General features: G+C 46.3%; 1 protein-coding gene, 2 long non-coding RNA genes and 1 pseudogene across 5 annotated transcripts; 2 read left to right on the top strand and 2 right to left on the bottom strand.

Moving 5' to 3' along the window:
• Positions 1-4,932, bottom strand: part of LOC146398370 (polyunsaturated fatty acid (12S)/(13S)-lipoxygenase, epidermal-type-like) — an 11,506-nt pseudogene extending 6,574 nt beyond the window's left edge.
• Positions 4,933-20,686: 15,754 nt separating this feature from the next.
• LOC146398369 (uncharacterized) lies at positions 20,687-21,341 on the top strand. The gene is made up of 2 exons (XR_014821791.1): positions 20,687-20,824; positions 21,137-21,341. It is a non-coding gene; the product is annotated as an uncharacterized LOC146398369 (long non-coding RNA).
• An 18,001-nt stretch (positions 21,342-39,342) lies between these two features.
• On the bottom strand, positions 39,343-49,194 carry ALOX15 (arachidonate 15-lipoxygenase). Of its 3 annotated transcripts, XM_084982919.1 has the most exons (16): positions 49,027-49,194; positions 48,429-48,496; positions 47,901-47,986; positions 45,924-46,128; positions 45,527-45,608; positions 45,312-45,434; positions 45,067-45,170; positions 44,716-44,876; positions 43,989-44,132; positions 42,744-42,953; positions 42,041-42,127; positions 41,772-41,941; positions 41,482-41,603; positions 40,823-40,923; positions 40,533-40,700; positions 39,343-40,421 (listed from the first exon to the last, which is right to left on the bottom strand). In XM_084982919.1, exons 1-16 carry the CDS (start codon positions 49,134-49,136, stop codon positions 40,242-40,244), a joined length of 2,121 nt encoding a protein of 706 aa, XP_084839045.1. In that variant the 5' UTR covers positions 49,137-49,194; the 3' UTR covers positions 39,343-40,241.
• Positions 46,026-49,377, top strand: LOC146398368 (uncharacterized). Its single transcript, XR_014821786.1, has 2 exons — positions 46,026-46,156; positions 46,970-49,377. It is a non-coding gene; the product is annotated as an uncharacterized LOC146398368 (long non-coding RNA).
• The last annotated feature ends 16,442 nt before the right edge of the window (positions 49,378-65,819 follow it).

The following is a 65,819-nucleotide window of genomic DNA, read 5'->3' as shown; positions in this document are numbered from 1 at the left end:
CCAGTGTGGATGTCTCCTGAGTCTAGGAGCCTAAACTCTGAAGGGCGGTCAGATGCAGAGTGAAGAGATGCTGAAATACCTTGTAGACGGGATGCAGGCAGGCAGGCTCATCATTGTGGCCACAGAAATAACCTCAGCCATCAGGGGTCCCCTCAGCAGTTGTGACTGTAACTGATGCAGCCGGAAGTCAGAGCTATGGACCCAGATCTTGGCCAGGAGCCAGGCCATGGGGGGATCCAAAGGCAGGAACAACACAGGTGGGGGGCATTCGTGACGAGATGGCTGGAGCTGGAGCAGGAGAGGGGGTGGGGAGGCTAAGGACCTGTGTGTCCAAGTCCCCAGTGGGGATCAATGCCCGGGGACAGGACACCTGGGTCCTCTTACCTGGATGACTGTAGGTAAGAGTCTTCCATCAGGCTGGAGCTTCAGTGTGACCAGAGGGGCTGCCACATATTGTTGGTTAAAAATGATGACATTAGGCTTGATGCCATCCAGCAGGGAGAAATCAGCTTCCAAAAGAGATCCAGCCCGAGTGGGGGGAGAGCAGGGGTAGATAAGGGGGCTGGGGTCAGCTCTGAACCTGACCTCCCCTGCTCTCATTTGTCAGGTGGTTCCTCTCTCCATCCATCAGGTCTTTTACTTTAAATGCCCATCACGGGAGCTCCGGTTGAGGTGCAGCGGAAACAAATCCAACTTGTATCCAAGAGGATGCGGGTTCAGTCCCTGGCCTTTGCTCAATGGGCTAAGGATCTGGCATTGCTGTGAGCTGTGGTGTAGGTCAAAGATGCGGCTCGAATCTCGCGTTGCTGTTGCTGCGGCTTTGGCGTAGGCTGGCAGCTGCAGCTCCGATTCGACCCCTAGCCTGGGAACTTGCATATGCCATGGGGGCAGCCCTAAAAAGACAAGAAAAAAAAAAGACCCCAAAACAAACAAACAAAACCCCACAAATTCCAATCACTTCCCCCATAACTAAAGCCCTAAATGCCAAGTTTCTGTGCCTCGTATCTTCCATCAGAGTCGGGGCTCCCCGATGTCAACTTTCTGGTTTTTCCCACGTCCCCTGCCCCCCCATCCAAAGTTTTCCCTTATCCCCTTCCTTCAGAACTTAGCCAAATATAGCAAAAATCTTTCTTTTATCTGAACTCCCCCCCCCCAAAAAAAACATAGCCCCAGCCCTCTGCAGGATTTGTTTAGTCTTTCTTGCTGTTTCCCTCCGGGAACTTGAGCTTTTCCCTGAGGCTGAGAAACAGCTAATGAAGAAGGAAGAGATGAAGGTGGAGATGGGAGAGGAGTGGGAAGAGGAGATGACAGGCAGAGATGGGATAGATAAGTGGTTCTCCACCAGGGTTTGGTTTGGTTTGATTTTGTTTAAGGCCAAGCCTGTGGCATATGGACATTTCCGGGCTAGGGGTTGAATCGGACTGAAGCTGCCAGCCTAGCCACAGCCACACCGCAATCCAAGCCGCATCTTCAACCTATGCCACAGCTCGCAGCAACGCTGGATCCTTAATCCACTGAATAAGGCCAGGGATCAAACCCACATCCTCCTGGATATTAGGTTCTTAACCCACTGAGCCACAGTGGGAACTCCTCCACCAGGGTTGATGTTGCCCCCACCCCAGCCCAGAAGGTGTCTGGCAATGCCAGGAGACATTTTTGGTTGTCACAACGAGGGGGATGCTACTGGCAGCGAGTGAGTAGAAGCCACGGATGCCGTTAAATGTCCTGCATCGCACAGGACAGCTCCCACAACAAAGAGTTAGCTGATCCAAAAACACCAGTGCCGAGGACGAGAACCCCTAAGTGAAGATGGAGGAGGGTGTAGATTAGAGAGCTGTTGATGGAGGGAATGAGGGAAGGGGGGAAGGGGATAGAATGAGGCAGAGACAAGGAGGTGGGGACAGTGGCTGCGGTGGGGGGCGAACAGATGGAGCACAGCACCTGGAGTTCTTTCTCCAGCTGTGCCTTCAAGTCTTCCATCCCTGGAGGCACCACCAGCTGTGCTGGGAGGCTTGCCGAGCACCTCAGGAGTTTGCTCTGTTGAGGAACTGGTACCCAAACTGGGCATCATCCTTCCAGGCATCGTGGACCTGCTCCAGGGACGTTATTTGGGAGTACACTGTGAGCTCTGAGCTCCCAATCTCACTTCTACATCACTCTCTACTCTCTCCCCCTCTTCTTTCAATTCTCTGGCTCATAAATATGTACACTGGAAGGAAAAGAATGTATAGGGGATTGGCGGTGTCTTTGGAGTGCTCGGTCGCAGGTTCAATCCCCGACTCAGATCTGGCATTGCTGTAGCTCAGCCTAGATCACAGGGGGGGTTGGGATCTGATCCCTGGCCCAGGAACTCCATTTGCCACGGGGCAGCCAAAAAAAAAAAAAAAAAGGAATGTGTATATCTGTATGACTGGGTCATTTTGCTGTACAGCAAAAATTGGAACAACATTGTAAATCAACTATAATTAAAGAGTAAAAAATAAACATTTTTTAAAAAGTAAAAACATCACTTAGAGTTCCCGTCATGGCTCAGTGGTTAATGAATCTGACTAGGAACCATGAGGTTGCGGGTTCAATCCCTGGCCTTGCTCAGTGGGTTAAGGATCCATTGTTGCCGTGAGCTGTGGTGTAGGTTGCAGACGCGGCTCGGATCCCGAGTTGCTGTGGCTCTGGCGTAGGCCAGTGGCTACGGCTCCGATTCGACCCCTAGCCTGGGAATCTCCATATGCCACAGGAGCGGCCCAAGAAAATGGCAAAAAGACAAAAAAAAAAAAAATTAAAAACATTACAACAGAAAATCAAAAACAGCTGACCTCCTGTACTCTTTTCTCCATTACAGGGATGGGAGGGTATATATACTTCATCAGTAAATCGACAGCTTTTATTTAAAAAAAAAAAAAAAGAATGAGAATTGGTTTAGGAAGCTTGTGATAACTGACTAGCCAGGGCAGTCCTTCCATGTGGGATTTTTTCTTTTAATTTTCCATTCTTTTTACAGAATTTGTGAGATCAGCTCTTCCCTTTAAGGCCAAGTCCTTCAACGCATGCAGAGAAGGCCAGTGTAAGAAGATCAAGGGAGAATTCCAGCTGGCTTCCTGGAGTGCAGGTGCCCAGCCTTAACCTGGCACTCACACTTTTGCCAGGGAGAGAGTGAAGTCTAAATATCCTCAGGGATTAGCTCGTTTCCTGGGACGATCCCACTGTGTAGTCCCTGCTATGGGCAGGATTAACCCATCTTTCCCGGAGCCCCACCTGGAGGAAGGAACAGGCAATCCGGGTAAGTGCAGTGGTGGGTTTCTTGGGATCTGCTGGGGGATCAAAGGCTTTCAGGCTGGCGGGTACACCTTCCTTCTTTCCTCAGGCTCCTGCTCCTGATGCTTCTTAAAACGGTCCTGGGGGTCATCCCTCATCGTCCGGGCTGGGGAGGAGGATGCAAGAGCAAGGGTCTCCCTCGACGTCCCTCTGTGCACAGCTCCCTCTGTCAACCCAGCTGCTCAGCCCCATCCTCTTTTCCTTCTGCCCTCTCCTCCAACTCTCTCTCCTTTCCATCAGAGCATCAGCCCGCGGTGCATGCCTCCCTCCGCTTCCCCACCGCCCTCCCCAGTGCTCTCCGGCAGACAGGCAGGTGGTCCCGTCGTCGCCCTGCCCTCAGGGGTAGCAGGGGAGAAAGGCCGCGCCTTGGATGCCCGGGCCCTGGACCGTGGCCCACTTGCAGAACCAGTCGGAATCCCACAGGCCTTTGTGCTTGCGCAGCTTCACCAGCAGGAGGCGCCCCCGGTATAGGGGGACGTTGATCTCAAACTCCGTCTCCTGTTTGACGGGACCGAGCTCAGACACGGGTTTGGAGGTCCTTGCAGAGAGCAGTTCAGAGAAGCCTGGCTGTGCTTTTCCCTCGGAGCATCCTCGGGAGAGCCCTGGGTCCCGGCTGGAGGTGAGGAGGAACCGCCCACTCTGGGGACCCCTCAGACCAGCAAGCGTCTCTTCTCCGCCCCTCCAGCCGGGCAGGGACGCGCCGCTCTTCCCTAGGCAGCCTCTTCACCTTCTCTTTTCCTACCTGACATCCCGCCCGACCTCCTTCTCCGGCCGACGTCCTTCCCTGCCGACGCCCCAGGGTCCCGCATCCGCGCCCCCAGTGCCGCGACACTGACCTTGACTCGCAGCGACCTCAGCTGCTTCCCCAGGTCCGCTTTCCGGGCTCGCCCACCAGCCACAGCTGTACCTGTTGCTGGAGTCCGCCGGGAGCGAGTCCCCGGTGGCTGCACGGATCGAGTACTTGCCCGTCTTGCCTGGACTTGGACCTAGGGTGACCGAGGGGGAAATAAGCAATTTATGGGGCTCTGAGGCTCAGCCCCCGAGGAAGCCCCACCCAGATCAATGACCCTGTGGTATCAGGCTCCAGGGTCCCCACCTCCCACCGACTTCAGACGCGCAGATCCCTATCGGCTACTCTCTGTACGCGGGGGTTTCTCACCGAAGCTTTAAGCTTAGCTATATGCGCCCCACCCCTACCCTCCTGCCCTTGGCAGCCCCTCCCTGCTGCCAGTTCCACTCCCCGCCAGGAGCGCAGCAGCAGCCTCCAGACGGCGGCGGCTGGACCCCAGACGGCACACCCACCCAGTTTCCGTGAATAAACGAGTACGGTGGCAACAGGCAGCAGAGACGAGGGAGGTGGAAAGATTGGAAGGGTGAGGGAGTTTTCAGCGAAGAGTGAGTCGCCGTCTTGGCAGAGGTGTAGGGCATCCTGAGGGCAAGGATGAGAAAATGCCCACAAGGTGAAGCAGATGAGTTTGTTGTCCAGACTCGGCAGCCAAGAAGGGGGAGTCTGGAATTCCCCTTTAGGTCCAGTCGCGAAGCTTCCATTGGACGTTCCTGAAACGGGCTTTTGGGGCCCAGCACCCTAGGCTGAGCACCTAGGCTGTGCCCCATCAGCATGTTCCATTCAGGGCCTGTCTCCCCGTCTCTTGCTCTCCTCAGCCTCTCTAAGGACACCTGCTGTACCAGTCCCCCCCAGATTCCTTTGGTTTGGTTTGGTTTGGTTTTGGTTTTTTCCACTTTTTTTGGCATAGGCTATACTACTTTTTTTTTTAAGAAATTATTATAGTTGATTTACAATATTCTGCCAAAGTGACCTAGTTGCACACACATATATACATTCTTTTTCTCACATTATCCTCCATCAGAAGTGACTAGTTATACTTCCCGGTGCTGTACAGCAGGATCTCATTGCTTATCCATTCCAAAGGCAATAGTTAGCATCTATTAGCCCCAGATTTCCAGTCCACCCCACTCCCGCCCCCCTCCCCCTTGGCAACCACAAGTCTGTTCTCCAAGTCCATGAGTTTCTTTTCCGTGGAAAGGTTCATTTGTGCCATATATTAGATTCCAGATATAAGTGATAGCATATGGTGTTTGTCTCTCTTTTTCTGACTTACTTCACTTAGTATGGTAGTTTCTAGTTCCATCCATGTTGCTACAAATGGCATTATTTGGTTCTTTTTTATGGCTGAGTAGTATTTCATTGTGTATATGTACCACACCTTCTTAATCCTTTCGTTTGTCGATGGACATTTAGGTTGTTTCCGTGTCTTGGCTATTGTGAATAGTGCTGCAATGAACATAGGGGTGCATGTAGTTTGGGGTTTTTTTTGTTTTTTTTGGGGGGGCCAAACCTGAGGCATATGGAAATTCCCAGGCTAGGGGTTGAATCGGAGCTGCAGTTGCTGGCCGACACCAGATCCACGCTGTGTCTGTGACCTACACCACAGCTCATGGCAACACCAGATCCTTAATCCACTGAGCAAGGCCAGGGATTGAACCTGTGTCCTCATGGATCCTAGTCAGATTTGTTTCCGCTGAGCCACAATGGGAACTTCAGGCCTTCTTAGAACTCATGACTGGTGTCTCACTCAAAAATCTCCAGCAAGATTCCTTCATTCGAATCTCTAGACCAACAGCAAGCAGGAGCTTCTATATCAGAGTTTTCCTCCAAATTCAGAAGACACATAGCTTTCTCTTCTTCCCCACGATGGAGGAAGGGCCTCAGAACTCGTTCCCTTTTTAAAATTGATGCACAGCACAGGGAACTATATCTAGTCACTTACGATGGAACATGATGGAGGATAATGTGAGAAAAAGAATGTGTGTGTATATATATATATATGTATATATACACACACACACACACACACACACACACGTGACTGGGTCGCTTTGTTGTCCAGTAGAAATTGACAGAACACTGTAAACCAACTATAATGGAAAAAATAAAAATCATTTAAAAAAAATAGGAGTTCCTGTCATGGCGCAGTGGTTAACGAATCCGACTAGGAACCATGAGGTTGCAGGTTTGGTCCCTGCCCCTGCTCAGTGGGTTGACGCTCCGGCGTTGCCATGAGCTGTGGTGTAGGTTGCAGACGCGGCTCAGATCCTGTGTTGCTGTGGCTCTGGAGTAGGCCAGGGGCTATAGCTCCGATTTGACCCCTAGCCTGAGAACCTCCATATGCCCCTGGAGCGGCCCAAAGAAATAGGAAAAAAGACAAAAAAAATAAATAAAAATTAAAAAATAGCAGTAAAAAAATAAAATTGAAGTATAGTTGATTGACAATGTTGTGTTAGTTTTAGGTGTACAGCAGTGATACAGTTATTTTTTTCAGATTATTCTCTATTATAGGTTATTACAAAATTTTGAACATAGTTCCTGTGTTACACAGTAAATCCTGTTGCTTATCTATTTTACACAGAGTAGTTTGTATCTTTTGATCCCAGACTCCTAATTTATCACTCCGCTTTTCCCTATGGTAACCATTAAGTTTCTTTTCTTTGAATGTGACTCTGTTTCTGTTGTGTATATATTATTTTTTTATATTACACATATGAGTGATATCACTTAGCATTTGGCTTTCTCTGACTTATTTCACTAAGTATAATATTCTCTAGGTCCATCCATGTTGCTGCATATGGCAGTATTTCATTCCTTTTTATGGATGAGTAGTATTCCATTGTGTGTGTGTGTGTGTGTGTGTGTGTGTGTGTGTGTGTGTGTGTGTTTATTACATCTTCTTAAGTTAATCATCTATTGATGGGCATTTGAGTTGTTTCCATGTCCTGGCTATGAACACTTTTGAATTAGCATTTTCTTTTTTTTTCTGGGAACATACTCAGGAGTGGGATTGTTGGATCATTTTAGTTTTTTAAGGAACCTCCATACTGTTTTCCATAGTGGCTGCACCAATTTACATCCCTACCAACAGTGTTCAAGGTTCCCTTTTCTCCACACCCTCTCCAGCATTTATTATGTGTAGACTGTTTTTCTGCTTTTCAGGGCCACACTGTAGCATATGGAAGTTCCCAGGCTAGGGGTCAAATTGGAGCCATAGCTACCAGCCTATATCTCAGCCACAGCAACGCCAGATCCGAGCCTTATCTGTGACCTAGGCCACAGTTCACCTAACGCCGGATCCTTAACCCACTGAGCAAGACCAGGGATCGAACCCCCATCCTCATGGATACTAGTCGGATTCTTAACCCCCTGAGCCACAGTGGGAACTCCCATTATGTGTAGACTTTTTGATGATGGCCATTTGACCGGTTTGCCATACTTCATTGTGGTTTTGATTTGCATTTCTCTTATAATTAGTAATGTTGAGCATCTTCTCCTATGCCCATTGACCATATGTATGTCATCTTTGGAGAAATGTCTGTTTAGGTTTCCTGCCGATTTTTGATTGGGTTGTTTGTTTTTTGATAGAGATATGATTTGTGTATTTTGAATATTAACCCCTTGGCAGTCACATCATTTGCAAGTATTTTCTCCCGTTCAATAGGTTGTCTTTTCATTTTGTTTATGGTTTCTTTTGCTATATGAAAGCTTTTAAGTTTGTTTAGGTCCCATTTATTTATTTTTGTTTTTATTTCTTTTGCCTTGGGAGACAGATCTAAGAAAATACTGCTACAATTTATGTCTGAGACTGTTTTGCCTGTGACCTCTTCTAGGAGTTTTACGGTGTCATGTCTTAGATTTAGGTCTTTAAACCATTTTGAATTTATTTATTTTCATAGCCACATCCGTGGCATATGGAAGTTCCCATGCCAGCGGTGGAATCCAAGCCATAGCTGTGACCTACACCACAGCTGCAGCAACACCTAATCCTTTAACCCACTGTGCTGGGCCAGGAACAAACCCTCACCTCCTCAGGGACCTGAGCCTCTGCAGTTGGATTCTAACCCACTGTATCAGGATTCTAACCCACTGTGGCAAGGACAAAGTCCTTGAGTTTATTTTTGTATTTGGCATGAGGGAGTTTTCTAGTTTCATGGATTTACGTGGCGCCGTCCAGCTTTCCCAACGCCACTCGCTGAAGAGACTGTCTTTTTCTTTTCCCCATTGCATATACTTGCCTCCTTTGTCGTAGATGAATTGACTGTAGGTGTGTGGTTTTATTTCTGGACTCTCTATTCTGTTCCATTGATCTATATATCCATTTTTGTGCCGGAACTCTGCTATTTCGATTACTCTAGCTTCATAGTGTTGTCTGAAGTCTGGGAGGGTTATGCCACCAGCTTTGTTTTTTGCTCAGGATTGCTTTGGCAGTTTGGGGTCTTTTGTGGCTCCATATACATTTTAGAATTGTTTGTTCCAGTTCTGTGAAAAATGTCATGGGTGTTTCGAAAAGGAATGCGTTCAATCTGATGATCGCTTTGGATAGCAAGTGACGTTCTGGAAAAGACAAAACTGCAGAGACAGTGAAAAGACCTGCTGTTGGCGGTAGTGGCAGAATGAATAAAGAAAGCACAGTGGAACTATTCTCTGTGTCACTGTAATGCCGGATACATATCATTATGTATTTGTCAAAGCCCTTACAACTGTACGAATACAAAGAGTGAACTTTCAACTATGGGCTTTGGTTCATAATAATATGTCAACATCAGTCCCCTAATTGCAGCAAATGTAGAACATTAATACAAGATGCTAAGAATAGGGGAAACCGTGTACCAGGGTGGGCAAGGATATGCATCTAAATCGGCAGCGCATCTGGGTTGTCATGCCTGAAGGGTTTCCAGCCTCTTTCCCCCAGACAGTAGGTGCAAATTTAAAGAATTTGTTTTCTCCTCGTAACTGAACCTCTTTCACTGTGCAGATGGCCTCCTTCTCTGCTCCTGTACAGTTGCTAATTCATTGACTGATACCCAATTCCTATTGGAAGATCTGGCTCAAAAGGGACAGAGGTTTCAAGGGGACAGTTTTGTTGTCCTTGGTTTCATTATTTAGGATATATCTCTCCTAAGGAAAAAAAACAAAAAACAAAAAAAACCGTGTCCACAGATGTATCAAGACGATCCTTAATTACCCTTTACCAAAAATATTGAGACAATTCCTGGCCTTCTGGGACCGATTGGTTCTTGTAGAATGGGTCATGCCTCTGCATCTCAGAAGGAGACTTGCAGTTAGGATAAGCCATGACAGATTCCCCAACTCCATATAATATGAGCCTCTCCCCAGTACAAAAATCAGCTCAGATAGAAGAATGCGTGGCTCTCAGCTAAGGATGAGAGGGCTAACATCCACAGGGACAGCAGATGTTGGGGTGTATTACATGACTTTGATGTGTTACAAAGAGCCAAGAGATTTATGACTACAGCTGCAATGCCAACTGAAATAAGGAGCAGGTGGCTGAGCTCCTAGATGCCTTGTTATTACAGTAAGAGGAGGCCATACTCAAAATTGAAGCTTATATGGGCATTAAGGTCCCTGAGGCAAAAGGAAACTCATTAGCTGATAAATATGCTAAAGCAGCCGTTTGTAAGTCTGTCCCAATCCCATCACCATCAGACAAGATGCTAAATATATTCAGTTCACCACTTGATCTCTCTCATAACTGAGGAAATAAAAATATCTCAGTTCAAGGCCCCTGAAGATGAAAAAGCCCGTTGGAAACATGGCGGACTTTTAAATCCAGCCTGGCAGACCTTGGAGATGCCCCGAAGGCCACTCGCTCTCTGCTCAGTCACTCCTCTGATCCTGTCTTCACGAGACTACTCCTAATGGGAGAGACAAGCTAAAGCACCTCGGCCACCGTCACTCTCACCTGGAACAAGTGGTATCCCCCTGTCCCATCTGCCAAAGACATAATCCTGGCACAGATCCAAAGTTTTCTTCTCAAAGAGTGGCAGACCTCCCCCCCCTTCCTAGACTCACTTACAATTGGATGCTTCTTATCTCAAGATCCACATCCCCAGACCCATCCATGAAAATAACAGAACCCCAGCCTGCAGTCAGACAGACTAGAGGATGATTCAGTAGGTATTTTCTTTACTTACTTGGCTAATACTTAGTCTGCAGAAACCAGGCCTCTTGGTATCCATCAGCTCATTGCACTGGACCCTGCTACCTAGGGTCTCATCAGCCCTTACCTAATCTTTAACCAGACTGGACTCATCTTTCATCTTAATTTTTCTGTTACCTCTGACTGTTTGGGTCCCAACCCACCTAAGCGATCTACAAGCACCACAAGGTGTTACAGTCAAAGACTCAGGTATACGATGCCCACTTCTAAAGGAAGCTCTGACTCTCCCATCTCACCTCACTCAGAAGAGGCCCTGAAACGTGAAGCCCGGTGATGGGGAGTAAACCTAGAGGATTTAGCCACTGCTAGGATGGACTTTGCATGGTCTGCCCAAGAGCTGCCGCCATGTGGGCCACGCAGGAAGTTTCTGAAACTCCTGCTTCTTTCACACTTTGCTCCGGGAGGTAACCAGGCCTGTGGACAGTCTCACCGAAACCACCAGCATCATCACCGGAGAACGGAAAGGACTCCAGCAAATTGTCCTTCACAACCACCTGCCAAAGGCGTCCCAAGGAGGTACTTGCTGGGTCTGTAGCAGCTGCCCTGCATCTGTTCCTCACCACCTCTCTAGTGCCTGTGCCGTCCCCAGAAGCTCATCAGCAGTTCCCTAGCGGCCCAGCAGCTAAGGATTCGGCATTGTCACTGCTGTGGTGCAGGTTTGATCTCTGGTCTGGGCACTTCTGTACGCTGTGGGCGTAGCCAAAAAAACAAAAAAACAAAAAAAAATTTTTTTTTTCATTGACTCAGAGTTCATCAGTTCACCACTGTTCTCCCTCCACTATTTCAGGACACTCAGCTTCGCTGTCCTGGAACCTTCTTGATTGACTCCCTTCATGCCTTACGTCTTGGTTTTACCCCCTTGTTCAGTCTTGCATAGATAGTATTTCTCTTGGTTAGTTTCTCTTAGGCAAGCACCTGATTTGGAACATCCTCCAACAGCTCAGTCTGACAACATGCTCAACAGGTGACTCACCTAACTTTGCAGGAGCATCAGCAAGTGTCCGCAGGAGATTATTTCTTAGACCCTGACTTGCCTCCTTCAGGAGGCTTATTATTACCTCTGAGGTGTCCAACAACAAATGATATTCACCCGTATTTAGCAGAAATGGAGACTGGCCATGTGGAACTTTACCCAAACCCTGCGATCCTGGAAAAGACGGAGAGTTAATGAAACCCCCTCATGCTGTGTGTCCCAGGGAATGGTTTACTGCAAAGAGTCACCCTTCCACGTAGGATTTAGGTAAAACTCGTGGATAAGCCCCCTTGTTTACCGAGAACAAAGCCAGGCACAGAGCCTCCAAATTCCCATTCTTTGGCTCATAAATGATTATCTGTGTTGTTTACCCTCCTGATCCACGGGAGCAAAATGCCAACTGAACTTGACCAAACTTCAGTTAAGCTTCTTGCCTCCCCACAGGATCCTGAACTTGGATTCAGTCCTAAGGGTAGCGCACATCCTTTTTCTCACAGTAGCCTCCGTCTGAGTCCATCACGAGTGACTGCATATAGTTCCCTGCACTGTACGGCACGATCTCGTTGCTTATCCACTCCAAATGCAATAGCGTGCATCTCCTTACCCCAAACCCCCGGCCCATCCCACTCCCTCCCTTGAGTCTCTGGTATCTGAGCCAAGACCTGCTCCCTGCTTCCTCCTCCTAGGGAGGTGGAAGCTCCACTCCAGACTGGAGTGAATACGGAGCTCCTTCTCCCCCAGGTCGCAGTCAGAGGGCTGTTCGCATTTGGTGCACTTTTCCAAGAACACATGGCATTTTTCATCCTGCTGCCAATCACCTGTTGCTGGGGGTAAGTTCCAGACAAGTGCAGTCAGGAGGTGGGGGCTCCCTTCTGCCACCCAGCCTCCACTCGTGGGACAGAGGCTTGGGCACAGCACAGGAGAATGTCTAACTGGTAGGTTCCCAGGGGGATAGGGGCAGAACCCCTCCCCCATGTGGCTATTAGAGTTGGGCAGTGAGAAACAGTGGTCTGTGGAAAACAACTGCCTGCATAGCTGAACCACCTACAAAGATGAACTGCCCTTGGTCATGGACTTGACCTCCTACCCCTCCCTCGAACTGTGTAACCTTCCCCTCCTATTTATTGTTCCTGCCACAAGTTCCTGCCGTAAACTCCCAGCACAGATTCCCTCCACGAATCCTTTATAAGCCCAGCATCTCCTCATAGTCGATGCTGGCCCATCTGAGCTCAGCCCATCCTTTTCAGATGCCTTAATTTCTTTCGCTTTACTGACGCGGCAGTGCACGTTCCTCCCTCGGCAAACCCAACACGCACCTAATTTTATAGCATGAGGCCAAGAAAAAGAAGAGCAAACTAAACCCAAAGCTGGCGGAAGGAAAGGAATAAAAAGTATTAGAATGGAGAGAAATAAAGAACAGAAAAACAATAGAATCAAGGACATCAAAAGCTGATTTTTTTTAACAGATCAACAAGATTAACAACCTTTAGCTAGACTAACAAGAAAGGCGAGAAGATGCTAATAACTGAAATCAGAAAGAAAAGTGGGACCATTACCACCAACTTTATAGGAGGGGAAAGTATTATAGGAGACTACCATGAACAGTTGTGTATTGACAGACTAGCCTAGATGAAATGAAAAAAAATTCCCGGAAAACACACAAATTACCAAAGCTGACTCAAGAAGGAATAGGAACTCTGAATAGAATTGTAACAAAAGGTTGACTCTGTAATCAAAAATCTTCCAACAAAGAAAAATGCTTTACGAATGTGACTTGTGATGGATCCATGTTTCTGTTGTCTATCAAGGGGGTGTCTTTGGTCCATTCACACTTTGGTGCATTGGACAGTTATCTTTTGCTTTTATTTATTTAGCATGGTTGTCTAATCAGCCCAACCAATAGGCAAGGATATCTAGGAACTAAATAAAATCTTGCCTGGCGTCATAGAGCTGATCATTGCAGGACCCAGGATTTGAACCTATGCCGTGCAGACCAGAGCCTACGTTCTCAATCGCTGTACTCTTCTGAGATCCTGTAGTGGAGAGACCTTAGGAAGTGGGAGCCTCTGAACCCATTGGGTATTCCATTCCTCACTGTGGAATTTAAAATAGCTATTTGGGAGTTTCTGTTGTGGCTTAGTGGTAACAAACCCAACTAGTATCCATGAGGATGTGGGTTCGATCCCTGGCCTCGCTCAGTGGGTTCAGGATCCAGCATTGCCGTGAGCTGTGGTGTAGGTCGCAGACATGGCTCGGATCCCACATTGCTGTGGCTGTGGCTGTGACTGTGGTGTAGGCTGGCAGCCTCAGCTCCTGTTTGACCCCTGGCCTAGCAACTTCCATATGCCGTGGGTGTGGCCCTAAACCCCCCCCCAAAAAAGTTTTATATGTGTGTATATATTTGATCACTCACTTTTATTTATTTATTTATTTATTTATTTATTTTTGGCTTTTTGCTATTTCTTTGGGCCGCTTCTGCGGCATATGGAGGTTCCCAGGCGAGGGGTCTAATCGGAGCTGTAGCCGCCGGCCCACACCAGAGCCACAGCAACGAAGGATCCGAGCCGCGTCTGCAACCTACACCACAGCTCATGGCAACAATGGATCGTTAACCCACTGAGCAAGGGCAGGGACCGAACCCTCAACCTCATGGTTCCTAGTCGGATTCGTAAACCACTGCGCCACGATGGGAACTCCTGATCACTCACTTTTAAAATGAAATCTTTTGTAAAATGTAAAAATGAAGTACTTTTTAAAAACATAAACATTCATAAAATAAATGCGTAATGCTGGGGTTGTCATTTTGCTCCAGGAGTGTAACCACTAGGTGAGAGCCCCCAGCACACCCATAACCAGCGGAGGGAAAATGCAGGCCCTTCTGGCCACTCGTTTTAGTCACAGGGAGACAGGAAGTGTCCCAAAGACCTAAGGCCAGCTATAGGGTCTCCACAGCCCGCCTGTTTCTCTGGGCTTCATGGGCGCCAGGAGGCTCCTCCGGCTCGTACTGCCTGGTTGCCAGCAGGTGGCGCGCAAAGCTCGAAGTTAGCTAAGGGGCCGGCCTGAATTTGCCCGTTATCTTTGGAAGATGGAAAACAAATGATGAAGACCAGGTTGTTTCCATTCCCACCCCAGCCGCTTCCATCTCCCTGCCCCTCCCACTGCTAGGTACAGAGTGCACATCCTTTCAAACTGATGAAAAATGCTCGACTGTGTCAGTGGCTTAGGCCGAGGCCACGCCCTCCGCAGTGTCAGGACGGCTGATACAGAGCCCATCCTTAGGCTACGGGGAGATGGGGTGGCTTCTGGTGTCTAAGGCCAGAGTGTACCCAAAGGGGGTGTACTACAGCCCCACTGAGCCCCAAGTGCCTGCGCCCCTGTGGCCAGCATGCTCCTCCTGTCCATCCTAAGTCTTATCAGCCACCCTGTGTGGGCGGAGGGTGGACCCCAGCGGGAGTGGGGAGAAGGGGAGGAGGAAGGATGCAGCCAGGAGCAGGACTGTTTGGGGGACAGGGCCAGCAGCCGGGTTATAAATGAACCCTGCCAGCTCCAGCAACACCTTGCATCCCGCTCACCTGCTGCCCGGAGTCCGCAAGGCCCCTTCCTCCATGTGAGCCTAGACCAAGGGGGTCTTTCCCGTGTGCAGGCTGCAACCCGCTGATGCCTGGGCGCCTGGGGAACAGGGTTAAAGGGTCGTCCAGATTCACCAATAAAAAGACAGCCTTTTCCTTCCCTCTCACCTAATACTTACCCAGGCTTTTTTGTTTTGTTTTGTTTTCTTGTCTTTTTAGGTCCGCACCTTTAGCATATGGAGGTTCCCAGGCTAGGAGTTGAATTGCACCTGTAGCCGCCGACCTACACCACAACCACACAGCAATCCAAGCTGTGTCTGTGACCTACACCACGACTCATTCCAACACCAGATCCCTAACCCATTGAACAAGGCCAGGGACGGAACCCACATCCTCATGGATACTAGTTGGGTTCGTAACCCGCTGAGCCACAACGGGAACTCCCAGTACCTCCTGGGTACTTATTAAATGCCTGACCCTTCGCTAAGCCTGACGTGTTGGGGGTGGAGCAATGGGGAGGCAGAAGAGACAGGAGGACCTGAGCTCTGAGCTTACAGAGTTCACGGCGGGCAGGGCTGACACGGATGGGGAGGAGTCACCCTCGGATTGCAGAGGGGGGCTCACGGTAGGGAAGACGCACGAGATTTGGTCGCTTCTGTCTGTTATGTCCGGGGAATGTCGCACATGGAGGAGCCCCACAGCCTGGTTTGTTCCCAGAAACAGAGGGAACAGCAGAGACAAAGGCAGAGAAGTGAGAGACTGTTTCCTGGAGGGTGGGAGGTGGGCCCGGGGTGAGAAAGGGGCAGATGATTCCAGGATGGTTCGGTGCCCTGCTCAGCTGGTTCCCTCCTTGCAGATGAGGCTCCGGGTCCATCCGTCACAGAGGACCTGCTTCTTAACTGAGGAGAAAGCAGCTCCGGTCCAAGCAGTGGTGGAAGCTCAGGCCTCAGGAGTGTGTGTGTCTGGGGCCCGAGGTCAGACTGAGCAGGACAGCCTGGGAGGAGAGGACTCTGTCCTTTCTCTTGTCTTTATTCCCCCCCAGGTGGCAGACGCCTCTCTCCAGCTCACGTGTTCAGACGGCACCGCCTCTGCAGAGACTAATGTCATGCATGTGGACGGTGTGTCTCTGGACTGTGATGCCCAAGGCCGTCCTCTCTCCTTCCCAGATTCTGGTCCTGGGGCAGCACCACGTTCCTCTGGCTCCCGGCCTCTGCTTCTTGGCTTTGCTCTGAACTTGGTCCCCAGACACCTGTGTTTCTGCTGCTAACCCCGGGAGGTCATGCCTACCAGAGCCACGCTGCGTGCCCAGAGCACCGGCATCCATTCTGGGGCCACCTCTGGGATTGGGCCACATGGCCCATGGATAAGTCTCTTTGGTTGGCTCTTGGACATGGACCAGTTTAGGTCCAGAGGGCAGATCCCAGGTGGGAGAAAGAATGTCTGAATGTTCTCCATCAACCTTGACTTCTTCTCACCCTCAGGGGAGTCCTGCATCTGAGAATGGTCCAGCTTTCTCTCTGAGCACCCAGCTTCCCCCAGGGAGTGCTGTGAACCCCGAATGACCCTCAGCCTCCTCGCTTGGACTGCCAACAGGAAGTGGATTGAAGGTCCTCACGCAGTGTAGCCCCGGAACCCTAGCGTGCTGATCCGGGTGTGCCGTAGCCCCTGCTACAACTCGCCCAGGTGTTGCCTTTGAGCCGTCCCTGATGCTAGAGGTAAGTGAAGCCTGCCCCGGGCCAGGGAAGCTTTGAGGGGCTACAGAGCCCTGTACCAGGAGCTCACTCCCAGTCTGCAGGGAAAAGCTGTAAGGATACCCTGGGGTGGGAGAAGGAAGAGGATGGAGAAATTGGCAGAGGTAGCAAATAAGCAGACGCGCTTATGCGCCGTATTGAATGTTTTCCACACCATCGCCATTGCTTTTCATTTCTACTGAAAGATGAAACCGAATCTTAAACTGTTCATCGCAAACCTTCAGGGCAAACTGGGCTGTTAGAAGATTTGAATACAAACAAGGCTCCTTTATTTTTGTTATTTACTTGTTTTTAAATGATTTTTATTTTCCATTATAGCTGGTTTGCCAAACAGGGCTCCTTTGAGAAAAATTGAATCAGCTTACTGTTGGGTGTTTTTACATTAATTGATAAAACGCATCTTTAAACATCATTAATCTGAAAGGCCTAACAGAGGCTTCCTAATGTCCATGAAGACAAGAGTAAACTATCTCTTTTTTGATATTATCTTGGTCTTAGAAAAAGTCTTCTCTTCCTAAAAGAACACAAATTGCCGTGTGTACAGAGGAACTGAAAAATATATTTCTCTTGGAATTTTTTCTTTAATATGTAATCTTGCCAAGAAGCAAGATACAGATTTTTCAACATTCTTAAAAGAGACACGCATAATTTTAGATCATTTTTATCCTTAGGTTAAAAAGTAGAAGGCTCGGGTATTTTTTTTTTTAAACAAAGAATTATCTTATTCATACAAACGTACATAAAAGCTATAAAGCACTAAAATTTAAATATCGAAGTCATGGCAAAGAGGCAGCAATTCAACATCCAGGCAATCTGGTGCTTTTCAGGCAGGTTGAAACTCTCAAAAGGTAAAGGATTGAAGGGAAAGAAGTTTTTTGTTTTGTTTCTGGATGGGCATCATCCGAGTTGGGAACACAGCTCCCCCAAAGCTAAAATGGCAAATGAACACCGATGAAGAGACTTTTACAGATATTTCATCTACAATGTTATTCATTCTTACAGTTGCTCTTAAAAGAACGGTGGTGAGAGCTATTCGACAGAATTCCAAAGCATGATCATATCACATATTTTAAAATACAATTTGGAACTATCTGCCTAGCAAAGGAGAAGACAGACCTCTTCCAGAAGAAGATACCATCTGGGGTCTCTGCAATTTTTATGCACATTATCCAGCATTCAGTCAAAAAGTTCTAATCGGAGTTCCTGTCGTGGCTCAGTGGAAATGAATCTGACTAGCATCCATGAGGACGCAGGTTCGATCCCTAGCCTTGTTCAGTGGGTTAAGGATCCAGTGTTGCCATGAGCTGTGGTTGTAGGTCACAGACACAGCTTGGATCTGGCGTAGGCTGGCAGCTGCAGCTCTGATCGGACCCCTAGCCTGGGAACCTCCATATGCCATGAGTGAGGCCCTAAAATTAAAAATAAGACCAAAAAAAAAAAAAGTACTAATCAAGGCAAGAGACAGGGCTAGAGTACAAGAGAAAAAATTCAAAGGAAAGAGAATCACAGATGATACAGATATCAGAGTTAGCGAAACAAAGACAGCAAAATAATGGATGCATGTGCTGAAGAAAATAGGTGAAATGATGAAAGATTTCACCAGAGAACTGTAATCAGTAAAAATAAATCAACTAGAAACCCTAGAACTGAGCAATATAATAATTGAGATAAAGATTTCAATGGGTGAGCAGTTCCCATCGTGGCTCAGTGGTAATGAACCTGACTAGCATCCATGAGGATGTGAGTTCGATCCCTGGCTCTGCTCAGTGGGTTAAGGATCTGGTGTTGCTGTGAGCTGTGGTGCAGCTCGCAGATGCAGCTCAGATCTGGCATTGCTGTGGCCCTGGCTAAGCCGGAAGCTACAGCTCCGATTTGACCCCTAGCCTGGGAACTCATATGCCATGGGTGTGGCCCTAAAAAGATTAAATAAATAAATAAATAAATAAATAAAAATAAAAAATTTCAATAAGTGGACTTATAGTAGAATAAACCTAGCATAAAATTAATAAACCAGAAAATGGGTCAAAAGAGAATAATCACATAATAGAGAAAGGAAAAATAAAAAATAGAATAAGTATGTTGAACACAATTAGAACACATGTTCTAACCTGTGGAATTCTAAAAGAACAGATAATTAGGCAATGGCAATTTGAAGAGGTAATGGCCAAAATTTCTCAAGACTGATTAAAGATGTAAGACCACAGATTCAAGAATCTCTGAACCTCAAGCTCCCAAGCAGAATAAGTACAAAGAAAATGACTCCCAGATTCATAACAGCAAAAGTGCTTAAAAAAAAGACAAATTGAAAGCTACAAAAGCACCCTGGAGTGGGGTGGCGGGGAAACATAACTAAAGGAATCATAGTTGAGGTGCCATCTCCATTTCTCAACAAAAATGATGGAAATCAGAAGACAACAGAATGATACTTTTAAGCCTGCACCTGTAGCATATGGACGTTCCCAGGCTAGGAGTCAAATCACAGCTGCAGCTGCCGGGCTACACCACAGCCGCAGCACCACAGGGTCCAGGCTGTCTCTGCAACCTACATCGTAGCGCACCGAAACACTGTGAGTGAGACCAGGGAGCTAACCCGCATTCTCACGGACGCTATGTTGAGTTCTTAACCTGCTGAACCACAGTGGGAACTCCCCAGAATGATATTTTTGAAGTTCTAAGAGAAAGTACCTCTTACCTCTAAGTCTGTACTCAGTGAAAACATCCTTCAAAAATACACAGTAAAGATATTTTTAGACAAACGAAAAACGAGAGTTCATCACTATCACATCTACTGAAAATACAAGGACTAAAGGAAATTTTTTTAGGCAGAAAGGAATGGTTCCAAAGTGGAACACATAAATATAGGGCAAGCGCGCGCGCACACACACACACACACACACACACACACACACACACACACAGAGGAGTGTTATTCAGCCATGAGAAAGAATGAAATTCTGCCATTTGTGACAATGACGATGGTTTTAGAGGGCATTATGCTAAGTGAAATAAGTCAGAGAAAGACACGTACTGTATGTTTGTACTTATGTGCGGAATCTAAGAAAGCTGAACTTGTAGAACCAAAGGGTAGGATGGTGGTTGTGGGGGGCGGGGAGATGGGAAATGTTGGTCAAAATGTGCAGCTTGCAGTTAGAAGATGAATCGGTCCCGGGAATGTGACGCATGGCGTTGTGATTATCGGCCATAATACTGCCCCAGGCACTTGAAAATGGCTCAGGAGGTAGATCCTAAGTGTTCTCACCGCCGCAGAAGAAAGGGTAGCGATGTGACAGGATGACGGCGTTGGCGAATTTGTCCCAACAGCCTGAGCGGACCAAGACCTTCTCCTTTCCACAACCAGCCTCCGTTGTGTTCCTGAGGCAGTTTGGATGGACAGGCCGATAAGACTTCGCTTCGCCTCTAAAGGACGTCGTTGGGATCGGGGTCCCTGTGAGCAGAAGCTTACAATCCTCGCACGGGAGGAGAACACATTCGAAAATATACAGAATCAGCCTTCATCTGGGGAACACTGAAATACGTTCTAATGAGATGCAAAAAAAAAAAAAAAAAACCATTCATTTTATGAGAGAAATGAGCATGTAAAGTAAATAAAAGGTAAAGAAAAAACATTTGCTGCCCTCATGGAAAACGAAGAAAGGTACCAATGACATGATTTGGAAGTAATTGCAGCTGTACAGGTGAGGTTCTCTCTTTCTCTCAATCTCTCTCCTCATTCACGTCAATAAAATAAATAAATGAGAAAACGGGAGCACGGTATACACAGAACCTATTGATAGAGGGTCGTGTGTGTTTAAGGAGTCATACAGTCAGGTGATGCCGTGCATGTATGGTGGGGATTTTGGCAGAAAGCAAAGGAGGAGGCAGGCACAAGACACTTACCAAACGATAGAAATGGAGATTTACTGTTTTGGGAATGTTAGCAAAAGCAATTGCAGGGAGCTTATTGAGGCAGCCCCATGGGCGGGGCTCACTGATCCCTTCACGGGACACCTCACCTTCTGACCCTCCCCACTAGGCCAAGTTCCGGAGTTCAGTGGGCGTCTGAGAAAGGCGGTCATGCTCCCGGCATCCACCTCGTTAGGCGTAAACCTCCCGCTCCCCCTTTTCCTGAAGACGCTGCTCCTCCCTGGCTGAGACATGGTGTCATCACCTCACCAGAGAAGACCCTGGGTAAGAAACCCGTTCTCCCTCCGCCTCCGTCCCCATCCCCTCAGAGGCTGGTAATCAGGGAGTCCCACCAAATGTGGAGTCATTACCGTCATTCTCCTGCTCTTTTAGGTTTGACCGCTGCCCACCATTGCATTTAAAAAGCTGCTGGCCAAGCCCCAGATGCTTTCCTTCCAAGACTCTTACATAACAGAATGTTGTTTGTACCCCAAACAGTCATGTATTGTTGCATGTGTCTTAGGTTTTTTAGACGGTTGGGTTGGTGCCTGGAAAGAAAGTTCATAGGAGCTGTTATCTCCTGACCATCCCCATTAGGTGAAATTCCGCAGTTAAGAGGACACCCAAGAAGTAGTCATTTCCCTGGCATCCATCCCATTAGAGATGAGCCTCTCCCTCCCTCCTCCTCTGAAGAAACTCCTCTTCCCTGGTGTAGACACAATGTAACCATTTCATCAGACGCCATCAAGAAAATAATTGTAATAATTCCCCTCAAAATAACGATTTTCTCCAACAAACAAAAGGTAAAAGAGTACAGCAATACTGAACCCATTCTAAAAGAAATACTGAAAGGGCTTCTCTAAAGTAAAAAAAAAAAAAAAAAAAAAGAGAGAGGGAGAGAAAAGAGAAAAAGAAGAATTAGGATGAAGGAAACCACAATTGGAAAGCAGTCACTTATATAAGACATCAAAATCATACAATGTGGGGAAGGAAAGTAAGAAGATATAGATTCTTTTTTTTTATTGTAATGATGTGTTTGAGCCTGTATGACCATCAGGCAAAAGCAAGCACACATAGGAAAGGCTTAATGTGCTCAAAAAACAGGGCAACCACAAGTCAAAACCAAACATTAACATTCGCAAAAACTGAAAATTCCCCTCAGACCCACTCCCCATCCCATCACTAGCTAGTAAGCAGAGTGGGATCCCAGTATTCCAGGGTGTAAGATATAACATCTATTCTGGAAGAGGAACTTTGCATGCTGAGAGGATCTTAGAATTTGCTTATTTGTGTCAGTAAAAATCTAGAGACTCGTTATGGAAATGGATTTCTGAGAATGAGCAACTGAGGTGAAAGGAACATCATTTTATGTCAGGCTGTATCTGTCAATACTAGTGGATGTATAGATCATTTGCACATCTGGGTGTGATTCTCACACTGGTATGTTGGCCAACCTGAAGTCAGATGCAGTTTTGAAATGCAAATGAAGTTTGATGCAGGCTAGGGGTCAAATCAGAGCTACAGCTGCCAGCCTACACCACAGCCACAGCAACACCAAGTCCTTAACCCACTAAGCAGGACCAAGGATTGAACCTGCATCCTCATGGATACTAGTTGGGTTCTTAACCCACTGAGCCACCATGGGAACTCCTGCAAATGAAGTTTAGATGCCATAAAACTCCTGATGTAATCCAAAGAAGGTCTTCAAAGACGTGGGTGCATAAATGTGCTGGATTAATTCCATCGCCTATGTTCCACCCACACGCCCGTACACCGTGTCTCCTAAGAGGACCCAAAAGATTCTTCCTCCGTAGAACTGAATAAACAATATCCTTTAAGTGAGGTTTACTGACTGTTCAATAAAAGATTAGTATGTTTAGGGATTGTCATTTCCTGGAGTTTCAATTCAATACAAGTCTCCAAGTAAACTAAGTTCACTCACTAATTACCTCAAATCCACATTAGTCCAAGGAACCAAAATCAGCTATGGATTCTGTAAAGTATGTTAAAGTTAGCATCGTAAAACAACACAATAACTCTTGATTAGAAGTATTTGTCAGGGAGTTCCCGTCGTGGCACAGTGGTTAACGAATCCGACTAGGAACCATGAGGTCGCGGGTTCGGTCCCTGCCCTTGCTCAGTGGGTTAACGATCCGGTGTTGCCGTGAGCTGTGGTGTAGGTTGCAGACGCGGCTCGGATCCCAAGTTGCTGTGGCTCTGGCGTAGGCTGGTGGCTACAGCTCCGATTCAACCCCTAGCCTGGGAACCTCCATATGCCGCGGGAGCGGCCCAAGAAATAGCAACAACAAAAGACAAAAAAAAAAAAAAAAAAAGAAGTATTTGTCAGAAAAATACATCTTAAAATTTTTCCCCTCCAGATTAGTGGAGTAATTCCACAGAGCCACATAGATAGCAATGTATCTGACAATCTCAGAAGAAAGATGGAATCAAAGTAATATTTGATGAAATAAGGTCAATGATTTTCCAAAACTAGTGAAAGACATTAAGTCACAAATTTGAGAATATTGTTTTCAAAGAGGACAAGGAAGTCTGGAAGCTGACTTCTCAACAACAAAAATCTGTGAAACCAGAAGGCAACGGAATGAAGAGGAACAGGAAAAGTGACTCTTGTGAGGCACATTCAATTATCCCAAAATCAGAAGTGATACATTTAATAAGGCCAATACTTCTAAGAGCTTTGATAGTATTTTAGCTTACTATTTTTTGTCAAGAAGGAAACGGGAGACATCTGACTTCAAGTTCACCCAACTGTCAAGTTCAATTTGAACCGATACTTTTTAATAAAAACTTATTTTCAGGGTCAATACTCCAACCAAAGCTATATATAAGGAAAAGCAGTAAAATTGATGTTTTCAAATAAAGGAGAAGCCAAATGACAATTGGTCCATTTTACTGATACTTTGAAAAATTAGGTATGGACTTTGATCTCTTTGCACATATTCAAATCTAAATGTGTCGGTGGTTATAAATATTGTGACTCGTTTGTATAATAAGTGTTACATTTAAAGCATTTTAAACAAAGACAGACTTTTGTCTAAAGTTAATTCATCTTAATGCCATCTCACTTTTATTTTTAAAAAATACTACTTGGCTTTGCTCTGCGCATTAGATGCGAAACTGAAGTTTTATATAATGTGGAAAATTATACTCTAAACAATTTTTCTGTGGATTCCAATTGCAGCTTTAGGAATGTTTTTGTACTAAATTTTTTTTCTGATGCACAAATATCACAGGTAAATTTCAACCATTCCTTGTTAAACCACATTCTGCATGTAATAAAGCAGAGTTCATCGCAAAATCTGCAAAATATTTGCTCCAATAGACAAACAATGGACATATATTATTTACATCATTTTCATCCTCCTAGGAGTCTTCCCAATTCTATAGCCCTGGAATGTTTTCACACATGAATGGCCCTTCACCATCATCGTGGGAATTCACTTCCTCTCTCTTCTGAAGGATCCCCTGCTTCTCAGCTCATTCTTTCACCCAGCAAATAATTGAGCACGTCCATCTGTGCCAGAAACTCTTACAAGCTTTGGGGACTAGTAACATACCCTATTTGACACACAGTGGAGGAGTTTCCTCTTCCCTATAAGATAAAATTTCTAGTAAAAATCATGTACTAATGGACACTAGTCATTTGTATTTATTCTTTAGTTTTTAAAGCAATTAACAAAAAAGAACAATTTTTAAATGTTTATTTTTGGCCACCCCAAGGTATATGGAGTTCCCGGGCCAGGGATCAGATCTGAGCCGTGGTTGCGACCTAACCACCACAGCAGCAGCAATGCTAGATCCTTAACCCCTGTGCTTGGCTGGGGATTGAACCTGCGTCCCAGTGCTCCAGAGACACTGCCGATCCCGTTGCGCCAAAGTAGGAATTCCCAGGTTTGAATTTTAAACATATTTTTCAAATTCTGTACGGTGAACTCAACTGTGAACTAAAATTTCTCTCCCTCAAAAATAAATATATATGTATATTACACCCTTCAGTTCTTCCAGCATCCCAGATTTATAGATTTGGTGCATAAACAAGAGTCCCACATTTGGAGAGAGGCATTTCTACCAAGCTGTCCTTGGCCCACCACTACTAAGGGTACATCAGTGAATAAAACATAATAAAGCAAAATTTCTACTCACATGGAGCTCAGAGGTTATAGGCAAGGAGACAGACAATAAACAAATAAGTTATACACATAGTATGTTGAACAGTGATAAGCACTGTGGAGGAATAAGAGAGCCAGGTAGGAGAGGATGGAGGGGGAGGCTTACAATTTTAAACAGAAGTTCAGGGAAACCCTTGCTGAGAAGGTGGCGTTTATGTAAAACCCTAAAGGAGATGTGAGCCATGGATGTATCTGGAAGGAGAGCATTCCATGTTGAGGGACCAGCAAGTGAAAAGACTAACGTGGGAATGTTGAAGGAGCCTGTTTAGCTGGAGCTGAGTAAGCACGGAGAGGAGAGTGGAAAGTGAGCTCAGAGAGGAAATTGGGAGCCACCATATCGTCCTCACTTTTTACTCTGAATAAGAAAGACACTGAAGGGGTTTGAAGCCAGGTGACTTAGTTAATGGCAGCACTGAACGGCTGTGGAGAGGAAGGGCGCGTGGGTGACTTCTTCAGAGGTATTGCAGTGATCCAAGAAGAGCTGCCGTGGGCTTGAACAAACATGGGAGGAGGAGACACAGGGAGAAGAACGGGCAGATTGTGAATATGTGTTGTGGGAAGAGCAGACAGGGTTTGCTGACAGGTTGGATACGAGATAGGAGACAAATAGAGAAATCATGGCATTTGACCTGAGAGATTTTTAAGATTGAGTTTTCCTTTATTGATCATCTCGGTAGATGTGAGTCCCGAGGGAAAGAGCAGAAGTTTGTTTGTGCACATGCTAAGTTGGAGGTGCCCATCGTAGGGGTAACCTAACTTGGAGGTCCAGCCTAAAGAGGCACATCTGGGAGTCGCTGTGTAGAAAAGGTGTTTTAAACCATGCTGAGGTCACAGAGCTCGTGAGAAGGGATGAGCTACAGCCCTTGCGGTCGATGCGGGTGATGTGTAACACAGATCCCCTGTCAGGATGGGGCCGCTCCTCTCCCCAGCTGTCAAGAGTTGAGGGCTAACAGCTGAGTCAAAGGGAGCTGCCTCTTGCAGGATTGGCCAAAGGGAGCTGCCGCTTACAGGATCACAGCCTTGCCCAGGAACAGCCCACATCAAATCCATGGTCAACATGGGAGGACAGAGACCTCCGTGTGGGGAAAGTTTGAGGGACCATTGCAGCTCCAGAGCTCCCTGTGTGATCAGCATCGCTGGTCAACTTCCTCCTGGGTCCAGCCCGGCCTCCTTCACTGCGTCACAGGTATGTTCTCGAAAGCGTGCCGTCTCCATTTCATCCCTCTTTCCTGAGAACCTGCATTAAGATAGGACTCCAACTTCAGAGTTGGGGAGGTAAATGAGAATTGGCCAAGAAGGCTAAGAAGGAGTGGCTGGTTAGGTGGGAGGAAAAGAATGCGGTTTCCTGGAGACTGTCTTTCCCAAAAACTAAGCACTAAAGAGCAGATAGAAGTTCTGTGAGTCTGGGCGAGACTTGCCGAGGAGCGGACCTCCCACCATGCTGCCGGCCTTGCTCTTTCATTGGAAAAACCCAGTTGATGGTACTTCTAAGTCTTTTCTCAAGATCGTCAGATTCATCAGATAGGAATTTCCTGTTGCCAGAAGGAAGACTCTTGCCACCAGCATTTGGTGTGGGAAGGGAATTGGGGAATCTCCTAATTCATCCTGTAGATTTAATCCCTCTGCATTGAAGACTACATCCCCTCCCATCCTCAGCTGGGACGAAGTGTCCTGAGTCCAGACCCAGTTTCTCTGGAGGGTGAACCTCCAGTCTCCTGCTGACTTAAGGGAGGGGCAGTGAATTCTGCCTGCAAATTGTAGCTGATGTCCCATCCTCTCAGCCTACCTTGAGCTCATCTGATATCTTTTTTTTTTTTTTTTTTTTTTGGCTTTTGTCTTTTTACTGCCACACCTGTGGGATATGAAGGTTCCCAGGCTAGGGGTCTCATCGGAGCTACAGCTGCCGGCCTACGCCACAGCCGCAGCCACAGCCACAGCAATGTGGGATCCGAGCTGCATCTGCGACCTACACCACAGCTCATGGCAATGCCGGATCCTTAACCCACTGAGCAAGGCCAGGGATGGAACCCACAACCTCATGGTTCCTAGTCGGATTCGTTTCCACTGCATCACGATGGGAACTCCTGATATCTTTTTTTTTTTTTTTTTCACTTAAGACGATTCCAGGTAAATGCAATGTACTTGTGAAATTGGAAAGGTTTTCCTTGCCCTACTCTTGCCTATTGAGTAGCTGTTCGTGTAGGTTATTTGATAATGCATATAATTTATCCCACTGTAACATACACCCTTGGCTTCAGGTGTCTCCCTCTCCTTCTTTTCTTTCTCTTCTTGTCAGTCTCCTTTGCTGGTTTCTCCTTCTGGACCATCCTTTAGAATAAGGGTGTTCTTGAACTTCAAAGATCTCTCGCTCTGTACTCTCTCCCTCAGCTCTGCAGTCTACTCCTAGGACTTGAAATAGTAAAGACTTCACTGGGTCTAAAGCTCTGCCATGCTCAGAGAATCTGTCTTCACTTGTAGCTGCTGAGCTAAAGTTAAAAAAAAAAAAGTATAAGGATTCATGGGTTGAAGAATCACAGAGTCCGTTGCGTTCTCATTATCTTGTCTCATCATAGAGGATCCAGGGGACTGATGAGGAATTAGTGAGACTGATCATTGGGATGGGTTATCTGGGAAAATCAGAAAACTTGGAGAGTTCCCAAACCTTTTCTTTTCTTTTCTTTTTTTTTTTTTTTTTTTTTTTTGTCTTTTGTTGTTGTTGCTGTTGCTATTTCTTGGGCCGCTCCTGCGGCATATGGAGGTTCCCAGGCTAGGGGTTGAATCGGAACTGCAGCCACCGGCCTACGCCAGAGCCACAGCAACGCGGGATCCGAGCCGCGTCTGCAACCTACACCACAGCTCACGGCAACGCCGGATCATCAACCCACTGAGCAAGGGCAGGGACCGAACCCGCAACCTCATGGTTCCTAGTCGGATTCGTTAACCACTGCGCCACGACGGGAACTCCCTTTTTTTTTTTTTCCAAACCTTTTCTGAGGCATTTCCCACTGGGAGTTCCCGTCGTGGCTCAGTAGTTAATGTATCTGACTAGGAACCATGAGGTTGCAGGTTCGATCCCTGGCCTTGCTCAGTGGTTTAAGGATCTGGTGTTGCCGTGAACTGTGGTGTAGGTCACAGATGTGGCTCGGATCCCGCGTTGCTGTGGCTCTGGCATAGGCCGGTGGCTACAGCTCCAATTGGACCCATAGCCTGGGAACCTCCATATGCCGCTGGAGCGGCCCAAGAAATGGCAAAAAGACAAAAAAAAAAAAAAAAGAAGAAGAAGAAGAAGAAGCACTTCCCGCTTTCCTCCCCTGTGGCAGACACTGTATAGGCTGGGAAGTTTGCTACACAAATGAAAAAGGAAGACACTGATTAATTTAAAAAAAATTACCAAGTGAGAAGTGTAGAACTTTATAAACTCATATGGGCAATGAGGTGACCAAGGGAAAATTGGAAAAGTACTTATTAGTGCAGCTCCCCGATGTCCCACTTCCCCCAGAGAAATTGTGCAGGAGATGCCAGAGACAGCATCACACCCAAAATAGCCCTCACTGACCCTGGGGAGCCACATTGGTTCTATCTGTCAGACCATTAGACAAAGCTGCCTCCAGGCACTGCATGCAAAAATTCTCTATTAATTTCTCTTTGTCACTCCTCTGATATCACAGATGCAGGAAACATTCAAACCAAAACCAGTTATAGCTAATCTTGTTTTGATGGTTGAGCTGTTGCTTGGGGAAAAAGTTCCCAGAACTTTATCTTCTGGCCATCCGCACTGGGTAAAATTCCACAGTTAAGTACATTCAAGAAAGGGAGTCATGCCCCCAGCATCCACCTCTTTAGGATGAGCCTCCCTGCCCCTCCTTCCCTGAAGAGGCTGCCTCTCCCTAGCTCAGACATGCTGCTACCGCCTCACCAGAGGAAGACCCCAAACACTAACCCCCCTCAGGACCCACCCCTTAGCAAGAACCGGTAATCAGATGGGATCCCAGCATTCAGCGGCACGTGTTCGCAGATACAGCCTACGAGTCAAGGTAAAACACATGTAAACGTGAAATCGGATTTCAAAAGAGAAAGTTTTGCATATTGAAAAGATTAGAGATAGTTTGTTTATTAATGTAAACACAATTCCAAGGACTTTTCTGGGAAGTAGATTTTCAGGGTGATCGGCCAAAGAGAAAGGAGTATTATCTTACACCAGGCTGAAATGGTCGATCCAGGTGGATTTCACAGAGATTCTGCGTTCAGTATGTTGTTTGGCACATCGGGGTGTGATTCTTAACAGCTTGTTAGGTTGGGCAGTAAACTGCCAGATACAGAATGATACAAAGGACGTTTAGATGCCATACAATCCCTGGCATCTTGCAGAGGAAGAAACTGCGACGTGGAGACGAGAATGTGGAGTTCGTCCCAGTATATAAATCCCATTCGTTCAAATGCTAGGCCCTTCACAGGACCCAGAATATTCTCCCCTCGCTGAGACTGAGAAACACATCAGTATGGGAAGCATGAGTTCTTTTTAAAGAGTTTTACTGGCTCATCTAAATATATATATATTTTTAAAATATATGATATATATATATATTTTAATATATGTGTTACTCAAGAAGACATCTGGAGGCTGTGCAACAACCACGTACTTTATTTCCTTTGTGATTTTTAATTTCAATTGTAGCCTTCATATAAGTAAAATCACTCAATTACTTCAACTTTGGTTTAGATTAAGGTCTTATAAACAATCAAGAATTTTAGAAAGTACACTTTAATACCATTAAACATCATCATTGGAGTTCTGTGGCGCAGTGGGCTAAGGATCTGGGTTGGTTGCTATATCTGTGGCATCGCTACGTCTGTGGCATCGGTGGCGTAGGTCGCAGCTGCGGCTCAGGTTTGATCCCTGGCTGTGGAACTTCCATATGCTGCTGGTGCAGCCATAAAAAAAAAATTTATATATATATATATGATTCTCTCAGTTTTCTTGTACTAATATTAAGTTCTTCTATGTGTTAATTAAAAGTCTTGCTATAAAGTGTTTAAGGAGTTTTATGACCACTAATAGTTGGCCTGACTTAAATTCACATTCTTGTTCTTTAGCTTATAACTCAGCAAGGACGAGTAAAAATTTCTCTTTGATTCTCCCAAAACTTGGGAGAGGTAGAAAGGATGTATTCTGAAATAAGAATACTGAGGAAATTTGTATGAATAACTGTTTTGCACAGTTTATGTGTATGGATTTTATTTTTTTCATCAGTGTGTATTTTTTAATTGAGGTATGGTTGATTTACAATATTGTATTAGTTTCAGGTGTACAACACAGTGATTCAAAAAGTTTATAGGTTATACTCCATTTATAGTTGTTAGAAAATATTGACTATATTCTCTGTGCTGTACAAGATTTCCTTCTAGCGTATTTATTTTATACACGGTAATTTGTACCTCTTAATTCCCTAGCTCTGTCTTCCTCTCCCCGTTGGTAACTGCTAGTTTGTTCTCCATATCTGTAGGTCTGTTTCTTTTTTGTTATATTCGCTAGTTTGTTTTATTATTTTAGGTTCAACAGATATAAGTAATAACACACCATGTTTGTTTTTCTCTGACATTTCACTAAGCATTATACCCTCTAGGGCCATCTATGTTGTTGCAAATGGCAAGATTTCATTCTTTTTTATGGCTGAGTAGTATCCCATTGCGTGTAAATACTACATCTTCTTTAATCTGTTCATCTGTTGATGGACACTTAGATTGCTTCCATATTTGGGCTATTGTAAATAATGGTGCTGTGAACATTAGGGTGCATGTAGCTTTTTGAATTAGTGGTTTTGTTTGCTTTGGATATATGCCCGGAAGAGGAATTGCTGGATCATACGGTAGTTCTATTTTTGGGTTTTTGCGAAACTTCCAGTATGTAATATTTGTCTTTTAATTAAATGTTTTATAACTTATTGAGTAATACATATATTTTACTTAAAAATGTCCTTTTACATCATGAAAACCAAAATAAGATTCAGTCACTTTGAGGCTAATTTAGTTAATGTGTGTTATGTATTTGTGGAAGGTAATAAATATAAACGATTTGGCTCTCTTTTCAAAGACTGTGAAGTTTTAAGATGTCATTTTCTTCTGACATTTATTTCCTTTTCTTTTAGCCTAATGAGAACTTTTCCTAAAGACTCTCATATCTAAAACGCTGTCAATTTGGGGTATCATCTCTACCTAGCCTCAGCTGGTATTTGTATTTTCTTATCTTAGGTTATTGTAAGCACTTACTTATAATTAAACAAAACAGAAATTCTGTTTAATATGGAAGATTTCATGACCTTTCTAATACCTCTAATTCAAAGATGCTTTCCGAAGAAAATCCCGTTTTTCTTTTTTATCCATGGAGTATATATAGTGCTAATTCTTGGGGAATTGACAACTCTGGCAAACATACTGGTTTGTTTTTTTTTTAATTGAAGTGTAGTTGATTTACAATATTGTGTTATTTTAAGGTGCATTGCATAGTGATTCAGTTATTTTTTTGCATATTATATCCTATTACAGCTATTACAAAATATTTGGTACAATTCCTCATGCTGTACAGTAAATCCTTCTTGCTTATCCATTTTATGTTTAGCGGTATCTATCTGTTGATACCAAACTTGTATTTGGTCCCTCTCCCCCCCTTCCTTTTGGTAACCATAAGTTTATGTTCTATGTTTGTGAGTCTGTTTCTGTTTTATAATAGAGAATCATTTGTCTTATTTTTTAGATTATCACATAAGTGGTATCATAGAATATTTGTCTTTCTCTGACTTCACTTAGTATGCTATTGTCTAGGTCCATAAATATTGCTGCACTATTTCATTCTTTTATGGCTAACATTCCTATATATATATATATATAGAATATATATATATATATATATATGAATGTTTTATATATATAAACCAATCATCTGTTGGTGGGCACTTGGGTTGTTTTCATGTCTTGGATATTGTAAACAGAGCTGCTGTGAACATTGGGGTGCATGTATCTTTTCAAATGAGTTTTTGTCTTTTCCAGATGTATACCCCAGAGTAGAATTGCTGGATCATATGGTAGCTCTATTTTTAGTTTTTTAGGGAGCCTCCATACTGTTTTCCATAGTGGCTGCACCAATGTACATTCCCACCAACAGTGTACAAGGGGTCTCTTTTTGCCACACCTTCTTCAGCATTGGTTATTTGTAGCCTCTTTGATGACAGCCATTCTGCCTGATGTGAGGTAATACCTCACTGTAGTTCTGATTGGCAATTTTCTAACAATTAGTGATGCTGAGCATCTTTTCATGTGCCTGTTGGCCATCTGTATGTCGTCTTTAAGGAAATGTCTATTTAGGTCTTCTACCTTTTTTTTTTAAATTGGGTTGTTTGATTTTTTTGATAATGAGTTATATGAACTGTTTGTATATTTTGGATGTTAACTCCATGTTGGTCACATCATTTGCAAATATTTTCTCCAATTCTGTAGGTTGTCTTTTTACTTTGTTGATGATTTCCTTTGCTGTGCAAAAGATCTTGATTAGGTCCCATTTGTTTATTTGTGCTTTTTTTAATTTGTTTTTTTTGCCTGAGGAGACTGATCTAAGGAAATATTGCTGTGATTTATGTCCAAGAACGTTTTACCTATGTCTCTTCTAGGAGCTTTATGGTGTCATTTCTTATATTTGGGGGATTATTTTTCTATATTTTTGTATAATGTATACAAAATTGTATATGCTATGCATTTGGTATGTTTTTGTATATTTTCATTGATTTGCACATAGCTTTCCCAACACCGCTTGTTGAAGAGACTATCTTTTCTCCATTGTATATACTTGCCTCCTTTGTCAGAGATTAATTGGCCACAAGTATGTGGGTTCATTTCTGGGCTCTCTCTTCTGTTCCAGTGATCTATGTGTCTGTTTTTGTACCAGAATTATGCTGTTTTGATTACTAAAGCTTTATAGTACAGTCTAAAATCCAGAAGGGTTATGCCTCCAGCTTTGTTCTTTTTCCTCAGGATTGCTTTGGCAATTCTGGGCCTTTTGTTGTTCCATATATATTTTAGGATTATTTAGTCTAGTTCTGTGAAAAATGTAATGGGTATTTGGTAGAGATTATATTAAATCTGTAGATTGCTTGGCTATATTAACCATTAATTTTTCCAGTCCAAGAGCATGAGATATCTTTCCATTTCTTTGAATCATCTTCACTTTTCTTTATCAGCATTTTATAGTGGGAGGGCTGGTTTTGGTATGGATGCCAGCCATGTCTTTCCGTCATCGCCTTGATGGGGGTGTGATTGGAGCTGTGGCATCAGGACACTGTGCTGGATACTGGGGCCTCCTCTTTGCTCTGTGGCTGTCACCATCCTGTCAGGGGTGGGGTCTGCCCCCCAGTTGTTGGAGTAGAAAACCTGAGAGTTGGGTTTGATCAGGCTCCTTTGCCCTTGAGTGTGTGCCCTGCTCCAAAGGAAGAGTTTTTGAAGCAAGGGAGGCCTGTGCGGTCACAGAAAACCTACGCACGAACTGTGTAGGCATCCACGGTTCTGCTCAGAAGCAGCCCAAGGTTGCTCTCCTCCTCTGTTGTGTTTGTCTCTGATCCAAGGATGTGGTGTGGACCAGGCTGGAGCTGGAGGTCAGGATGCTGTGGCTGAAGGAACGGGGGTGGTCGTGCTGCCATCTGAGAACAGGGGCTGCCTCTGTGACAGAATCCTCCCAGATATAGGGCTCAGCTGCAGTGTGGAGTTGGCAGAGCTGGAGCATCCCCACTAGGAAATGAAATGCTCTGGACTCCCACCCAGCGCCCCTCTGCCCCGGATTCAGTGCTCGGTCACTGTATATCCTTGTGGCATCACTGGTGCATGTGCAATGGGTTCCGTGGCTCCACTTGGATCTTGGAGTGAGTGGGGCAGGAGGGTGTGCCCCTTCAGAGTGGGAAGTGCCCGTGAGATGGCAGCTGATTTCTGCCCTGTCAGCAAGCCAGCATGTGCGTCCTCCTCATGTGTGGAGTCTAGGCTTCTCTAGACCCTCTATCTGTATCATTGACTTCCAGCAGGCAAGGGAGCTTGCCTCCTCCATGCAGGACCCCAGGACTGGGATGCGCCGTGCATGACTCAACCTGCTCACTCCCTAGGGTGGACCTTACCCATACCCCCCAGGGGCACAGGTCCTGACCCAAAGCCTTTTGTCTTTCTTTTTCTTTTTCTTTTTTTGGTCCTACCTGGAGATCTTTCTCGCGGCTTTGGTTGTATAGGAGTTCTTCTGCCAGTTTCCAGTGACTTTTCTGTGTGAACTGCTCCGTGTGGAGATGGGGGCTTCTGAGGTGACATGGGGAGAGGTGAGCTCCTTGCCCTCCTACTCACCACCTTGATCCCCTTCCCTCCCATTTTTTATTACTGGAAAGTCTGGAGTCTTCTCTAGGGTCTTTGAATTCTCTTTGAATTTTCACTCTACATTTTAAAAATTCATATGGGTTTTAACTCAAGAGAAAAGTAATCTCATATTTAAACAATGAGGAAAATAATAAATTTGGTGGCAAGGGCAGACTATACAGCATCTCTTCTTTCAAGGAGGGCGAAGGGGGAAATGTATATATTCAGAATAGAGAGCATGACCCTGAGCCCAAACTTGACCCCTATTTTACTACTTACTAGAGGACAGCAGTTCTCTACCCTGAGACAATGCAGTCTTTTAAGAGTCCCGCTTTTCCTCTCAGAAACTCTGTCCTCTTGGTCCAGTAGCACTTCGGGGGAAATTCACTCAATTGACCTTCATTCTCCTAAAGAAAGGAAAGCCAACTTTTGAGGCTTGAAACATTCTTTCCAAGAGAGACCAGTCCTCTGAGCTCGGCTACTGATTCACAGATAAAATTTCACCTGTATCCCATGGCTACGTACCCAACACTGTGCATCAAAAACCGTTAGAAATGATTATCAACAGCAGAAAACAAAAAGACAGCAAGCATAATCTTGCTTTCCAGTGTGTGGCAGAGACTGCTACCCATCCTTCAAGGGCCACTTTGTCCTTATTCCATAAAACTAAAAGTATAAGCTATCACATGATTGACCAAGTCCACCAGTATTTGCCAGCCTCCTTGGAGTTAGATTTGGCCACGTGCCTTAATCATTGCCAAAGAAGGGCAAACAGATGTGAGAGCTACCTCTTCTGATTCAACACCTGAGACTAGACTGTCTCTGCTTCAGATTCTCTGTTTTCCCGCTCTATTGAGGTATAACTGACAAATTATATAAAAAGTGTATTCATTTAAGGTGCCCAACATGTTTTGACAGATGTGTATGTTGTAAAATGATGACCACATCCAGCTAATTAACATACCCATCATCTGTTACCTTTTTAAAAGGAAAACAATTAAGATCTACCCTCTTAGTAAATTTCTTTTTTATGGAAGTGTAGTTGGTTTAGTGTTTAAGATGTATCTTAGTAAATTTCAAGTGTGCAATACAATAGTAACTAGTCACCGTGCTGTCACATTCTTTTTCTCATTCCTGCTGGTTAAAATCCAATTTCAATCACATAGAGGAATACAGTACCCTATGGAATGGAAGAAAAACAATGTGGAAAGAACCTGGGCTCTTGAATTGTGATGTAGAGTGACTGAGTAAAAACACTACCTTGAACTGGTACATTGAAGAGAAACAAAACATCCTGTTTTAGCCATTGAATATGTAGGGTCTCTTCCTTACAGCAGTTTAACCTACCCTAAAACAAAACATCCCTATAGATTTTCTCAGCAAGACAGCTCTTTCCCATTATTCCTAAGAGGTAAGAGATGGGTAGCAGAAGTGGTTAGACTCCTCAGTCATACCCAGCAGCGGTTAGACTTAGCTTCCTTTCATTGGCTTGTATGTAGAATCATACTGTTCCCCATGCACCATCAGTTCATTTTATTCCAACCGCATCATTGCACCATTTGTTAATTTACATGAGACAAGACTTAGAAAATCTTAAATAAGAAGTCTAGCAGAACTAGTATTTTATTTTTACTTCGTGCATGGAGGAGAGAGGGGAGGTACCAATGATCCCTCCTTCATTAACAGAGGAAATTCACAAATTTTAGACTTCTTGAAAAATATAAATGTCCATTGTCAATATTTTGGTCAGAACAACACCTTATTCATTAAAATCAGCCAACCAGAATTAGAAATGTCCTAGTCATTAAGAAATATTTTCATAATACATAGCAACAGTATCTAAGTTCTGGTAACTTACAAGACTACTTTGTTTAAAAGAATATCTACAAGAACAGCTTTATCAAGCAAAACACCATCTGCTTTTCTCTGCAGCTGCAAGGAAAGAGGAAGCATGTTCTCTCATCTTGCAGAGATTTCTTGCACCAGCAATGAGAAGAGCTTAGAGTTTCAAGGTCAAGCACTGAAATTCCATTAGTAAATCTGGCTTAGGAGGTCCAGGTTTTACAATAGGAAAAGAAGAAAGCAGAATAGGGTTATGACCAAGTGGAAGACAAAGCAGGTAGTATTTTACATCTGCATGTCAATAATTGAAAGAGTTGCTACTATGAAATGAATCTGAGAGGATTATATATAAGCTGATCACAAAGATGATATGAAAGAGAAGACAGAAGACTATCCGAGGAAATTTTGAAAATAATATTTGTCAAAATATGGGATAAAACTACTCTATGTAGGAAATGCAGAATGGTTATCGGCCTAAGAGGAGGAAAACAGATGAGCTGCATCACAGGGGGAACTCCAAACCTTCAGTTTTTAAAGCACACTACCTGCAAAGCACAATAAAGCTAAGTGCAAATAAAACGAGGTCTGCCTATGTAAAAGGACCATTCTTATACTTCCAGTTGCTGTGAAGGGAAGCAACAAAACTCCAACTCCAACAAAACAAATATACTGTTAAAATATTTCTTGGCTCAAAAAGGTAGGGAAATCAGTAAGTATTGGTGGGTAAAATATTTCAAGTATTTGTAGGAAAAAGGAATATAATGAGGAGAGAAAACAATGATATGAATGAGAACCAAATGAATGCCTAGAATTAAAGAAAAAAAATCTGAAATAAAAATTTTACTGGATGGGATTAACAGCAGATTAGACATTGCAGAAAAAAGATCGGAGACCTTAAAACATAGCAACAGAACCTAACCAAATGAATCGTACAGAGGGAAAAAAATATACAGAGCCTCAATAATCTGTGGAATAATATCAAAAGGTCTAACACAGATATGGTGGGAGTCCCAGAAGGATAGAAAAGTAGAACAAAATTTTTTTGAAAATGTAGTGGCTGAAATGTTTCCAAATTGGATAAAAACTAAAAATTTTCCGATCCCAGAATTCAATAAATCCTAGACAGGCTAAACATACACACACAGCTGACACAAAGGCACATCATAATCAAATTGTAGAACGACAGAAGCTTGAAGGCATTCAGAGAAAAGACGTTATATACAATGTAATAAATAATAAAAATTATCACAGGCTTATCAGATATTATATGTCAGAAGGTGGTGGAAAGACATCTTTAAAGCAATGAAAAAGTTATCAGAGTTCCTGTTGTGGCTCAGTGGATTAAGAATCCGATTAGTATCCATGAGGATAGGGGTTCAGTCCCTGGCCACACTCAGTGGGTTAAGGATCCAGCATTGCCTTGAGCTGTGGTACAGGTTGCAGATATGGCTTGGACTCCACATTGGTGTGGCTCCAATTCCAGCACCTGCAGCTCCAATTCAACCCCTAGCCTAGGAACTTCCATATGCCACAGGTATGGCCCTAAAAAGAAAAAAAAAAAGATATCCTTCAAAAACTAAGACAAAACCTTTTGGAGAAAAAAGTTGCATTAAAAGACATTATCAGAAAAGTAAAAATACAGCCTACAGAATGAGAGAAAATATTTGCAAATTGTGTCTCTAATAAGGCTCTAGTAATCAAAATATACAGAGGACTCTTACAATAAAAAGACGAGCAACCCAATTAAAAAATGCGCCAAGGTCTTAAATAGACATTTCCAGGAAGAAGATACACAAATGGAAAATAAGCATGTGAAAAGATAATACCATTAGTCATTAGGGAAATGCAAATTAAAACCAGCGTGAGGTCCCACCTCACATTCACCAGGATGGCTCTAATTAAAAAAAGAAGAGAATCACAAGTGTTGGTTCAGATGTGGAGAAGTTTCTGGTAGGAACATAAATGGTATAGCCATTGTGTACACCATTTGGGGAATGAATTCTCCAAAAAGTTAACAGTGGAGTTAACACAGGAGCCTGAAATTCCACTCCTAGCTTACTTACCTAAAAGTAATGTAGCTCATCAGGACCTCATTTTTTATTTCCTGCAACTTCATTGGAATTTAAGAGGCATGGTTTCAGGGGTTCCTGTTGTGGCACAGCGAAACGAATCCGACTAGGAACCACGAGGTTGCGGGTTCGATCCTTGGCCTTGCTCAGTGGGTTAAGGATCTGGCATTGCCGTGAGCTGTGGTATAGGTCACAGACGCGGCTCAAATCTGGCATTGCTGTGGCTGTGATGTAGGCTGGCAGCTGTAGCTCCGATTTAGACCCCTAGCCTGGGAACCTCCATATGCTACAGGTGTGGCCCTAAAAGGACAAAAAGACAAAAAAAAAAAAAAAAAAAAAAAAAAAAAAAAAGGAAGAAAGGCATGGTTTCATGTCTTAGAGACCATCAAGACCATATATCTTGGTTTTTTCTCCCCATAGGCCTGTTTGTGATACGCCTGTGGCTTGAAAAGACTCATTTCCAAAAAACAAGGAGATTTGTAGTTTTCCCTGTTGGGGACTGAGGAGAAAAGCTACGAGATGAAAAAAATGCATTGGTAAGGAACCGATAATGAGGGTGTCTCCCCAAAGAGAAAGTGTGTGGCCGCCAATGAGAAAGGGTAGCTCTGTGACTTCCAGGAACCTGTTATACCCTTTTATAATCCATCACTGGCTGTTTCCTAAAGGTCAAACTGGAGTTCCCATCATGGCTCAGGGGTTAATGAGCCCGACTGGTATCCATGAGGATGCGGGTTCCATCCCTGGCTTCGCTCAGTGGGTTGAGGATCCAGCATTGCTATGAGCTGTGGTGTAGGTCGTAGACGTGTCTCGGATCCTGCGTTGCTGTGGCCGTGGTGCAGGCTGGCAGCTGTAGCCTCAATTCGTCCCCTAGCCTGGGAACCTCCATATGCTGTGGATGCAGCCCTCAAAAGACAAAAGACATACAAATAAAATAAAAATAAATAAGTAAGGGTCAAGCCTAATTTCCTGGCATGAAGCCCGTTCTTCTTGAGCCCTCCCCTTCCCACGGCTCTCTCCTAGCCCCATCCCTCCCCGGGCTGCACCACTGCCAAGTCTGCATTACTCTGGTATGAAGCTGTGCCATGCTCTCTCTTACCTCCTTTGGGCTCTCCTAGATCCCAGCATTAAACTCTACTTCCAACTCTCAAGGGTTCATTTCCTATTCTTCCTTCAAGAACCAGACCAAGCATCACCCATAGGTCATCTGTCAGATGACATAGAATTGAGGCAAGAAGCAACTTTGGTCACGCTGTAAAGGAAACAGTTCTGACCTGTGTAAACTAACAAGTTTCGCAGACGATCGTGTGAAGAAATCAAACTTCCAAGCTTATTTGTCCAAAACTTTAATCAGATACAGAAGTTGGATTTTGTTATTCCTTTGTTGTCCCTTATTAAAATAATGAGGGTTTTTTTTTTTGTTTTTTGTTTTTTTTTTTTTTTTGGTCACACAGAGATTGAACCCACACCAACAGTGACCCAACCCACTGCACCATTGAAGAACTCTGAAATAATGAGATTTTTTTTAGTATTTGTAAAATCATTTCAATTTGGGAGCTTCCCCAAGCCAACAAGTGAGTTATAGTTCTGAATCCCTTGGGCAAAACCCTGACGCCAAATACCTCTAGCTGGGAGCAGCTTCTGCCACTGAACCAGCTTTCTTCCGTCTATCGTTTTCTACTGAGCCACGGAATGAAAATCTCGAGGACTTGGCTGCGTCAGTGGTTTGCTTCATGTCGTGTCTGGTTTCAGGACACGCGGTGAATCCCATCTGGTTAGAAAGCTGGGCTCTCTCTTCTTTTGCCAATACTCGATGTGGGATAGTTTGGCCTCAAGTCTTTTCTTTCATTAGTCTGAAGTACCTCTTTCTTGTCATTACACTCACTTTAGGTTCAAAATCATAGTCGACTCATAAAAAGTGGGGAGTAACACCTACTGTTACCCTGTTCTGTTCTGGATCCTTTCGAATAAATGCGGCTATTACCTGCCCTCTGGGAGGCCTGGATGCAGGAAGGGAGGGGGAAAGGAAGAAAGGGAATGAGGTCCCTGGGTGGTGCGTCTAGAGTAAAATGCACTTGCAGTGGGCACAGACCGTGAGAGGGCGACTCTCTCGGGAGGGTGCGAGTTGGGAAGAGGATGGGGTTTAGGGCGGGCCAAACTGGAAGCGCTAAAGAATGGACGGGGGTGGCCTGGCCAGAAGGGGCTCAAACAGCCCAAGGCTGGGGCTGCTCAGATGGCCACACTGTTTTCCACCCGGCTGGGCCGCAGGTATTCGTAGGGCAGGGCCAGCTTGGCATTCCGGACCTCGATGTCCTTGTCCAGGGCAGCCAGCTCCTCCCTGAACTTTGTCAGCACAGCCTTGGGCCCAGGGCCTGAAAAGTATTCCTCCTCATGCTGACCTAGAGCCACCTGGGCCAGAGAGGAAAAAGGCAGCGGAGAGCTTGGCTGACCCTCCGTTTGCAGTGCCACCTCTCCCCGCAGCCACCCCCTGCCGCGGGGACCCAGGCACCCGGCTCTCACCATAGTGGGCTGGCATCTGCCCAGCTGCCAAGTGATGGACATCTGGAGAGAAGCCTGATGGAAGTTGGGCAGGGTTGCCATCACCGTCTCCAGCGTCGCATCCTTGGTGGTCGGCGGGGGCAGCCGCATCGTGCAGGGCGCGTTAGGGACCCACGAGTACCAGTCCAGCTAAGGAGGGGCGGATATCTAGAGTCGATGTCGGCGAAGGCTGAAAACCCCTTAGCCCACCTGCACGCAGCCCCTCCCCCACTCCAGCTGCAAGTGCCCAGCTGCCCCCTCCTGCTAAGCACCTGGCCCAGGTGGTTGGAGGAGTGCTGGCCAGTGCAGGTGAAGATACACATGGTGACAAAGTGGCAGAGCTGCTCCTTGGACTGTAGGGAGACAGGAAACCCTGCGAGGGGTACGGGAGTTAGAAGCTGGGCGGCCAGGCACAGAGGCAGAGCTCTGAGGGACTGAGGGAGGTGAAAGGAGAGGTGAGAAGGGGTGCCCAGGACTCTCGGTGACTATCACGGGAAGTGACGCGCACATGGGTTGAGGTGGCGGAAGTGTGGAGATCTCCGGGGAGGGACCCACTCGGTAGGTACTGGGTGTGGCCCATACTGGCTCTCGAGACTCAATGGTGTCAGACGTTCAGATGTTTAGCCAGGTGGCTGTCATCAGTGTGGAAATGGGCGCATGCTCCAAATCAGGGCATTTCCCCCCCCCAGAGAGCCGACGGTTAAATAAACATCTATGAGCAACCACTGGTCCCACTGGTTCTGGGACCTAGAGGGGCTCTCTGTGCACAATATGGGGACCTGTCTCTAGCTGAGAGGAGAGGGAATCTGGGAAGGCTTTGGGTGTTTCCCTAGGGGTTGGAAAGGCTTCTGGAAGGTTCCAGAGCAGTAGAGAGGATTCTGGGGAAGTTCGAGGGAGGAATCTTGCGTGGGAGTCTCGAGGCCCATCTTACCTCGGTCCTGGGCCCCCAGCAGCCCAATCTCAGTGAACTCTCGACACCAAGCCTGCAGCTCAAGATCCTCCTTCACAGACTCGTCCGTCTTGTAGTGGAGACTCACAATTCCCTCCACGTAGCTGCCAGGGGAGGGGTCAGGCCGAGGGAGCTGAGGTGGGCAGAAACCCTGCAGGCCCCCTGCTCCTTGCCTGCGCTGGCCAGGACCCACAGCCCCCCAGCCGGGGCACAGCCCTCCTGTTCTCCCAGCCTCCTCCCCGAGCCCAGCTCCGCAGGCCGGGCTGCCTCACCGAGAGATGACTTCCCAGAGCCGCAGGGCATCTTGGGCATAGAAAGAAGACTCGACTCCCAGGAGCCCCCGGTCAGCCAGGTCATCAGGGGGGCAGAATGAGCTGTAGGTTAGCAAGGCTGCTGCTCGCCTGAGCAGCTCCACGTGGCCACCCCCACCTGTGCTCACCACCTGAGGAGCAAGGGCAGGCGGGGTCAGGCACATCCACCTGCTCTGAGGCCAGAGGCCAAGGGAGCATGAACTCCAGAGTCCCCTTCTCCGTCCTCATACCTGGTCAAAAATTCCCAAATCGGAGACCAGCCCATTCCTGGCCCGGACGTTAATTTCCATCGTGTATCGGAAGTGGGGAATGAGAAGCTAGAGGGGGAAGAGCGGGGAAGGGCAGGGTCAGAAGACAGCTGTGGCCGGTCCCTGCAAGAAAGAGGGGCTGAAAAGCAGGGAAGGTACCGAGTCTGCAGGAAAAGTAGAGACGGAAGCCCAGTGGCCCTCGACACCTCGGACTTCGTGCTCTTTGATAATTGAAAGAATCATTCTCCTTTTCATGTAAGATGGTTCAAGGTCAAGCTCAGTGTTTCTCTTTTCATTATCACTTCTCTAGAGAGGCTTTTAGGATGTTTTTCCCTACTCTCACCTGCCCCATGAAATGTTGGTGCTTTGGGTCTACCATATAACTGTTAGGTACCATATCTATATACGTGCTTTATACATAAAAAGAGTAAAACTTCTGGACCCCACCCCCTCACCCTCACACCACTCCCCACCCTACCAGTGAATCATTTTCACTTCCTTGGGAAGTGATATCACCCTGTTGAAAATGCAGAGCAAGCCACGCTCTGACTCCCTCGCTCATTTGTCTTTCATTGGTTGGTTCTCCCCAAATGACGAGGTTCCACCAAGAAGGTGCCTCCAGAGCTGAGACCGCACAGTGGGGCAGAGAGCGGGCCAGGCAGGAGGGACAGGGCTAAGGTGTTACCTTGAAGATAGGGTGTATGGATGGAAGGCACCTCATGGTGGCCACAGCAATGACCTCAGCCATCAAGTGTCCCCTCAGGAGGTGAGAGTGCAGCTCATGAAGCTGGAAGTCTGAGCTGCGGACCCAGCATTTGGCCAGGAGCCAAACCATCGGTGGATCCGTGGGCAGGAAAAGCGGTGGCAGGGGGGACCCCTCATGGGGCAGTTGGAGCTGGAGCAGAGACAAGGGTGCAGGGAAGAGGGGGGTGAGGCCAGCTCACAACAGACCCCCCCTTCCCTTGCATCTTTAAGCTCTTCTCTCTTTCTCTGAAGCCACCCAGCTTCCTCCATCTGCCGCTGCCCCCCTCGCCCTCCCTTTCCCACCCCCCCCCAGCCCATTAACACGAGGCAGGAGGCTGAGCTCTGCAGGAACGGCTCTTCCACTGCCTTCTCCAAGCTCCATTTCCCCCTTTTAGTCCCTCAGTGTGGACAGACGCGTTACAAGTGTCTCTGCATTAGCGAGAGAAAAGCCCCCATGGGGATCTTTTCTTCTTTCTTTGTGCCATTTCTGCAGGTGCCTTCCCTGCCTCTCCTTTCCCGCTTGCCTCGAATCCAGGCCAGTTTAACTTTCCTCTGTTCCCTCCCATCTTTCCTCACCACCCCCCAGCCACCTCCCCAATTCTGAGCCCGTCTCCTCCAAGGACAATTGCTTCCGCTTGCCATCTCTGTCTCCAGCATCCCCCTTCTCCAATCCATCCTCAACACACTTGCCCATATTGTGTGTCGGCAGCATCTTTCACAACAGCCTTCACCAGCTTCCCGTGTTCCTGCTCCCGAGGAGCTGGGCCTCCACCGCCCGCCACAGCCTGACCCTCTCAGCTCAAGATACTCCCAACACGCCAGCCCAGCTGTCTACTGGGAATCTCCTGACTCCTGTCTGCCCAGCCCATCTTCCCCTGGTGGGGAGGTCCTGCCCTCTTTCCTGCTTGAAGAATCTGAGTCCCGACCCTCTTGCAAGGCTCGCCCCATCTCCAGTGATGCCCTGCAGGTGGTCCCCATCCTCTGAGACTTGCTCAGCACTGGGGCTTGTTCACATGCGCCTGGTCTAGTTTGTCTCTTGAGCTGGATGACAACTCTCCTCCTTTCCCCATTTTCTCCTTTCATGCCTCTCCCAAGGCCACAGCAGAGGGGGTACACAGAGAACTGGAGTGAGAAGCTGAGCTGAGAGGGCCAACCACTGGGGAACGGAAATCCTGGGTCCTCTCACCTGGATGACCATGGGCAAGAGTTTTCCATCAGGCTGCAGTTTCAGCATAACCAGAGGGACGGCCAGGTACTGCTGGCTACACAGGATGACATTGGCCTTGATCCCATCCAGCAGGGAGAAGTCAGCTTCAAATAGGGTGCCTCCCTGGATGAGGGCAAGGGCTGCTGTCAGTGTAAGGCATCCTTTCCCCACCCTGACTCCCGAGAGGAAGAAAGAAACTAACCTGTCTCCAGCACCTGCTCTTTACCTGGTAGTGGACCATGTACTCATTGCCTCATATAATTCTTAAAGGCACACAAATTAGCCTCAGTTTTATACAAGAGGAAACAGAGGATCAGAGAGGATAGATGTCTTGCCTGAAGTCACACAGCTCATGAACAGCAGAGCCAGGATTCAGACTCAAGTCTGTCTCGCCCTAAATCCCATGAGTTGTCTCTCTCAGTTGTTCCAGGCTGACTCCCCATCAACAAGCCCAACCCCGACTCTGACTCTCTTTCTCCCACTCTCCCTAAATCTCAAGCACCAATCACAGCTCTTCATTTGGACTTTGTCACCCATCACACACTCGCCCTCCATAGCACGCACGCTATTCTCATTAGGGGAGGGAGGCCAGGGGGTTGCACCCCTCCAGGATCACTCAAGAGTTTCGCTGTAGAAGCCTTTTAGGCCCACAGTGGACCCCACCGCCTTTTGCTGTGTGGTCTCCTTAGGGCCCTTTTGTCCGTACCTGGAGCTCCTTCTCCAGCTGGGCCTGCAGCTCCTCCATCCCTGGAGGGAACTTCAGGCGGGCAGGAAGCTCAACGGAGTGCCGCAGCAACATGGGGTTCGTGCCGTTGAGAAACTGGTACCCAAATAAGGCATCCTCCTTCCAGGAGTCCCGCACCCGCTCTGGGGGTGGCAGTTACAGAGCTTGCTGTGGATCTTAGCTCCTGGTCCTTTCAACCCCCACCAAACCATCCCCACTTGACCCCAGCCTACCAGAAGGACCCAGACCCCTGGTCTCCCAACCCCGGTTCCCTAGAGTGGTTAGGGTCTGGGGCTAAGGGTCCTAGGAGAAACAGTGAGTAGGGGTACTCACCAGCCAGCTTGCTCTGGCCACACCAGAAAATCCTGTTGAAGCTATCCAGGCTGTTCCAGCTCATCAGAACATTTAAAGAGTCTTTGACAGCTAGGTCTGCCAGCCTTCAGGAAAGGATAGGCAAAGAATTTGAGAGTTATTCCAGCATCAAACCCCAGGCTGCTCCAGCCCTATGATGTCCATAAGCCCACTGGCCTCCGCTGGACCAGGACAGCTCCCTGTCACCCAGTGTGACTTATTCTTACCCCTTGGCCAGTGAAGCCTCAAAGTCAATTCTTTTGTCCTCCAGAAATCTCTCGTCCACTGGGAGGTCATGTATGCCGGTGCTGGCTATATTTAGAATTAACCCATCCTTCCAGTTACCCCACCTGCCACGGAAATGAAGCCAGGCATTGGTCCTGGGGAAGGGTCAGCATCTCACTGTGGGGTCAGGAGTCAGGGGGCCAGGAATAGGACTGACCGATACAGCTTCCTTCTCTCTGCCAGCTCCTCCTCCCTGTGTTTCTTGAACAGGCCTTGAGGGTCATCGACCACTGTGCGGGCTAGAAGCAGGGTGGTGGGCACAGGCCATAAGGCTCCTCAAGAGATTCTCTCCCCTGTCCCTGAAAGGGTCCCTCAGCCCGCCCTTCCCGCTGGCCCTCGACACACCCCCCCCCCCAGCCTTGCTGCTCTGTGCCAGCTCCAGAATCTGGCCTCTTCCCCAAGCCCTCAAGATGTTGCCCTCCAGGTGCCTGCCGCCACCCCCTCGCCTGGCGCCACCGCCCCCCCCCCCCCCCCCGCTGCGCGCCCTCTTCTCCGCTCCCCCCACCCCCAGTTCCTCTTGTGCCCCGAGGCCTCTCACACCCAGAAGCGCTCACCAGTGCCCTCAGGGAGGCTCAGGATGCGGTCGCCCTCCACCCAGCGGTAGCAGGGGAACCTGAACTCGTCCCCATTTGCTCCCGGGCCCTGCACGGAGATCCAATTGCAGAACCACGCGTCATCCTGAAGGAGGTGCCGTTTGCGCAGTTTCACAAACAGCAGTGGCCCCAGGTACTCCGACACGTCTACACTGAATTCCGTCTCCTGCCAGCGACAAAAGAGAATCAGCAAGGTGGGGCTCCCCGGAAGGGGTCCTTGGACTGAGCCCTGGACGCCCTTCCCTCTGAGCCTCTGGGAAAGCGGCGCAACAGGAGCCAGGGAGAGACGGGGCCAGGGCGCAGGTGGCCCCACGACCCGTTCCTCGGTCTTTGAGTTTCTCGGCCCCGGGCGAGGTGGGGGAAGGAAGATGGAGAGGGCATTCCTTCCTTCGCCTTTCCTCCCGGTAGTCACTGATGGTGCGGAGAGAGCGCTGGGCCGGGCACCCGGCACCCACAGGGTGCCCTGGGCGAGCGCGCGCATTTGAGCCCGGAGACGCCCTGATGACCAGGCAATTAATCCTGTCACCAAAGCCGAGTGCGGACAGAAGCCCCACCTGGCCTGGGGCAGGTTTCCGGGAGGACATGGCATCTAAACCGAGACCCCCGGGTGGAAAGGGTTTAGCCAGGGAGAGTGGGAGAGTGGGAAAGGTGGGGGGGGGGCAGGAGAGCGGAGTCGTGGAGCTGGAGCGCTGATCGCGAAGTGGGGGAAGACAAGCAGGAGCAGATGGTGAAGTCTGGAAGGCTGAGCCGAGAGCTTTGGATGGGTGCTGCGAACTAGCGGAAGCCACTCATACGCCGTCAGCCGGGGGACTGTGTGGCGGGTGGGAAGAAATCGCGCCGACGGCAGGAGGGTCTGGAAGGGCAGGAGCGCAAGCAGCGACGCGGGTGAAGAGGAAGAAGGTGACAGGTTCAAGGGGATCTTGGTGGTCAGGGCGGACGGACATCAGATCACGGATGCGGGCGACGTCTAGGAGATGCCCTTGACAGAGCTCCCTTCTTGGTTGCAGGAGGTGCGGGTGCGGAGGGCGCGAGCGCCCTTGGAGCAGAAAGGGAAGAGGTCTGGGAGCTGGGAAGAGGGAACGACCTCACTTCAGCACCGTCCTCTGAAGTGTCCATGGGACAGACATCGGGTCTGCGGGTCCTGGAGAGAGAGCTGGACGGGAGACGGGAATCGAGTCGGCGGACGAAACAAGTTACAGATGCCAGGGGCGAATAATAGGAAGATGCAATGGGAGAGGGGAACGGACCGGGAAGTTTACACTTCTCTCATCGCTTGGCTTCTTCTCCCACCCTTCTCCCGGTCCCCACCCCCCACCCATCCCGGAGATAAAGCCCGCGAGGTCGGAGATCTAGAAACTGTAGAGATGCTGTAAACAGCAACGTTTAGGGAGTTCTCTCTGTGGCTCAGCGGTTAAGGAACCTGACTAGGATCCTTGAGGATCCGGGTTCCATCCCTGGCCTCGCTCAGTGGGTTAAGGATCTGATGCTGCCATGAGCTGTGGTGTAGGTCACAGATGCAGCTCGGATCTGGAGTGGCTGTGGCTGTGGCTCCGATTTTACCCCTATGCTGCAGGTGCGGCCCTAAAAAGGAAAATAAAATAGCAACTTTTAAAAAGTGGAAACGGGGAGATGGAGGACGCTCCAAGGACCCCTGCGTTTCAAGAAAAGGCAGAGTTCTGGCGCGAAGGCCAAGCAAGACAATCCCAATTACAAAGACGCCGGGAGGCGGGAACGTTTATTGAGTGCCTACCGTGCGCCACGTCGCTGCGCCCTAAAGCGCTTTACCCAGGGGTCTCCGAGCGCGCTCTGCCCGGGGCCGTGCGCCCTGAACCCCTGGGTGGAGCTGGAGGTCGGCCGGGGCGCGTCTCTTCCCGGGAACTTGCGACCTCGGGCCCGGGGCGGGGGCGCTCCCACCCCGCGGGGCTCCGGCCAGCTCACCTTGCCCCGCGCCGGCCGCAGGCACCATCCGAGAGCCGCCTCCCCGTGCTGGCCCACCAGCCAGAGCTGCACCTGGTTTTGGGAACCTGCGTAGAACGACGACCCAGTGGACACGCGGACGCGGTAGAGACCCATCTTGCAGAAGGCAGTTTCGGCCTTTCTGGGGGGAAGCCGAGTGGACGCCCCAAATAACCTGGCGGGAGACCCCGCCCCTCCCGGGCCTTGCGGAGGTTCGGGGTGTGAGTGGCAGGTCTCCAACCAGCCCCGCCCTGCCCCGCCCTGGGGTCCCCAGCTCCGCCCAGCCCGGAGCTCAGCCCTGACCGAGAAGGCGGGGTCCTGGCGGGGGCGGGCAGGGGGCGCAGCCCCTGGGGAAGATGATGGCAGGCGGAGCTGATGAGGAGTGGGACAGAAAACGTGCTGGAGGAAGGAATTGACACCTGGCACAGGGGACAGACAGTGTGTGTCGCTGGAAGTCGTCTCTCTCTACACGCACGCACGCACCCGCGCGTGTCGCAGAAGTTAGCTCACCTCGGCCAGGGGTCGTGCATAGGTCGCAAACGAGGACGAAAAGCCAAGGAACCAGGTCGCAGCAGCATCTGAGGAAGGTCTGAGACTGGTCCCATTCCAACCACCGAATTAATCTGACCAGCTGCTTGCTGTGCCTTCCTTCCCTGTGCCAGACTCTGGGGCTCGTTCCTTTCGGGCTTCAAAGCCTCTGCCTCCCTTCTGCCCGCAGGATAAAAATCCAAACGCCCTTGCTCACCTGTCCCGCCCTCCGCCCACCGCACCTCGTCCTCATCTCTGGCTCTCCACTTCGGGCGGGAGCCCTGCGTTTCCCAGAGCTCACCATGTTGTTCGCTTGCCGTCCTTGGTCCTGGAAAATTCTATCCGGCCTTGTAAATGCTGGTTAGATCCAGTTTTTCACAGACGTCTTTCCTGAAGATTCCGCCCTTCCCCACTACCCCCATCAGAGCTAATGGGCTTTCCTCTCTCCTGCTCTCACCCTGGGCACCTCTGTTACTGCACACTCAATCCCCACCCCAGGGTGGTACTTTGTTTGTATGTCTGTCTCCCCCACTAAGGTGAGATCCTTCTAGACAGGGACCACATTCCCAGCATCACTTACTCACTTTTGCTTCTCCTGGGTTCCGCGCAGTATGAAAGCTTGTGGGCGTCAGCAGTGTTTGCTGAAACACACTGAACTGGCAATAGTAAAATGGACTCTGGTACCGCCATCGTATGGGGAACAATAAGCCTGGAAAAAGAAATGAAATCGATAGAAATACTTCTGTAATGCATAGTCTCTTGTGTGCTTTTTTTTTTTTTAAGTGGACGCACATTCACGTGACTCAAAGCTCAAAAAGTACAAAGGGGTGTTCACTTAGCATCTCCCTGCCTCTCAGCCCCAAGCACGCATGTCCTCTACCCTAATCAGTCAAGGTTATCAGCCTCTTTGCAATAAACTTTCACAAGTAAATGCATGTCTAACCTTCTTGTCCTTTTCCTGTAGGTCGTAGCAGATTTTAAGTTTTCTGTACCGAGTTTTTTTTTCATACTGCAACATAAGAGGTCACTTCCATGTCAAAACTTAGAACGCTTTCTTGTTCTTCACGCTGCCATTCTTCTGAGGTAACTTAATATACTATATTAGTTTATTTTTTTTTTCTGTTGGCTTTTGTCTTTTTTGGGCCACACCCGTGGCATATGGAGATTCCCAGGCTAGGGGGGCAAATAGGAGCTACAGCTACTGGCCACAGCCACAGCTACAGCAACGCCAGATCTGAGCCACATCTGCGACCTCCACCACAGCTCTCGGCAACACCGGATCCTTAACCCACTGAGCGAGCCAGGGATCGAACCCACAACCTCATGGGTTCCTAGTCAGATTCGAGTCTGCTGCACCACAATGGGAACTCTCCTATTATCATTTGAATTCACATTTCTCTTATTATGAGTAAGGCTGAGCCTCTTTTCGTGTTGTGAGCGTCATTTGTTTGTGTTTCTGTGAACTGGCTACCCCACTTTTCTATTAGATTTTAGTCTTTTTTCTTAAAGATCTGTAGGAACATTTATTTATTAGGAAAATTAGCTCTTTTCCAGTTCTATCACCACTTAAGAAGATCCCAATAGCAGCAGTGTTGTTTTACCTACATCAACAATTTAGAACCCAGATTTGGGTCTATAACATTATTTTCTATCAGGAGTTTCCACTGTGGTGCTGCAGAAACGAATCCGACTTAGGAACCATGAGGTTGCAGTTTTGAGCCCTGGCCTCTCTCAGTGGGTTAAGGATCTGGTGTTGCCATGAGCTGTGGTGTAGGTTGTAGATGCCACTCAGATCTGGCATTGCAATGGCTGTGATATAGGCTGGCAGCTATAGTGCCGATAGGACCCCTAGCCTGGGAACCTCCTTATGCCGCCGGTGTGGCCATAAAAAGTAAATAAAGGAGTTCCCGTCTTGGTGCCGTGGTTAACGAATCCGACTAGAAACTATGAAGTTGCGGGTTCGATCCCTGCCCTTGCTCAGTGGGTTAACGATCCGGCGTTGCCGTGAGCTGTGGTGCAGGTTGCAGACGGGGCTCGGATCCTGCATTGCTGTGGCTCTGGCGTAGGCCAGGGGCTACAGCTCCAATTCGACCCCTGGCCTGGGAACCTCCATATGCCACGGGAGCGGCCCAAAGAAATAGCAAAAAAAGACCAAAAATAAAATAAAATAAAATAAAACAAAACATTATTTTCTACTAAAAAAAAAAAAAAGTACCTGGGTTCCTTAGAGGCTGGCTGATTCCATACAGGTAAAACTCAGATAAGCCTGAGATAGAATACACTACAATAATATGCCCCCAAATAAATAAATAAATAAAGTGAGGCTGCTTGCAAGACAGTCACAGGCAATACTGATAGAGCTAGATACCCAATTTGAAGGGTTCCACTGGCTAAGTTGTAACATTTTGAGGAGCAAAAACTAAATAATAAATAAGGTTATTGAAATAGATAAGGTATTATTTAGAAAGCTTTGTATTTCAAGTAACAAAAAAGTCAATTCACCATGACTCAAACCATAGAGAAAAATTATTGTCTGGGAGAGTAAGAAGTCCATGGAGTAGGATGGCTCTGGGCTTTTTTGGTTCGGTGGCTCAGCAGCAGCATCAAAGAGCCAGGGCTTTGTGCTTCTGTCTTTCCCTCCTTCATGAGTTAGCACCTCAATGCATTACCTCATGTGCCACATGGCTTCTACCCTCCAATAATCCCAGACGGACATGGCAACATCCAGGGGGAGAAGAAGGACCATTTTGTCCTGTGTCTCCCTTGTTAAGAGCAAAGAAAGCTTTTCCAGAAACCATCTGGCAGCTTCTCCTTATCTAATTTTGGCCACATCTGGGCACCAAACCCAAATCCTTCAAACAGACAACGGGAAAAGAACTACTACAATCCTCTTAGCCTCAGCAGGATTTGTCCCTGACTTACATGAAGAAGGATGGACACACAAAAATATTTGGGGATCCCACTGACCAAAAAAAAAAAAAAGATAATGAATTAGGAAGTGGGCACCCAAAGTTGTCTGCTATAGTTAGTCTGTGAGAGACCTAAATTCATAATATGAAAGAGGGAGACGTTACTGTAAATTATTAATCAAAAAGTATAATACAGGGAGTTCCCGTCGTGGCGCAGTGGTTAACGAATCCGACTAGGAACCATGAGGTTGCGGGTTCAGTCCCTGCCCTTGCTCAGTGGGTTAACGATCCGGCGTTGCCGTGAGCTGTGGTGTAGGTTGCAGACGCGGCTCGGATCCTGCGTTGCTGTGGCTCTGGCGTAGGCCGGTGGCTACAGCTCCGATTCAACCCCTAGCCTGGGAACCTCCATATGCCGCGGGAGCGGCCCAAGAAATAGCAACAAAAAAAAAAAAAAAAAAAAAAAAAGACAAAAAGACAAAAAAAAAAAAGTATAATACAAAAGAGAGTGATTATGTTAGGATTTTGATGTTTTTTATAGGTTTTGATAAGAAATGGAATGTTAATGATATATACAAGCATGTGCGCTTCTTCTAAGTATGCATCTGTTTATAACAAACAGATGCTCATTTCTAGCGGTAAATAGAAAAGGCGAAAAACAAGGAACTGTGTTTGAGCCAAGGAGTCCCAGAAAAAATAAAAACTGTTCCAAGAACAGGAAGGACTGATCAGCACATGTGAAGCCACAAGATAACCATAGAGAAAGGAGGTCCAACCACTTAACCAGCACTGGTGCTCACACTCCGTAACCAAGATGCTGAATTAACCAAATGTCTAAAGAGAAGCCAACGCAATCTTTCTCTCCCAGGAGATGAATCCATTAGACAAGACATTAGTAATGCATGCATAATTCTTGTAAATACTGATAAAGCAAGTCAATTTATCATAATAGCAAAACCAGGGGTTCTATAACTCTAGCCAAGTGAAACTAGAGGATTCCATCATTTCAGGCAGGAAAGACAGAGTGCAGAAATTAAAAACTTACGTAGAAGATAGATTTATTAAAAGGTTAGTTGGGGTAACAGAAGTTTTACTGGAGCAAAGACAGCTCCTTGGGAAAAACAACAAGCTTCAGAGCCTCAAACATGAATCGATCTGCTGAGAAGCCCCATTCTATAGCCTCAGTGTGTAGGAGGATCTGAGACAACATTTTGGGGGGTATAAGGGAGTCTGGCAAGATTTTGATAACGTCAAGAAAATATCAAAAGAGGTATTTTATGGCTTGAAGACTTAAACATAAGATAAGACACCATAAAATTCCTAGAAAAGAACATAGGCAAAACATTCTCTGACATCACCCATACAAACATTTTCTTAGGTCAGTCTCCCAAGGCAATAGAAATAAAAACAGGAGTTCCCTTCATGGCGCAGTAGTTAACAAATCTGACTAGGAACCATGAGGTTGCAGGTTCCATCCCTGGCCTTGCTTGGTGGGTTAAGGATCCGGCGTGGCCGTGAGCTGAGGTGTAGGTCGAAGATATGGCTCAGCTCCCACGTTGCTGTGGCTCTGGTGTAGGCCGGCAGCTACAGCTCTGATTAGACCCCTAGCCTGGGAACCTGCATATATCGCACTAGCGGCCCTAGAAAAAGCAAAAAGATGAAAGAAAGAAAGAAAGAGAGAGAGAGAGAAAGAAAGAAAGAAAGAAAGAAAGAAAGAAAGACAGACAGACAGACAGACAAAAATAAACCAATGGGACCAAATCAAACTTACAGCTTTTGCACAGCAAAGGAAACCATTTTTAAAAAAATGAAAAGAGGGGAGTTCCCATTGTGGCTCATTGGAAATGAATCGGACCAGGAACCATGGGGTTGCTCAGGGTGTTAAGGATCCAGTGTTGCCTGTGAGCTGTGGTGTAGGTCGCAGAGGCGGCTTGGATCCCGAGTTGCTGTGGCTGTGGCTGTGGCATAGGCTGGCAGCTACAGCTCCAATTGGACCCCTAGACTGGGAACCTCCACATGCCACAGGTGTGGCCCTCAAAAAGACAAAGAGAAAAAAAGAAAAAGAAAATGTATTCAGAAGAATCATCATATTAAATTTGTAATTGCAGTTTAAATTATTTAAGGAAGTTTAATGAAATATGCAATCAATGTTTAAATATTAAAATTTATTTTCCAAAGTCTGTTTATAGATAGATGTTCAGTAAATTGAGCATTAAATAAAATACAAATATTTGTGGAGTGTTTTCCCTATGGACAAAAATATCCTCAAACTTTAAAAATACTATCAACAATGAGCATGAATTTTGTCCACAATAACCATAGAAAAATAGCTGAAAAAATGGACACCAAAGTATTAGCAAAGAGTATTCCTAGGCAGGGGGAAAATGTGGGAAAGGGATTTTCATATTTTAGGTATTTTGGAATTTTAAAAATTTTTTACAGAGCATGAGTTATGTTTGTAATCTCAAAAATTTAATCTTGAACAAAATTCAAGGCTATAAATGCTATCATAAAAGCATTAACTATGATTGAGTGTGGTTATAAGGGAGGCTTCAAAACTGAAGTTCAAGTTCCTTTTATAAAGGAAATTCAGAAAAATCAAAATGTAGTGGATAAAACTCACCATCTGGAGAAAAAGCACAAACCCAATAATTTTCTTATAGATTAAAAGTGTGGTTGAAGAGTTGGGAGTCTTTTACAGTAACTTTCAGGTAGATTCAGCGAGGTTAGATTAGATGCCACTGTGACTTTGAGAGCTAAATCCCCTCTTTTTGAATAGGGATAACTCTAGCCAGTATCCTATGCCGGTTCCACCATTGTTTGGTGGGGAGGGACAGACGACTTTTTCTTTAGTTCACAGGTCTTCAGAGGAGAGGAATTTCACTGGAGAAGCGGTACTTAAGGATATATACTTGAGGAGTTCCCGTCGTGGCGCAGTGGTTAGCAAATCCAATTAGGAACCATGAGGTTGTAGGTTCGATCCCTGGCCTTGCTCAGTGGGTTAACGATCCAGCATTGCCGTGAGCTGTGGTGTAAGCTGCAGACTCGGCCTGGATCCCGAGTTGCTGTGGCTGAGGTGTAGGCCAGTGGCTACAGCTCCAATTAGACCCCTAGCCTGGGAACCTCCATATGCTGAAGGATCGGCCCTAGAAAAGACAAAAAAAAAAAAAAAAAGATGTATACTTGAGAAATCTCATCTATACCTGGACCTGATTTAAATGATGAAATTCTGGACTTCAAGCTGATGCCCTAATAGTGGTTGTGCCGTTTTGCATTCCCACCAGTCAGGAAATAAACAAAAATCACCCAATGAGAGCAAACAGAGGCTGTTAACTCAGAGCTCACTAGATAGCAAGGGGGTCAAAGGCAGAGACCCAAAGCCAGGTAGGGTAGTTTGAGAGCTTTACAGTGGAGAAAGGGGAAGGCTTCAGATATCCTGATTGGAGGCTGTTGGTGTGGAAAGACTGCAGGCTAGCTAACTAGAAGCCAGACATCCTATGTGACTGGTTAGGGGGCATTTATGTCTTTCTCTGATTGGTCCTAAATTGAAAGCAGGGGCAAAAATTAGGGAAGCTGGTAGTTATTGACCAAGTCCTGACCGTTTGGGGCCAATAGCTGTAGAGCTTGTGGTTTAATTTCTCTGGCTGGTTGCCACAGAGGTTGAAGATCAGAATTCTGTTTCCTTTTTTTTTTTTTCTCTTTAGGGCTGCACCTGTGGCATATGGAAGTTCCCAGTCTAGGAGTCAAATCAGAGCTGCAACTGCAGGCCTATGACACAGCCACACCACCACCAGATCCATGCCCCGTCTGCAATCTACACCACAGCTCATGGCAACACCAGATCCTCAACCCACTGAGTGAGGCCAGGGATGGAACCCACATCCTCATGAATACTAGTCGGGTTCCTTACCACTGAGCCACAATGGGATCTTCCAGAATTCTATTTCTTTATTTGATTCTGGCCATGGATCCTTTGTGGATTCAGTTTCTGCCTAGCAACGTGGGAGAGTTCCAGGTGATCTGCATCCTCCCCAGTACAGTTTAGAGGAGATGGGGTGACTCATGGAGGATGTTGGCCATTCTAATATGTGCATAGCAGTCCACCACTGTGGTTTAAGTTTACATTTTGCTAAGGACTGATTATAATTAGCATCTCTTCATGTCCTTATTTGACAGTTGCATATCTTTCTTGGGCAAGTATCTGTTCAAATCTTTGCCCATTTTTTCTTGAGTTGCTTGTTTTCTCCTTGTTTTGAGAGTGACTTATTTGTTCTAGATGTAAGTCCTTTACAAGGTAGGTGATTTGCAAATGCTTTCTCCCAACAAGCAAGGTCTCAGGAAGTAAGGGTGACTGTTCATCTCTTACCAGTGTTTTCAGCAGAGCAGTTTTTAGTTATAAAGTACATACACTTTGGAGTTCCCGTCATGGCGCAGTGGTCAAGGAATCCAACCAGGAACCATGAGATTGCAGGTTCAATCCCTGGCCTTGCTCAGTGGGTTAAGGATCTGGCATTGCCATGAGCTGTGGTTAAGGTTGCAGACTCGGCTCAGATCCCGCGTTGCTGTGGTTCTGGTGTAGGCTGGTGGCTACAGCTCTGATTTGACCCCTAGCCTGGGAACCTCCATATGCTGTGGGAGCGGCCCTAGAAAAGGCAAAAAGACAAAAGTAAATAAATAAGTAAATAAATAAACTACATACACTTTATCCATTTTTTTTTATGGATTGTGTTTGCCTATGGCTAACAAAAGATGATAAAGATTCTTTCCTATGTTTCCTTCTAGAAGTTCTACTTTTCCACATTTTATATTTAAGTCCGAGATCCATTCCAAGTTAATTTTTGTGTGAAGGATGAGGAATGAGGCAAGGTTGATTTTTTTTTTTTTTTTGCATGTGGATATGCCTATAGAAATGGTGTTTCAGCACCTGTTCTGGAAAAGACTGTCATTTCTCAATTAACTCTGCATCTTTGCCAAAAATCAGCTAACCATATTTGTGTTTATATTTGGACAACTATTTTATTCTATGAGCTTATCATTCAGCCGATACCACACAGAGTTGATTACTGCAGCTTTAAAGGAAGTTTTGAAATCAGGTGGTACGCGTCTTGAAACTTTGTTCTTCCTTTCCAAAACTGTTTTAGCTATTGTTTTTCCTCTTGCCTTTTGCTATACATTTTCAAACCAGCTTATTGATGCTAACAGAAATTATTAACAGAAATTTCTGCTGGTCTTTTTATTGGGGTTACATGAATCTAGAGGTGTATTGAGAAGAACTGACCTTTAACATTCCTAAGGCTTCCCATCCATGAACAAGGTATATCTCTCCACTTACTTGGTCCACTTTGCTTTCTTTCCTTAGTTTCTAACATAGAGGTCATGCACATGTTTTGTTAGATATAAACCTAAGTATTTCTCTTGCTGGTGTGGTTGCAAATGATTCTTTTTTCACATTCCAATTTTCATCATATTGAAATACGATTGACTTTTGTATTTCGACCATGCATCCTACAGTCTTGAGAAACAACCTATTAGTTGTAGGAGCTTTTTCACAGATTCTTCGGATTTCCTGGATAGGTAATCCTATGAAATGGAAATGAGCACAGTTTTATTTCTTCCTTTCCACTCAGTATATTTTTTCCTTATGTTGTTGTGTTATTGCACTGGCTAAAACTTCCAATGATGTTGAACAGGAGCAGTGAGAATGGATAGCTTTCCCTTGTGCCTGGTGTAAAGGGAAAAGTGTTCGGTATTTCCTCAGGTTGAGGAAGTTCCCTTCCATTCGTGTTTTGCTGAGAGTTATCATGAATTGATACTGTCACATGTTTTTTTCTTTACGTGTTGAGATGATCACATGAATATTTTTCTTTACTGTATTAAGGTGGTAAATTGCAGTGATTGATTCTTAAGTGTATAAACCAGCCTTGCATTCCTGGAATGAACTCCATTTGGACATGATTATTACATGTTTTTATGTACTGCTGAATTCAATTTGATAATATGTTGTTATAGATTTCCCCCTCTGTGTTCATGAGGGCTCTTGGTTTGCAGTTTTTCTCTTTCACTATGTCTCTGAAACTGAAGAAAATCAGCAGTTAGATCCATTAAAGTAGTAAATCGCTTTCACTGATTAGGCTCGCTTTAATTGTTTTTGCAAAAATTTGCATGTCCTCCAAGCATCAGGTAGCCTAAACAGTAAGGTTTTTGCCCAAGTTTTGTTGTGTTTTGTTTTTTTCCCCAGCAACTTGGAGTCAGCTGTGTCCAGTTCAAGCTTGAGCTGGTTAAGATTGATTGGAACTACTGACCCTCCCAACTGGGCATGAGCAAATGTCCGATGGGTGATCTTTTGAGATCAGAGGGCCAGGAGCTCCACCCTCCAAACATACGCTTGCTACCACTTTTTGGACCCGAGTCCCATGAAGAAGCCTGTAGCTTAGTTGCCCCTGTGCAGAACAACGATATTTTCACCTTTTTCTTTCTTTCTTTTGCTTTTTTTTTGGCTTTTTATGGTCACACCTGTGGCATATGGAAGTTCCCAGGCTAGGGGTCAAATCAGAGCTGCAGCTGCCAGCCTACACCACAGCCACAGCAACACCAGATCTGGCCCCATCTGTGACCTACACCACAGCTCATGGCGACGCTGGATCCTTACCCATTGATCAAGGCCACAGATCGAACCCAAATCCTCATAAGTACCAGTTGGGTTTGATACCACGGAGCCACAGTGGGAACTCCTCATCTTTTTCTTAACTCCAATCACCTTTCCCCCCACTCCCCATGCCTCAGCTTTATCCTATAAATACCCTGAGCCCCTCCTCTTCTGGGAAGCAGGCTTGAGGTTTGTTCTCCTCGCCTCCTCTCTTGGCTGCCCTGTGAACAAACCCTCCCTCTGCTGCAGACCTTGGCATCTCAGCGTTTGGCTTGCCGTGCATCAGACAAGCCAGACTCGATAACGTCTTTACCTGGCCTCTGTGATAAGGTAAAGCTGGCCTCATCAAGTAAACTGGGAGATATTCTCTCCTCTTCTGTTTTCCAAAGATACTGTTTAGAGCTGGTACTGCTTTTCCTCCAAATGTTTGTTTGGTAGCAAAACTGGGCCCGGTATGTTTGTTGTTAGGAAACTTTAACTATAAATTCAATTTATTTAATTGGTGCGTGTAACGCTGTGATTTTTAATAAGGAATGTGTATTTGGTCCCCATTTCTGGCACAGAGCTCCTCAAACCCTTGGAATTTCCAAAGTGCTGAGAGCAATAAGCTGTCTTTTGCTGTGTTCATAAGGTGACTTTTTGAAAATCAGCTAGGGATGGGAGCTGGCTGCCAGAGATGCCAACCACATGATGAGATAGTTAAGAATTTGCATCCCGGAGTTCCTGTCGTGGCGCAGTGGTTAACGAATCCGACTGGAAACCATGAGGTTGTGGGTTCGGTCCCTGCCCTTGCTCAGTGGGTTGACGATCCGGCGTTGCCGTGAGCTGTGGTGTAGGTTGCAGACATGGCTCGGATCCAGTGTTGCTGTGGCTCTTGCATAGGCCAGTGGCTCCAGCTCCGACTGGACCCCTAGCCTGGGAACCTCCATGTGCCGCGGGAGCTGCCTAAGAAATGGCAAAAAGACAAAAAAAAAAAAAAAGGCAAAAAGCTGGATCAAACATTGCTTTGAAATAATTCTACCTCTTACTCTAACAGTGTCCTGTCATTCTTAAAAGAGCAAAAGAGGAGTTCCCATCGTGACGCAGTGGTTAGCAAATCCAATTAGGAACCATGAGGTTGTAGGTTCGATCCCTGGCCTTGCTCAGTGGGTTAACGATCCAGCATTGCCGTGAGCTGTGGTGTAGGCTGCAGACTCGGCCTGGATCCCGAGTTGCTGTGGCTGAGGTGTAGGCCAGTGGCTACAGCTCCAATTAGACCCCTGGCCTGGGAACCTCCATATGCTGAAGGATCGGCCCTAGAAAAGACAAAAGAAAAAAGAAAAAAAAAAAAAGATGTATACTTGAGAAATCTCATCTATACCTGGACCTGATTTAAATGATGAAATTCTGGACCTCAAGCTGATGCCCTAATAGTGGTTGTGCCGTTTTGCATTCCCACCAGTCTGGAAATAAACAAAAATCACCCAATGAGAGCAAACAGAGGCTGTTAACTCAGAGCTCACTAGATAGCAAGGGGGTCAAAGGCAGAGACCCAAAGCCAGGTAGGGTAGTTTGAGAGCTTTACAGTGGAGAAAGGGGAAGGCTTCAGATATCCTGATTGGAGGCTGTTGGTATGGAAAGACTGCAGGCTAGCTAACTAGAAGCCAGACATCCTATGTGACTGGTTAGGGGGCATTTATGTCTTTCTCTGATTGGTCCTAAATTGAAAGCAGGGGCAAAAATTAGGGAAGCTGGTAGTTATTGACCAAGTCCTGACCGTTTGGGGCCAATAGCTGTAGAGCTTGTGGTTTAATTTCTCTGGCTGGTTGCCACAGAGGTTGAAGATCAGAATTCTGTTTCCTTTTTTTTTTTTTTCTCTTTAGGGCTGCACCTGTGGCATATGGAAGTTCCCAGTCTAGGAGTCAAATCAGAGCTGCAGCTGCAGGCCTATGACACAGCCACACCACCACCAGATCCATGCCCCGTCTGCAATCTACACCACAGCTCATGGCAACACCAGATCCTCAACCCACTGAGTGAGGCCAGGGATGGAACCCACATCCTCATGAATACTAGTCGGATTCCTTACCACTGAGCCACAATGGGATCTTCCAGAATTCTATTTCTTTATTTGATTCTGGCCATGGATCCTTTGTGGATTCAGTTTCTGCCTAGCAACGTGGGAGAGTTCCAGGTGATCTGCATCCTCCCCAGTACAGTTTAGAGGAGATGGGGTGACTCATGGAGGATGTTGGCCATTCTAATATGTGCATAGCAGTCCACCACTGTGGTTTAAGTTTACATTTTGCTAAGGACTGATTATAATTAGCATCTCTTCATGTCCTTATTTGACAGTTGCATATCTTTCTTGGGCAAGTATCTGTTCAAATCTTTGCCCATTTTTTCTTGAGTTGCTTGTTTTCTCCTTGTTTTGAGAGTGACTTATTTGTTCTAGATGTAAGTCCTTTACAAGGTAGGTGATTTGCAAATGCTTTCTCCCAACAAGCAAGGTCTCAGGAAGTAAGGGTGACTGTTCATCTCTTACCAGTGTCCTCAGCAGAGCAGTTTTTAGTTATAAAGTACATACACTTTGGAGTTCCCGTCATGGCACAGTGGTCAAGGAATCCAACCAGGAACCATGAGATTGCGGGTTCAATCCCTGGCCTTGCTCAGTGGGTTAAGGATCCGGCGTTGCCATGAGCTGTGGTTAAGGTTGCAGACTCGGCTCGGATCCCGCGTTGCTGTGGTTCTGGTGTAGGCTGGTGGCTACAGCTCTGATTCGACCCCTAGCCTGGGAACCTCCATATGCCGTGGGAGCGGCCCTAGAAAAGGCAAAAAGACAAAAGTAAATAAATAAATAAACTACATACACTTTATCCATTTTTTTTTATGGATTGTGTTTGCCTATGGCTAACAAAAGATGATAAAGATTCTTTCCTATGTTTCCTTCTAGAAGTTCTACTTTTCCACATTTTATATTTAAGTCCGAGATCCATTCCAAGTTAATTTTTGTGTGAAGGATGAGGAATGAGCCAAGGTTGATTTTTTTTTTTTTTTTTGCATGTGGATATGCCTATAGAAATGGTGTTTCAGCACCTGTTCTGGAAAAGACTGTCATTTCTCAATTAACTCTGCATCTTTGCCAAAAATCAGCTAACCATATTTGTGTTTATATTTGGACAACTATTTTATTCTATGAGCTTATCATTCAGCCGATACCACACAGAGTTGATTACTGCAGCTTTAAAGGAAGTTTTGAAATCAGGTGGTACGCGTCTTGAAACTTTGTTCTTCCTTTCCAAAACTGTTTTAGCTATTGTTTTTCCTCTTGCCTTTTGCTATACATTTTCAAACCAGCTTATTGATGCTAACAGAAATTATTAACAGAAATTTCTGCTGGTCTTTTTATTGGGGTTACATGAATCTAGAGGTGTATTGAGAAGAACTGACCTTTAACATTCCTAAGGCTTCCCATCCATGAACAAGGTATATCTCTCCACTTACTTGGTCCACTTTGCTTTCTTTCCTTAGTTTCTAACATAGAGGTCATGCACATGTTTTGTTAGATATAAACCTAAGTATTTCTCTTGCTGGTGTGGTTGCAAATGATTCTTTTTTCACATTCCAATTTTCATCATATTGAAATACGATTGACTTTTGTATTTCGACCATGCATCCTACAGTCTTGAGAAACAACCTATTAGTTGTAGGAGCTTTTTCACAGATTCTTCGGATTTCCTGGATAGGTAATCCTATGAAATGGAAATGAGCACAGTTTTATTTCTTCCTTTCCACTCAGTATATTTTTTCCTTATGTTGTTGTGTTATTGCACTGGCTAAAACTTCCAATGATGTTGAACAGGAGCAGTGAGAATGGATAGCTTTCCCTTGTGCCTGGTGTAAAGGGAAAAGTGTTCGGTATTTCCTCAGGTTGAGGAAGTTCCCTTCCATTCGTGTTTTGCTGAGAGTTATCATGAATTGATACTGTCACATGTTTTTTTCTTTACGTGTTGAGATGATCACATGAATATTTTTCTTTACTGTATTAAGGTGGTAAATTGCAGTGATTGATTCTTAAGTGTATAAACCAGCCTTGCATTCCTGGAATGAACTCCATTTGGACATGATTATTACATGTTTTTATGTACTGCTGAATTCAATTTGATAATATGTTGTTATAGATTTCCCCCTCTGTGTTCATGAGGGCTCTTGGTTTGCAGTTTTTCTCTTTCACTATGTCTCTGAAACTGAAGAAAATCAGCAGTTAGATCCATTAAAGTAGTAAATCGCTTTCACTGATTAGGCTCGCTTTAATTGTTTTTGCAAAAATTTGCATGTCCTCCAAGCATCAGGTAGCCTAAACAGTAAGGTTTTTGCCCAAGTTTTGTTGTGTTTTGTTTTTTTCCCCAGCAACTTGGAGTCAGCTGTGTCCAGTTCAAGCTTGAGCTGGTTAAGATTGATTGGAACTACTGACCCTCCCAACTGGGCATGAGCAAATGTCCGATGGGTGATCTTTTGAGATCAGAGGGCCAGGAGCTCCACCCTCCAAACATACGCTTGCTACCACTTTTTGGACCCGAGTCCCATGAAGAAGCCTGTAGCTTAGTTGCCCCTGTGCAGAACAATGATATTTTCACCTTTTTCTTTCTTTCTTTTGCTTTTTTTTTGGCTTTTTATGGTCACACCTGTGGCATATGGAAGTTCCCAGGCTAGAGGTCAAATCAGAGCTGCAGCTGCCAGCCTACACCACAGCCACAGCAACACCAGATCTGGCCCCATCTGTGACCTACACCACAGCTCATGGCGACGCTGGATCCTTACCCATTGATCAAGGCCACAGATCGAACCCAAATCCTCATAAGTACCAGTTGGGTTTGATACCACGGAGCCACAGTGGGAACTCCTCATCTTTTTCTTAACTCCAATCACCTTTCCCCCCACTCCCCATGCCTCAGCTTTATCCTATAAATACCCTGAGCCCCTCCTCTTCTGGGAAGCAGGCTTGAGGTTTGTTCTCCTCGCCTCCTCTCTTGGCTGCCCTGTGAACAAACCCTCCCTCTGCTGCAGACCTTGGCATCTCAGCGTTTGGCTTGCCGTGCATCAGACAAGCCAGACTCGATAACGTCTTTACCTGGCCTCTGTGATAAGGTAAAGCTGGCCTCATCAAGTAAACTGGGAGATATTCTCTCCTCTTCTGTTTTCCAAAGATACTGTTTAGAGCTGGTACTGCTTTTCCTCCAAATGTTTGTTTGGTAGCAAAACTGGGCCCGGTATGTTTGTTGTTAGGAAACTTTAACTATAAATTCAATTTATTTAATTGGTGCGTGTAACGCTGTGATTTTTAATAAGGAATGTGTATTTGGTCCCCATTTCTGGCACAGAGCTCCTCAAACCCTTGGAATTTCCAAAGTGCTGAGAGCAATAAGCTGTCTTTTGCTGTGTTCATAAGGTGACTTTTTGAAAATCAGCTAGGGATGGGAGCTGGCTGCCAGAGATGCCAACCACATGATGAGATAGTTAAGAATTTGCATCCCGGAGTTCCTGTCGTGGCGCAGTGGTTAACGAATCCGACTGGAAACCATGAGGTTGTGGGTTCGGTCCCTGCCCTTGCTCAGTGGGTTGACGATCCGGCGTTGCCGTGAGCTGTGGTGTAGGTTGCAGACATGGCTCGGATCCAGTGTTGCTGTGGCTCTTGCATAGGCCAGTGGCTCCAGCTCCGACTGGACCCCTAGCCTGGGAACCTCCATGTGCCGCGGGAGCTGCCTAAGAAATGGCAAAAAGACAAAAAAAAAAAAAAAGGCAAAAAGCTGGATCAAACATTGCTTTGAAATAATTCTACCTCTTACTCTAACAGTGTCCTGTCATTCTTAAAAGAGCAAAAGAGGAGTTCCCATCGTGACGCAGTGGTTAGCAAATCCAATTAGGAACCATGAGGTTGTAGGTTCGATCCCTGGCCTTGCTCAGTGGGTTAACGATCCAGCATTGCCGTGAGCTGTGGTGTAGGCTGCAGACTCGGCCTGGATCCCGAGTTGCTGTGGCTGAGGTGTAGGCCAGTGGCTACAGCTCCAATTAGACCCCTAGCCTGGGAACCTCCATATGCTGAAGGATCGGCCCTAGAAAAGACAAAAGAAAAAAGAAAAAAAAAAAAAGATGTATACTTGAGAAATCTCATCTATACCTGGACCTGATTTAAATGATGAAATTCTGGACCTCAAGCTGATGCCCTAATAGTGGTTGTGCCGTTTTGCATTCCCACCAGTCTGGAAATAAACAAAAATCACCCAATGAGAGCAAACAGAGGCTGTTAACTCAGAGCTCACTAGATAGCAAGGGGGTCAAAGGCAGAGACCCAAAGCCAGGTAGGGTAGTTTGAGAGCTTTACAGTGGAGAAAGGGGAAGGCTTCAGATATCCTGATTGGAGGCTGTTGGTATGGAAAGACTGCAGGCTAGCTAACTAGAAGCCAGACATCCTATGTGACTGGTTAGGGGGCATTTATGTCTTTCTCTGATTGGTCCTAAATTGAAAGCAGGGGCAAAAATTAGGGAAGCTGGTAGTTATTGACCAAGTCCTGACCGTTTGGGGCCAATAGCTGTAGAGCTTGTGGTTTAATTTCTCTGGCTGGTTGCCACAGAGGTTGAAGATCAGAATTCTGTTTCCTTTTTTTTTTTTTTCTCTTTAGGGCTGCACCTGTGGCATATGGAAGTTCCCAGTCTAGGAGTCAAATCAGAGCTGCAGCTGCAGGCCTATGACACAGCCACACCACCACCAGATCCATGCCCCGTCTGCAATCTACACCACAGCTCATGGCAACACCAGATCCTCAACCCACTGAGTGAGGCCAGGGATGGAACCCACATCCTCATGAATACTAGTCGGATTCCTTACCACTGAGCCACAATGGGATCTTCCAGAATTCTATTTCTTTATTTGATTCTGGCCATGGATCCTTTGTGGATTCAGTTTCTGCCTAGCAACGTGGGAGAGTTCCAGGTGATCTGCATCCTCCCCAGTACAGTTTAGAGGAGATGGGGTGACTCATGGAGGATGTTGGCCATTCTAATATGTGCATAGCAGTCCACCACTGTGGTTTAAGTTTACATTTTGCTAAGGACTGATTATAATTAGCATCTCTTCATGTCCTTATTTGACAGTTGCATATCTTTCTTGGGCAAGTATCTGTTCAAATCTTTGCCCATTTTTTCTTGAGTTGCTTGTTTTCTCCTTGTTTTGAGAGTGACTTATTTGTTCTAGATGTAAGTCCTTTACAAGGTAGGTGATTTGCAAATGCTTTCTCCCAACAAGCAAGGTCTCAGGAAGTAAGGGTGACTGTTCATCTCTTACCAGTGTCCTCAGCAGAGCAGTTTTTAGTTATAAAGTACATACACTTTGGAGTTCCCGTCATGGCACAGTGGTCAAGGAATCCAACCAGGAACCATGAGATTGCGGGTTCAATCCCTGGCCTTGCTCAGTGGGTTAAGGATCCGGCGTTGCCATGAGCTGTGGTTAAGGTTGCAGACTCGGCTCGGATCCCGCGTTGCTGTGGTTCTGGTGTAGGCTGGTGGCTACAGCTCTGATTCGACCCCTAGCCTGGGAACCTCCATATGCCGTGGGAGCGGCCCTAGAAAAGGCAAAAAGACAAAAGTAAATAAATAAATAAAATACATACACTTTATCCATTTTTTTTCTTTATGGATTGTGTTTGCCTATGGCTAACAAAAGGTCATAAAGATTCTTTCCTATGTTTCCTTCTAGAAGTTCTACTTTTCCACATTTTATATTTAAGTCCGAGATCCATTCCAAGTTAATTTTTGTGTGAAGGATGAGGAATGAGCCAAGGTTGA

The sequence above is a fragment of the Sus scrofa genome, chromosome 12 (genome assembly GCF_054392235.1).
Source record: "Sus scrofa isolate SSC_HxYL_T2T_F1_AM1 chromosome 12, Sscrofa_HxYL_maternal_Yorkshire_Landrace_v2.0, whole genome shotgun sequence".
Taxonomy (NCBI): Eukaryota; Metazoa; Chordata; class Mammalia; order Artiodactyla; family Suidae; genus Sus; species Sus scrofa.
The sequence above is the reverse complement of the archived record's forward strand: the minus strand, read 5'-3'. Positions and strand labels throughout refer to the sequence as shown.

Excerpts from the sequence above, each read along its gene's own strand:
- ALOX15 (XM_084982920.1), bottom strand. The coding sequence starts at position 46,551 with ATGCCATGTCCTCCCGGAAACCTGCCCCAGGCCAGGTGGGGCTTCTGT. Across the intron at positions 45,435-45,526 it reads GAGAGAAGGAAGCTGTATCG|GTGGGGTAACTGGAAGGATG; the intron begins GTCAGTCCTATT and ends TTTCCGTGGCAG. Across the intron at positions 41,604-41,771 it reads CTCTGGGAAGTCATCTCTCG|CTACGTGGAGGGAATTGTGA; the intron begins GTGAGGCAGCCC and ends CTCCCCTGGCAG.